The sequence below is a fragment of the Meleagris gallopavo genome, unplaced genomic scaffold (genome assembly GCF_000146605.3).
Source record: "Meleagris gallopavo isolate NT-WF06-2002-E0010 breed Aviagen turkey brand Nicholas breeding stock unplaced genomic scaffold, Turkey_5.1 ChrUn_random_7180001953933, whole genome shotgun sequence".
In the NCBI taxonomy this organism is placed as follows: domain Eukaryota; kingdom Metazoa; phylum Chordata; class Aves; order Galliformes; family Phasianidae; genus Meleagris; species Meleagris gallopavo.
Window position 1 is genome coordinate 1 of NW_011214931.1, and position 60,695 is coordinate 60,695.

Consider the following 60,695-nt stretch of genomic DNA (forward strand, 5'->3'; position numbering starts at 1 on the left):
CTGCATTGTACCAGTATGTCATATTGCTCCCATTTGTCCTGGCACCTTCAAATAAAAGAGCAGAGGGGAAAGGGGAGCTTGTCACTGCCACCAGCACTTCTGCATCTCATCAGCAGGTGTCTGGTATCTACTCTCTGGTGAAACATCACCTCTGTACAAACATATTTGGAGGAGCTCATGGCATCTCCAACCCACTCCTAGGCACAAACAGGAACGCTCATGTCATGCTGTGCCAAAATGCCTGCCATGCTGTGCTAGCTCCAAGCCTTCTCCAGGCAAACTGATGGCTCTGACTGCATTGAGCAAGGGACAGCCCATCACTCTGCAGACAAGAATGCCCACTTCAGTCCTCATTTTCTAAGTGAGGCAGCTGAGTCACTTCCTGGTGCTCTACCTGGCAGTCAGATTTATCCCTCAACACCATTTTGCATCACACATCTCTTTCACACATTGTGCATGTTGTTACGTGCTGCAAATCAGTGTTACTCCACAGATGTCACAAAAATTGTATCTATCTGCTCCTCCTGAGAATCTTACTTGGCAAAAGCATGGTGACATGGCCAGGAAATGCAAGTTCAAATTTATTCAGTTTTTCAATAGAAAAGTGCAAATGTGGGAAAAGAAGCATGATGCAAAAAAGTTCCTGCAGCTTTTCCCTTCTTTAATGCAAAGCCTTCTGACTGAAATAGCACACTGAAATTAAGCTCATTTGTTTCCAAATTGAAATCCCAAGGCTCTTCCATATTCGAAAAGCATCACAGTTGCTTTTTTGGTTGGCTGCTTCGCCTTGTCAAAAGAAAAGTGGCAAGTATGAAGGGAGGAGGAAGACATTTTCTAAGCAGAATTTGCAAACGGCTTCACCTCATTGACTCTGGAAAAACTGGACACGAGCTCATGGAATCCTAAACCTTGCGAGGGATGAGCAGAAAGCCCCAGACTGTGATTTTTGTGCAAACAAAGTTCTCCGTCTCTCTAAGACAGTTCCCAGGCTGTCCTGCAGCACACTGAGGCATGTCTGTGCATTCTCCTTCCCAAACATCCAGCACCACAGGCCTTACACTTCACATCCATCTCGTGGTACTAGGGCTGCAGTACACTAAGGAGTTGTGGGAATTAATTGTGCATAATGAAAAACCATGCTGAGGATGGGAGGGTGCAGTCATCAATGTTCACTTGCTTGCAGTTTCCCTTATGCTATGTAAATATCATGTACTTCATTTCCCATACTGAAAACATTTTGCTCTCAATCCCACTGTAAGAGAAGCCATTCTGAGCAAGGGGAAGTTGTGAGTCTGAGGTGAACGACAGATGAAATGGTTAACTGATAGATTTAATTACAACCTAATTTCCTTGGTCAACAGTTCAAAAGTAGATGGTAATGGGCTTTAATTAAGAGAAATGCTTGAACGATCTCAACCTCATCATTTTTTAGTCAGAAAAGTACTGAAAGAAGATCAGAAAATTGTTCTTTTGGTTAATACAAACCAAAGCTAATTAGCAGATCCAGCAGAAAATATTCAAAAGTATCAATACTTATTGACAGGTGCTGCTCCTCTATTAAACACACTACTCAATAAGCACACTGCAACATCTTCCCCTGTTACTCAGGGACAAACTCGGCCCTCAGCTCTCCACAGCCCATCACATGTGCTGCTGCATCCCTCGTGTCACAACCCCACGTACCTCGCAAATGTCTTTGAGGTGCTTGATGTAGTGACGCTCCGTGCTCATGATCTCATTGATGACATTGGCTCTCATCTGATCTCGGTTCTGGACGGTTCTGCCAAGACAGAGGCAGTCGGCGCTTGGATCCAAGTGGCCATTCTGCACTTCGCTGGTTCCCTCCTCCACTCCATCTTCTTGGTTCACCCATAGCTGCGAGAAGAGGGGAGAACAGCAAGGTCATTTGCAAGCGCATCACGAGGCCAGTGAATGAAGCCTGGGCTGTGGTCTGCACTGCACTGGGTGATACTGGAGCGAGTCCCTCTTTATGGCAATGTCGATGCCAGCACTGCATCCGTGGTAGCCCAGAGAGCCTACTTTTATAACAGCATAACCGCACCCCCAAGTGGCTCCCTGCACTGCACTTGGTTCCTCTTGTAAGCAAAGGGGCCGTGAGTTTTGATAGTTTTGATTCCAAGAATAGAATCATATATGAAGGCAACCAGACTGCTGATGCTGCCAAGCGCTCTGAACTACATGTCCATTTGTACAACAGAGCAATCTGCAGAACTTAGCAGCATAAAGCATTGCTTTCCCCAGCCCTCATCAGCTGGGGGCTGCTGTGACAGGAGGAAACCTCTGTCAGGAGTGGGGAGACCCTTGCAGATGTCCGCTGTTGAAGGTCGAGATACCTTCAGGAATCTGAGCAGGTCTGACCATCCGCTCAAGCTAATCGGGTTACAGCTCTCAGGTTTCCTCAGCCTTCCCAGGCCAGCATTTGTGCATGAGCATTGATTTTCATTTCACAGCAGCTTTCCCCCATCATTTCACATGAGCCATTCTCATTCAGGCAAAAGCCCTTTCTCAGCATCCTGAGGTTACAATCCCTAAACTGCACTGGGATGAGACAGGGCCATTCCTTGACAGAACAAATTTCCTGCCACGTGGCACTGAACATTTCAGACTGCAAGGAATTGCTGAAAGCAATGATAAAGGATCTCTGCACCTTCAGCATACTCCATTTCCATCATCAAATAAAAGCATGCATTGAACTTGCACACGTAAAGCTACCGCTTTACGCCACACACCTGCCTTTGAGCACAACGTATGGACCAAGTACCTCTTTTTGCTACCTGTTACCCAAAACAAAATCTGCTTAAAATAACCCTTAACAATTCAAATTGAGCTCAGTGTGGTTTGTAAATGAACATTACATGAAGGTTAGAACACAGAAGCAATGCTGTCTTACAAACATCATCTGAGATGTTACATAAATGAAGCAACTTCTCAGCATTTTAAGCTGAAAGACCGGAGACCTTGAAATGAAAAACCATGAAGCTGTCCACACAGAGTCATAAGGGAAACAAGCTGTGTAGGTAGCCTCATCTTTTATTCTTCTTTTCGCTGTTTGTAGTTTTTAGTAGTTTCCCATTATTAAGCTTAACTTCTATTTTAAACATCTTGATTGTAAGAGGCCGTGTTCCTGCAGATTAGTGCAGTGAAAACACCAAAAGCTTCCCACACTCCTTCCCTGTTTTCCTATCCAATTATTATGTTTTGCTAAACCACATCTCCTCTTATTACAGCTCCCACATTTTGCCTTCCTACAAAGAAGCCCAAGTGTTGGAAGAAAAAACACCTTTTCTCTGGCAGAATGTTCACGATGCTGCAAACTTGGGCTTAAAAAAAAAGAAAGAGCCATAAAAAGCCTGACTTTTCACCCTGTTCACATCCGTTCCATGCCTGGGAGCTCTTGGGGACTTTACACAAGACTGCATGGAGCTGTGATGCCCATTTTAGTGATGGGATGCTCTCTCTGCAGGATTCATGGGGCACAACACCTCCGCTGAGCATCTGGGAGCACTTTCTGGGAGGAAAAGCCAGGTGACACAACCTTCATGCCCATCACACCTCAGCACCGCTCCCGCTGCTGTTCCCAAAGCACGAAGGCTTTGTACCTTTCCCCAGGACAGCACAGCCAAGAGTCAATTTGATGTCCTGTGTGACAGAGCAGAAGTGAAGCGCGGTGAGTGTGGCTGTCAGCTCTCGTTTCCATGCCCCGAGGCCAGGGGAGGGCTGTGTCAGGACACGTGTGCAGCAGCACCCAGCGCGGCATGGCCATGGCTGCAGCAGGGCAGATCTCCTGAGAGCAAGCAGCTCTTCTGCTGCAGGAAGGCTCAGCAGTGAGTGCACCACTGGGGGGCAATGCCCGCCTTCCCCAGGACCTTCCCAAGTGATGGGGCTCTCCGCCATGGCACCTTCTACAAAGATGGACTGGAGCACGCTTCCTAGTCACCACCGTGCCAACATCGACTTCCAAAGCTATCAGAAGCAACTGATTTATACTGTACACTGATTTTGGAGGTGCGAGTTTGATGTAAAGTCCTTAGGACAATCATCAGCAGGTATCCTCGGGGCAGATTTATTGGTATTCCAGACCGTATGTACATTGAAGTGAATCCAAGGGATGGAACTACGAGGACAGGCTGTCAGAGCTGGAGCTGTGCAGCATAGAGAAGGGAAGGCTCCGGGAAACCTGAGCGTGGTTTGTCAGAACGTAAAGTGGGACTACAAGAAAGGAGGGGACACACTCTTTAGCAGGGTCTCTTGTGACAGGACAAGGAGAAATGGTTTCAGACTAAAAGAGGAGAGATTTAGATTGGACATAGCGAAGAAGCTTTTTACAATCAGGGTGGTGAGGCACTAGCACAGGTTGCCCAGAGAGGTGGTGGTGTCCCATCCCTGGTGACACTCAAGGTCAGACTTCATGGGGCTCTGAGCACCTGATGGAGCTGGAGGTGTCCCTGCTCATTGCAGGGTGGTTAGAATGATGGCCTTTAAGGCTCCCTTCCAACTCAAATGGTTCTATGACTCTATGATTCTAAGAAAATCAAGAACCAACGGAGGTATTAAACCCTTGACTACTTTCAGCTGAAGATGAATATACCTTCCTGCTGCTATGAAAAGGTATCTGCAGCTGTCCCAAGCCCAACCAGAACAGCTTGTTGCCAAGCCTCGAGACATTCCTGCTAGTTTGGCAACCAAGCACAGTTTTACAGCTCTACTTCCTGGAGCCAGGCAATCATGAGGAAAACTTCATTTTCATTAAAAAAATTGTCATAATAGTAAGGAGAAAAAAGCTTGAAAGCGTGAATCCTAAAGGCTTTGATTCTCTAATGCAAACAGCAAGCTTGTAAATGTTTATGATTTCTGAAAGCCTCAGAATTTGGCACACCTCTTGCGTACTGTAGCAGCATTCCCAGCTTCCACATCACAAAACTCAGGAGTCTCACTTTCTTCCTTAATGAATTTTTTTTCCTTTCCAACTAATTCATGTTTCCAAAAGGAAAAAATTACAGTTGTAGTCTAGAAGACTCCTGCTTTAGATTAAAACAAATGCAACAACTTTATTGGCAAGAGAGAAAGCCTTCCCCCTGTGCTCTCAAACATTCCAGCTTTGTATCTCCACATGTGAAGTTCTCTGCAGTTCACACTTACCACTTTTTCAGGGGATCATCTAAAGTCCAGAGCATCACTCAGGGAAGAAGAGGAACATTCTCAGCTCTGCTGCCGAACTTGGGCCAACCCCTTCAACTGGTCTAAGCTTTTCCCATCTATAATAGGGGTAAGCTCCCATACCAATGGTACATTTCATGAGTATTTTTGAAGTTTGTAGGCTTTTATGTTAGGAGGAACATAGAAAAGCTTTTGCATCATTTGAATTATGGTCTTAAAGGCATCACTGTAGGCTTGCCACGCTCTTGTTCTCATCCACAAGCAACAAGTGGCTAGCTGGGTGCTTGGTCTTACATAGCATTGCTTCAGCTCTGGGCTTGTACAGCTCTCAAATCCTCTAGTGCTTGTAGCTGTGCTATGCTTGGGCAAGGGCAAGTCACACCCAGAGTGTTGTGTTCACCATCTCCAGAGGGCAGATCCTCTCTGCTTCACTGTCCTTACTTGAACCTTGATGCTGCTGCACTGCAGGCAACAGCCAGGTAGAAGAGGCAAACTGGGGGTGACACTATTCCCTCCCAGCACCTTATTGAATGTCATCTTTAGCTGATCTAGACAATGCTGCTAAGGTTCCTATTTTAGCCCAGTCCATAGTCACCTGTGGGCAAGGGAGCCCTGATCAGTGTGATCTAGCCACGTGCAACTCTCCCAACAGTGCTCTCCTGTCCAAAAAGCTCAGTACTCCACTGCTGCAGTAACGGCTGAGATACCATTAGTGGAAGAACGTCCCATGCCTTCCTTAGATATTTTCCAATGTGCACTGATCAGCAGTGCACATTTACCTCCCTCCCTGTAAAATTACATCTATTTTACAAAGGAAACTTCAGACCTCTGTTTTCCTCCCAGCCTCTCCTCACCTGCCCAGTCCTCCCACTCCAGCTGGGTGGCTGCCACCCCTGCTGAGCTCCTGGGGGGCCTTCCACAGGAAGAGATGGGAATGGGAATTCAACCTGGCACCTCTCACTTGGATTTCAAGAAGTCTCTCTGGGCTCCTGCCCTGTCCTCAGCAATTAGGGGGCTGTGGCTCGGAGCAGAAGTGTTGGGATACCAGCTTTAATCACTGTATCCAACACTACCTATCTTTTATGAGAAAAAAAAAGCAAAAAGTAACTGCTGTTCTTGAAATCATCAACAACCCTACAATAGTGAATTAGCCTTCAGTGCCTTTTTAACACCTCTGGAATGCAAAAAAGCACAGGCTCTGAAATAATACATTGAACAACAGCCTCCCTCACACCACTGAAAAGGTCCAACATGGCAAAAAGAAAAGAAAGGAATGCTGCCATTAGAACCATTTCAAACTTCTAGATTAGGAATTAATTAAAAGGAGCCAACAAAAAGTGCAGAAAAAAAATTCTTGCATATACTAGTTGCATAACACTAACTCTAAGTGATATTTCAGTTGGAAAGTCCACTCCGCACACGTAGAACAGGCTTATCACAAGGCTCACAGTCATCCCATTTGGAAACTCAACCCTGATTAGGAAGCCATGACCAGTAGTAATTGGCAGAAGCAGATAAAATAGTCAAGAAAAGTCCCTTTTGCCTAAGGATCCAGTTTCAGGAGCCAGGGAGAGTTAATAACTTCATTGCACTAGTTAATATTATGTGATTTATATAAAACCCGTAGAAATGTGATTTATCAATTTGCAGCTGTACCTAAATGGTGCATAAAATCACCAAACAGCACCATTCCAACATAATACGACCTGTAATTACTATATATTTAGACAGCTGAAAGCACACATTGTACACAAGGACACGTTATTTGAATGGGCGCTATGGGCTGACAGTCTCATCATAATCAGAAAGCATGATAAGACAAACATTTATCCAGCCATCAAGATTATTCATCTCCTTCCATTGGAGAGTCACAAGGACAAAACTAGCAGATAATGTCCCATCTTGGATCCTAGCTCACAATTAAGGAATGTGGCAGATTAATGCAGGCAGATCCTTCCAGATAGCTGCTGCCATTCTGCTCACCATTGGCTTTTATAACAAATACCAGTGCAGAGCTTTGCATACGTACAACAGTCAACATGGATCTCACAATGTCACTCCAGCACCTGGGCACCACGGCCAGGAAATGTGCAGGTTATGCTGGGCTCCCTGAGCCCCATGGCTGATGTCTGTCCCTCCCCTGCCTGCTGAAGAGGTGAGGGCCCGGCAGATGCAGGTGCTGGGATGCTCTCGCCCTCCTGGCAGCCCCAGCAAATCCACTTCCAGCTCTTCCTCTTCCTCCCCAAACTCTTCATTGCCAGCCTCAGCAGCTCCCTTTACCCAAGGTAAGAAATGCCCTTCACTCATTGCTGGAAAAGGAGAAAACAAGGGCTCCATAGGAACACCCTCAGACTCTGTATCCATGAAAAAAACTTCTAAGGAAGATGCCTTGTGTTTCCACCCTGTTTTCTGTGCCAGTTCCCACGGGCTAAAGCTCCACCAGGTAGCAAATGTTACTTGGACACAATGCACGAGGTGTGCTATACTTTACCCTCACAATATTGCATTTCAGCTCTCCTCACTTCCTAAAATCCTAAAGTATTAGTGCATGGAGGAGCTCTGGCAGTTCCTTGCATCAGCCCAGCTCACAAGGAAGCCATCACTGCACCCAGCAGAGGCTGGGTCTTCCTTCACCACTAACTTGGCAGAGAACAGGGAAGATCTGTGAAGATCTGTGCCCAATTCAAAGAACGGCCTCAAAACAGTATATTTGCACCCAGAAACCAGCTTGTAGGAGGAAGGGCCCAAGTGCCTGCATTTGAACCTCTGGGGATCTGACAGATGCTGAGCTGAGTGGCATTCCCTGTCACGTTAATGACAGTTGCAATTAGCACAGGCAGTGTTTGGATGCTAAAATGCTGCTTGACTTTAAAAAGCCCCACAATTTGTCTGCAGTGCATCCTGTCACTGTAGAGTACTGCTCATGCTGTGCGCGGTACCTCCACCAGAAGCTATTTTTGTGCTGGATTTGCCACAGGAGAATAAAATCTCCTTTAAAAGGCACTGATGCTGCAGCAGACACTGCAGCACACAACGTTTTATTTGTCCAATAGGTGAAAGCCATTCAGTGCCATCCTCTTCTCCCTCATCCCATCTCTCCTTGATGCCACAACAGTTGGTGCTAAGCACTATGAGAAGACTTGGGTGCAGTCTCCTAAAAAGTGCCTTAAAAGTTTCCACCAATTGATCTAGCACTTCTCATCTATCAACCAAAAGGAAAGTGGGTCAAAGGCAGCTTTTCAGCAGGAAAACCAACCTAAAATTACAACAGCTGGAGACCTAAGCAAAGATGAGTGATAGGAAGGAACACTGCTGCACTGATCCGTCCCTGTGTGTTCTGCCCTGGAAGGGGCACTGATCAGGGGGAATGTGAACACCACAGCAGGACCATTACCCTTCAGTTCCCAGAACATGGAGCAGTCACTGGTTGCTACAAGACATTGCAGCAGAGCCTCCCCAGCCCTATGTGCTCTTGAGCTTAGCTTGGCAAATAGAGGGAAGAGTATCACTGCTGAAGTGCAAGCAAGCACATTCCAGTAACTCAGCCTGCCTCTAGGTAATCCAACAAAAGCAATCCCTTTCTCTGTCCAGGCTGGATGTATTCTGCTGTGCCTATCTCTAGGGAAAGACTTCACAGCAATAAGCATCAGCAATGGTTTGGTTTTACATTTTCTTTCCAGTAGAAATGCATCAGAGTCCGAGCAGGATGCCATCTAGCTGGCTGTGCCTCAGCCATTTTGGAGGTACAGTGCTGGGGTCTGTAATCAAAGCCTCGTTTTGAGACTTTGTTTTATGAAGGAGACCCTAAGGTATGGCGGCTGATAGATCCATGTGCAGTACTCGAGTATTACTGTGCTGAAAATCCCTGTCTACAAATACTAAGCTTATTTTTTTTAAGCTCACATATGGATGCTGGATATGCTGGTATGCAAAAACTCATTTGCACCACATTATGTAAAAGCCAGACCAAGACAATACCGTTCATAAAGGAGAAGAAAAGAAACAAATAAAATGGCCACTACAAAATCCTGTTTAAAAATCCTCTATTTGTCTTGGTGCACCTCCCCCATTCTCAGACCCTTACAGAGGACAGGGCATTGAGGAACACTACCAGCAAATCACTGGACCAACTTGTGCCCCGTGTCATCCAGTGTACTCATCTGGGAACGTACACTAAAATACAAGGTAGTTCTGCCCAAAACCCAGCTCCTTCTTTGGCCTTAAAGCTAGTTCTGGAGTGCTCATGCACCTCTCTCATGATGTAAGGTTTTCATAATTTTCTCCCTGAATGTATGAAACCATTCACCATTGCTTACTAAATTCCATACCTTCTCCTATGCTTTGATTTTTCTGTTCCCTGAAACACTTTATCATCCAGTTTACCCTTTAAAATTCCTGCACTCCCAAAGCCTTATGGCTTTATGCTATCGTCTTTCCTTCTAGCCAACTCTCTAACTACTAAGAGGATAACTGTAGGCCTTCTGCACAGAGACAATTCCCCTGCATTCCTCAAATGCAGTACTTGTTTACAACCCCCTGCCTCCAAAGCAGGCATGTAAGAGAGGCCAAGGTAATCGGCAGGTTACTGTTTTTCTCTGCACTTACAAATGGGAATTTTTCCTGCTATGAGGTTTTCTGAGTGCCAAATTCTCTGCCAAAGCTTTTCATGTGATCTGGCTGAAAAGCAAGAAGCGTCAGACGTTTCACTGCAAACCATGTTTTCCAGCCCAGGTTTGTATGCAGAAGAGATCCAAACAACTTCAAGAGAAATCTGACTTTGCAGTGATCTTCTGGTGCACCCTCTGTTAGCATCTAAGGGAAACCTGCTGTCCAAAACATACTGAAATTAACCCTGTTTGGTTTTACACCCATTTGGTCTGTCCTGTCACCCCTTACTCAAACTGCTTTTGATTCTCTGCTATGCCACATGTTGTTCTCTTTTCCTCCCCAAATTCAATAAATGGAATATAGAAAAAAGAATTTTTTTTTTTTAAATATGCATGTAAAACTAGAGCCACCCAGTCTAAATTGGGCAGCTTTCTGGTACCTTGTCAAAAAAGCAGAACTCAAAGTACAACGAAGAAAAGATCCAGCCTCCTCATTATGAAAGCGTGATCAGTTCAGTAAGAAATAGACAAGAAGAAAAAAGGTGATGAAAGCAAAATGTAAATGTTTTGGGTTAAATGGTCCTTAACAGGACCCTAAAGGAGCACAAACTGCAATGATCCTGCAAAGAGAAGAGAGGTTCCAGTTGCCTATCCAAAGCCCCAATGGCTTTCCAGGCATCTGGTCCAAGTTACTCTCTCTTTGCAAGTAAAGTGGGAGGAGAGAAAAAGGAATCTGCAAGAATAGAAATGAAGAAGCAAGAAAGCGACCTCTGCCAGCAGGAGAGCAGAACACGGCAGCCCAAATGGCATCTGCTTGCTCAGTGCAGGACAGCCAGCAAGTGGGCTGCCTTGTGGCTGCAACCTGACAAGCACTGCAGGGAGAAGGCAGCTCAGGATTGGAAAGCCAAGTGGTGAATTCTCCCCCCTCCAGCCTTCCTTCGCAGAGCTGTGGACAAACTGTGACAGAACTCTACTTGCATATTTTTTTGAAATGTTAATTATCATTCATGCCAGCAAACCAACACAGCTCCCAACTTTGAGGGCACGGGGTTCGGTCGCAGGGCAGGTGTCTGATCTCAGGCCATGCTGAACGAGCAGCTCACAACTGGGAAACTGATCCACTTCTTGCAGAGTCGAAGGGTTGATTTCATTAGAGTGAGAAAATGGGCAAGAAATTTGCCTGGAAAGGCCATCAGGATCCTAGCTAAGCCCCAGGGTTCATCCCAGGCTGTTTTTCAGACGTTCTGTTCTGTGTTTCATAGTCCCAGATTGATAGACTCCTCTCCTTTGTTTTTACCAACTTTTAAAAACAGTCTCCCAGTGTCTGAAAAGCGTGGGGAGAGATGGGAAGTTCAGCCAGGCCAGATGATCCACGGGCTTGGGACTCAGAGTAAATGGGTTTGTTTTGTTAAGTTGTTCCTCCAGTGTTTTTTTGGAAAAGAGTGCAGTGCAAAACAAGGCTGTTATTAAATCTAGCATGAGCACTACGCTTACAACATTGCACAAAAATGGGTATTAAATCTTTTCCCCTGAATCACAAACAAAACATACTGGCAAATGCACTGAGAAGTTAAACTGGCCCAACATATTTCAGTCTCTGAATCAAGCAAAAATAAGGAGACAGATTTGTCTAAGGTAGCCTTCCCAGCTAGCAACACAGATGAGATGTGCTTGTGACACCGGTGAGAATATCTCCCCCGATGAGATTATTGTCTTGATCGCACTTCATACAAATCCATTTACCAAGCTCGTTATTTCCACTGGGTGCAGGGTCAGCCTCACAGTGCCCTATTCAATAAAACACTGAACACTATTTTTTATTCTGGGATCTGTGCTAACATTTTCCACCCAGGGAGCTTAGTTCCTCTTGCTCTCAGCACTGGCCAAACTCAGGAGAGACATCAGAGCAGCGTAACAAGCACAAGGGGAAAACAAAATTGTGCACTGGGGATCAGAAGGATGCAGTAGCACACAAAGATCTGGGCTCCTTCATCAGTGGTCATTGTATGTCACTAGGAAGCATAAGGTCATTATTTTTAAATCCCGTTTTCCTAATCCTAATGGCTGCTTGCTGTATGGTGTGGTATAATTAAATAGGGATCTTGATGATGCAGGATTGCCCAAAAGAGGAAGGATTCGGAGGAGGAGTAAGGTAGGCAGAGAACCAAAGGTAATATGGTGTCTTTTTAAGATGCAGCATTGTCTTCACTGTGTGTTTCAGAAAGAAGTCTTTCCCTTGACCGCTGCAGAGCTGTCAAATTGCCCAGGAGGCTCAAAGCAGAGGGTCATCTTTCAGACAATTTCACATGGCAAAAGAAATCTTCATTTCTGAGCCAGATACCCTAAGCTTCTAAAGGAATTAAATCTCTGATTCTGCCTTTCAAACCCTCGGCAGAATAAGAGGAGAAGAAAGCACACGAGGTCAACGCCGATGTCTTGACCCCACAAGGAAGGCTCCAGAGAGCCCTAATAACATGGCAGAAGCGATGATAGCAAGAAGGGCATCTCCTTGTGCCTTCACTTTCTTTAGACGTACAGAGTAAATAAATAAATAAATAGATAAATAAATTAAATGCTTGAATCCTTTTTATTTGGGAAAGGCTGAGTTGCCATTGGAGACAGCTAGGTACAACAAAACCTGCTTCAGCAAAAAAGCGACAAGCCAAATTGTTCCTGGTCTCCCTCAAAAGAATAAACAGAGCTGGTTACTCTCCTGAGTGCTGGCTGCCTGTAGACCCCAATCCTTTACTTACAGTTAGCATGACACAACTGGTTTTCCAAAAAAGAAATGCTTCACGAGAGAGGCAACAGCGGGTTAAGAGACACAGCAAAGGCATTCCACATCCCAAGAGCACAAAGCAATGCCTGAATCCTCTACTCCACTCCCATGTCTTTCAAAATCATTTTTCTTTCCCGTTTTTCACAGAGAAAACATGCACAGTGGAAATCAGCACCAATGACAACAAATGCAATAAGTAGAACAGTTCATCAACCAACCCGAGCAGCAACAGCAGCAATTCGCTGAAGCAGAAAAAACAAGAAGGTCACTCACCCTCACGAAGCTGGCGGGAAACCATCCTTCTTCGTCATCAATCTGACCCCACCACCAGTCCTTGTTGGAAGCATCCAGCACCTTGATAACGTCTCCTGCTTTAAACGCCAACTCCCGGTTGGCCATGGTGACGTGATCCCATACTGCCTCAGCACTTACAATAGAACCACCACTGATCAGCTTTGGAAACAGAAAACCAAGAGTCAGTAAGAGCTTGTTTCCCTGACACAAGCACATGCACAGCAGCAGCAGCACAGAAAGAAAGCGCTCAGCCAAAAGAAAACACTTTTCCCCCATTCCAATCCATAACCATTTTGCCTTCACATGAAGTAGTAACAAGATACAGATCAGTCTGCAACCATCTCTCAGACCACTGTTCTGCCCCTAACCATGCCCAACATGCAAGTGGGTATGTGGACGTCCAGCATGTCTGGTCCTATATGCGTGGAAAAAGCAAAACCCCTCTCACCACCACGCTAACTGCAGGCATGGGCATGCACACCTGTTTGGGCCCAAGCCAGCCAGCACAAGGTATAGCTGGGAGGTCCCAAAAGAGGCAGAAAATGGCATCCTGCAAAGGAATTTTAGTTTCAGTGCAAGTTTGTTTGGTTAAAGACGGTCACAGCTCGAGGTTCAGAAGGCAATCCATGCAAAGTCAAGCAAAGCTTTCAAACATATTTAGAAGAACGCTTTTCGTGTAACTGTAAGCTTAGTATTCCTCTAATGCTAATGACACACTGACTGTTTTGAAATGTTCCCAGCAGACGAGTAGTGTACAAGAACACCTGCTGACCTGTGGCAGGCCCATCCCTAAGAATCAAGGCCAGCCTGCTGCCCTGGGACCTACTTACTGAGCATGGTCACTTCAGAGCTGGCCAGCAGCGTGGCAATGACCTCGTGAGTCTCACATTCATTTCAAGCCACCCAGGTTCCTACCTAACACCTGCAAGAAGGACTCATGCAAACACTGGCACTCACGCAGCTTCACACAAACCATCCACCTCTGCCCAGGACACCTGCTGCTCCTCACGACGAGTCATTTAGGTTTTAACAGAGTAATAAGTATTTATGCCCCATCCACTGCAAGGATTCAGCATGGAACAGTCAGAGCAACCAAGCACATCTGAATGTTACCCATGTGCTTACTGGTTTGTCAGAGCCATCCCAAGCCATGTTTGTTAATTCTGGTGCCTGAGATGCACTCAGTGAGCACTAGGGCTCACCGCCAGAGTGAAATTTCCACCTACAAAGAGTAAACTCAGCTTTGTAACCATTACAGCCCTTCCAAGACATTAACAGCCACAGATATCTCAATTTAGGCAAGCAATACAAAGCATAAAGGCAATAACCCATTACTACAGTGAGGGTAAGGGGAGAAGCACTGGGAATGTTAGAGAGCACTTAACAGCTCTGCTAGAAGTTTGGCTTACAAAAATGCCCGTTAACAACTACCTGCACAGTAAGGTACCTGCAGTAAACCTTCTGGCACCGCTGCAGCATTCTCAGCATAAATGTGTAAGAGCATTTAAGTCCCTATGGGCAATTCCATCAACAGATTAAAGTACCTAATGTACACTTTCTCTTGAACTGACTTTCCTTTAAGAAATCGAGTTTCTTAGATTTGTGACAATTGCAGTTACAGCTTCAGCTCTTCAGTTATTAGGGCCGGTTTACATAACAAAAGCAGTATCTAAGAAAAGAAACAAGGCTTCTCTATATATTATATTAAGACCTTGCTAAGTACAAACCTTACATGGTCTCTGGATAAGAGAACAGAAAATAAAAGCAGCATGGGTTAGTAACAGGCTCCCTCTCAGAGTCAAGCAGTGGGCATGATGTGTTGAACTTACTGCAGAGGGTACGTAACAGATTGGTGTGGCTTTATCTTACAGTCAGGTGTTTGATACAGGGATGGCTGCAGTCAGGTGGCATAGGACCCTCAGCTCATCCCAGCCCTGGGCAGCTCCCTTCCCTTGGTGTTTCAGTAGCCCTCCAGGCACCCGGGCATTTTGGTTACAATGTTCTTGAATACAGATGATCAGAACTGTAAATACTATTCCCTAAGAGACCTTACCAAGGATGCGTAAAGCAGCATGAAATATTTCCCTTACAGCGTCTCAGTGAGACAATGCACCTCTACTTCCTCCCATGGCTGCCACCCACCAGCAGCTCACTGCTATCTGGCACTCATCTAACGAGATGAGGGAGAGGGCCTTCTCTATCTAGAAAATCAGGTACCTTATCAAAAAAATAAATCGGGTTGGCCTGACACTCATTCCCTTTGTTAACGCCATTGGGTATTTCAGTCAGTTTTTTACTGATGATGAACCAGGAGCAGAGCTATTATGCAGAAGCTGCATTTCTGCTCTTTCTGCTTCGACTGACGTAGACTTCACACAGGCAGATCTGAGTACAAGCTGCCACAAAAATGTCACCAAAACCAAGCTTCAGAGGGACTGTGCTTCAGAGCCTCCTAGCCCACTTTGTAGAAGCAAATTTTCAAGCCTGAGGCTCCAAAGCCCAGCTTTGAGGAGCACAGAAGGGCTGGTAGAGAGTACAGAAAAGCAGGGTTGTGTGCTCAGTGTTGCCAGAGGGACATTCAGCTGGTCCTTTCCTCAGCCCAGGAAAGGGATCCACAGGAAGATGGCAGCAAGTCTCACCCTTCCAAAGTACAAAAGCAGCTCAGCCTGCAGTAACAGAACAGTGGTGGGATGGCAGAATTTGGGTGCTGGGTCCACTGAGAAAATGTCAGCACCTGACATTGAAAGGTCCAGCTTTTATTTTGGAAGGCATCTTGCTGCATCTGTGCAGCCGTCCGACTCATTCAGGGCAGGGTTACAAAGACAGAACCTGACGTCTGCAGCAGCAAGGGATGAGAACAAGAGAAAGGTCAGGATAAAATACTGTATGTTTCCTGAGAAAATGCAACATAAGAGCTCTTCAATCCAGAAAGTTCACATCCCTTGGTTTCAAGTCTGAGCCTAAGCACTGTGGTCAGACATCCTCAGCCAAAGACTTTGAATGGAACTTATCTCCCATGCTTTTAGATGTCTACCATACAGCATCTGAACCAGTCATCAGGACTCCTTTATAATCAACGAAGGGAAAGAGACACATCTGGAGTGTGATTCATCTCCGCTATTTCAGTTACATACCTCCAACTGAGGCGCATCATGCCCTAGAAATGACTATTTCTTTCTGTTTAATTGGGTGATGCAGAAGTTTACATTTCTGACATCTTAACATTCATGCTATAATCTAGCTGTGGCCAAAAAGGGATAAGCAAAGATTGGATTAAATAATGATAATCACCATAGTGATGGCCAAATAGTTAAATCACACTATCAGAGACACCAATTTCCTGATGTGCAAGGGCTTTGTAAATAACATTGTGTTCTCCGGGCCCATTGGGAAAATCTCAGCCTTGTGAATTTATAATAATGAGGATCTGAATATCCGGAGAAAATATACTGCTTAGAAGGACACGGCGGCAGCCAGAAGAAAGACATTAGCTGATAACAGGCTTACGGGTTTGACAGACATGCAGACATACAGCATGTCCAGGTGAAAGCCCTAGATCCTATGACAATCACCCTGCAGCAAACCCTCAGTTTGATTTTCACTACAGCTTTCCAGAGTACACTGCAAACCTCCAATAAAGAATTCAGGCACAAATCCTTGCTCTGAAGGTGCTTATTTAAAACACCCTAATACTCATGTACAACAGGTGACTGCTTCATGACAGCAAACAAAGCAATTCAATAACTCCTACGTAACGTCCACATGGATTTTGCTTTCTCTCCTAGTCTGGTTTTGTTTCAGGAACTCTGATATGCTGCACGGCAGATAGGCTCTAGCACAGCAAATGTGGTGTGGTCCAGCATTGCAGAACCTCTGCTGAGCTCACCTGCTGTGTCTTCCATCACCTTGCTAGCTTCCAGAGCCAAGACATGAATTTCTGGCCAATGTCTGCCTGCAGCGAGGCAGCTGACTCTGAAACAGGTTTTAGAGAAATCACCTAATCCTAAGTATTCTCATCTAGTCAGCACTTACTGGTTTCTTAATGGCCAACTTGGAAAAAGAAATCAGGGATTTACTGGTCCCTGTAGACTGAAATAGGCACAAAATAGCAGAAATTCTTTTAGTGGATGATTCAGTTTGAGGCTGGGGAATGCAAACCTCTATTCCTAACTCTTTCAGGGATAAATAACAGCCTACGGCTCCCTAGATTCTGTACTGGCTTTTAAGCATGGAGTTTCTCAAGATCCGGAATTCACCTAAGGAACAGCCCCCCAAAAAACATCCAGAGAAGTCTACCATCAGTCACCATCTTAGAAAATTTTAAATAAGTGCGAAATTTCCAAGATCTCTGGGTATTACGCAGAGGTAATGAATAATTCTAGGGCAGGCATTTCACCATTGGATCATTTTCTAATGCGTTTAATTGAGTTATAAAAGTTAAATAACAAAAACAAAAAAAAATCGACCAAAACCCAGTGTTCTGGGTAGTTCCCATTCAAAACAGTCACGTGAACTATGTACTCCTCTACAGGATCAGGATGGCAGTCCGTGGAGGGGAGATGGAGAAAAGCAGAGACAGAATGCCATTTGTTTAAATTGTCCTTGTACAGACACATCCTGTATACAAACACCATAAAGGCACTCTAAAATAATGACAGCATTTCCTATTGTATTCAACAGGCTCCTTCCATAGTGGCAGCAGCCAAAATACCTTTGAGCAAAAATACACAGAGAGAAAGAGTTCAGGGTCAAGAAATGGATCCTTGGGTAAGCCCAGCAGAATAGGAGACACTTCGCTTCCCACGTTCCCAGCAGAAAGGCACCTTATGCCTCTTTACCCACTCATGTTTTAATTGCATTGCTCCCTCACGTGCAGTAATGCTTACAGCACAGATTGCAGGGCTGTTTCTCATGGGGCTATTTACTGTAATAGCAATGTCATCATCTTAAAGATGTCCCAAGAAACATGTGCGCGGCTGCTGAGCAATCCCCTTGTCCATCTCCACGTTTAAACAACAAGCACTGTGTGTCCGCGTGCCACTGGTTTCTGGGCTGGTTCGGCCCAGTGGGGTGGAGGAACTCACCAACCTACACCCCAGGAGAGGAGGAAGAGGGGAAGGGAATAGGCAGGGAAATGGGCCTACAAACAGAACAGCAATGAGCTAAGGGAGAAAATTAACTTACTAAATATGATAGTGGAATGCAAGATAATACAATATAATATGATATCACTGGAATTGAAGCTAATGAATCAAATGAAATGGGAGAGAGAGCGTCCAAAACCAAAAGCCTTTCTATAATGCTGAAGGTGAGACGAGTAGCAAAAGAAGGGGCAACCTCATGACTCTCAAGCAGTTTGATCTTTCCTTCTGAATGGAAAACGGAAACAGAATAGTGAAAGTCTACTGGGATACGTAGTTCTTCTCTTCTGAGAACAAGGTACCCAGAAATATTGACAGTTCATAGAACTGCAGCATTAACTCATTAACTCCCAGTGCTCAACATGATGTTATGATGTGAAATAATGATTATCAGTAACAAACACCATAAAATCATGACACTGTGGAAGTGTTTTGATGGGCACTACCTGAGCTAAGCAGACCACAGAAACCACAGCGAATGACTTGGTCCCAAATCTCTGCTTTTCACAACTATGGCAGCTTTGCTGTCACAGAGCAGACAGGAAGCACTCAGAAAATGTCACATCAACGCACCAGGTTGTGCTTTTATGCTGTTGTTTTTCTATAATCTCCCAAAAGTCCCCTCATCAGAAGTTACACAAACTGAATAACGCTCAATCGCTGTGGATTAGCCGCACAGCTCACCCACCAAACAAACAGAAGAGAATCTCCTCTTGATTTACATATTCTCTAAAGAGGTGCAATCACATGAAAGTTAAGCGTGAGGCAAAGAACTTTCCTTTCTCTTTCAAGCCCTTTGATGAATTTGACAAACGCCTGGACTGCAGCTGAGAAGCGCTGATTGGAGTGAGAGAGACTCTGCTACCCCCCTGTTGGTTGGAAGCTTTATGTGTATATATAAAGGTGGAGGATCAGCACAGACCGAAAGGCTCATTAGGGCTGGGTTATTACATTCTTTATTGATTTAAATTTTCTTGAAGTGAGAGCGCCTGGCACAAATGAAATCATCTGGTCTCATCTAAGGCGCAGGAGCAGACTCCAGGGTATGCTATTATCCGTGTCATTCCCACTAATTGTAAGAGCCATAACGTAGAGCCACATACCACATCTGGAGAGCTGAGATCGCCTATAAGATCAAGGCAGGAATGAAGAAAAGGGCCATGAAGGAGCTGGAGTTACCCCAGTAAAACTCGGCCCTTGTGGTTTTTAATTGGCTCCGGAGCAGCAGCAAGCCTGTACTCTGGTGGTGCCCGCTGCCATAATTACTTTCCAAACCTTTCTGCATACGGGACACATTAAGCTTCCCCTTGCCTGATGACATATCTTCTGTGTAATTACAAATAGCCACTAACCATGATCTTTTAAATCACAGGAATTATGGGATCAGTTCTGGCGCTCAAAGTTTACATTACCCAGGCAAGCAAAACCTCTCTTCCTATGAACCAGCTCCCAGCACCAGCACAGGCTGTCAGCACGAATCCCGCACTATAGCACGTGGAAAACAAAGGTCTAAAAGCATATGGAGATTTGAAGCTGTGTAAATCCCAGTCTTGTGACCAAAGAAGAGAACTTCTCACGTTCCTAAATGACAGCAGAAATGACCTTAAAGACCTACAGACATATTGAAAATCCTTCCTGCAAGCAGAGGGCCACAGCCGTGCTTTGATTTATGCCCCATTTCATCTTACCCAGCTGACCCTGCACAGCACAACATGGCGAGGGAAGCAGGCAGGGTCTGTTATGAATGTTTGCAGTGTTAATAAACCCAGCCTGGCCCAGCTGCTCACTGCTGCAGCAAACGTGGTGCCGGCTAACATCGCCGTGTTGTGTACAGGCTGCTGCAGGACTAGAGGAAGATTGATACAGTTCCTTCTCATTTATCCAGGGTGTAAAATAATGCAGATAAGCAAAACGGCAGATATTACAAAATATGTATAAATTAGGCTCTGGAAATGTACAGTGAAGAGCAAAGGTGATGCAATTGAGGATGCACAGCACTGAGAGCTCAGCTGTGTGCAGACTGTTCTGAGCATCCCTGTGCTATGGCACAGCTGATCCAGTGCCTCAAAAGCCATTTGGGGATAACCAAGACTTGCCTGGAAGTGCCAGGAATGTCACACCTAGATTCATTCTGCCCCAAAACTCATGCCTTCCTCAAAAAGGGAAGTAGAAAGACTTCTTCCCATGGAGCAGACCGGCTGGCTGCAGGGAAACAGTGTTAATCTGAGCAGCTGAATGGTTTTGCAGGGGGGGAAAGTGAAATTATAACTGCTCTGAGGAAGGCAAAAGCACTTGATGATTTAGAGATTATTTCAAAATGTACATCACCTGTTACTCCAGGGCATGGAAGTTTCCAAAGCAAAAAGAAATTAAAGAGCAAATTACACAAATTGCTCCCAGTGGATTTCATTATTCCACATAACACAGCTCTGCACAATGGCACTTGGGGCTGCTTGTCCCAGATCTGCAGGATCTGCACCTTCAGAGCAGCTGCAGAACTGCAGCAGGCACCCGCATCACAGAGCAGGTGACAAACGCCTAAATCATCCCATACCTATCCAACAGCACACAGCCACCAGCACACAATGCACACGGGCACATACAGTATGAGCACCAAGTGCAGCCATTTCACTTATCTGGAATCAAACATCCATGCTAAAATGAAGTGACAAGATCAGAACTGATGAAAGCGTAAGTAGATACATTGTTGGTCAGTGTCTAAAGATCAGGAAAGGAAATTAACTCAAATTTAAGTCTGCTAATACAAAGCAGAAAAGTCGCTCCTGGATGGCCAAGCATAGGGAGCAGGCAGCAAGAGTCTCTCTGTGACATCAGTCACTGCAATGTGTTTTAAATTATGTCATGTTATCCATACATCACATGACATATGCATTCTACCATGTTATACCACAATGAATTAAAACACATCATCAGTTAACAACCTTAATGCACAATTCCCACATATTATCATTGTAGTATGAGGTTAAAATAATAGCATTAAAGAAGAAGAAAATTAAAAAAAAGATATTTAGCAAAGTGATGAGAACCTAGTACTTAAGAAAAGAGGTTGCTAGTATTGCAAATCAGTGCTTGGGACAGACTTAAGTCCAGCTGCATGTATTACCCTGGTAACAGGGCTGCTCAGGCTCCTCATGTGCTGCTCTGATCTCCTGATTTCCCGGTGCAGGGCACTGCAGCTCATATCTCATAAAACCAAGGAGTGGCTCATTTGCAGATACAACACAAAGAGGAGAATGCCATCTTCAGAATGTTTTGCAGACCCTGGCTTATGGCAAATCTTAATGAAAAGAAAGCATAAAGCAAGAGGTGGATGGGGAAGCAACACGCGACCCCAAAAAGCACCCCAGCTTCAGGTGCCCTTGCAGAGGCAGCAGCCCCGGCTGCATGACGTACTGCCCCACTCCTAGGTTCCAAAAGCATTCAGCTTGCTCCAGTGTAAGCCCCGCAGTAAGCATCACTTTTGGGGAACTGACACAAGGGGTGAGGAAGAGAAGGAGGCAGCCCTGTAGGCGTACATCACAGCTCACACTTTTTCTGCCTTGGTTTCAACAGGTGGATGTCATGCACTGGGCCTGACATTATTTCCATCTAATTCACTCTGTATTATCACCTATTTTCTTAGTAAAAAGCTCAATGGTCAATCCCGGATGTAAGAGGTTATCTCACCAGTAAGGTAATAAAATAAATGTATGCAACTCCCCTGCAGATTGTCATCAAGCCCTTTAAGCCTATTACGAGGATTGGCCAGATCAGCAATGGGATATGCAGCTTCCTCCCCTAAGCTGCTTTTCTCAATTCAGCTCAGGTTAGCAATGAACAGAAGTTACTGTCTGGTGGCTCCTGTGCAAGCCGGCTCTTCCCCATCCCTGCAGTCCTGCTGTGCAGGATGTGTGCCAGCCTGGCCCTCTGCATCCCACTCGTTCAACCCGCAGGGGCCACACTTGCTGCCTGGGGTGACAAAGCTGTACCTGGATGGCGCTGAAGAAAGCAGCTACGTAGTGAGATAATTTTATTCAAAGTCTAGAGGGCAAAGTTGTCACAGATGAAATATCATTGTCTATTATCTGTTGGCAAACGCAGCACATAATGGCAGCCACTCAACTTAATGGCTCACATTCCAGTTCCTTCAAACAAGCCCATCATCGCCGTATGTAATCACAGTATATATTTAAAAGTATAATTTCCATCCAAAAAGACCATAGCTGGAGCATAATGACTCCCACAGCCCCCAGTGCATCAGAAAGCGTGTCACACAGACCAGGAACTTGTGAGCCAACTCGTGTGCCCAAGCAGGCCACAAACACGATCCCTGGCAGCAGTGTGTGACAACCCCACACCAACACAGCTGGAAGCCCCGGGCTGCTGAGAGCCCCTCACTGTGTGCCCAGGGAACAGACACAGCTCCTGAAGAGCTTCTTGGTAAGGGATAATGACTTCGGACAGAAGTGCAATGGAATTAAAAGGCCTCTCTCCCCATGTATTTATTCCAGAACTTAGCATCTGAATAGCTAGAGTTGCAAACTTGGTTTCATTTCTGCTGTAATAAAATCAGCTCCACAGCATAGCTAGTGTGTTCATGTTAAAATGGGGCCAAACGCATGGGGAAGAAGCATACAAACACAATTTGTTTTTTTCCAGGCAACATGATGTTTTCCCTGGCGAATAGATTCAATTCATTAAGGAACAAGAAGAGCCAAGCAAGCTACTTGCAGCAAACATTTGCTGATTTTAGCAGCATTTCCTCCTTGGTGAATTATCCATGAACAGATTGGCTTTCACATAATCATTTTTACCTGCTATGATTTGACAACCTTTTTCAGTCTAACTTCATTATGTACAAACTACATGTTCTGTAACTACTGCTTAAAATAGTGATAATTCCGAATTTCCTTAATGAATCAATTAAGTCTCCCGGCACTACTGTTGCTCCTGGACTCGATGACTACCACATTCACATACAATTTTCAAGACGGCCAGGCTGAACATTCATGTGCGCAGATATTTGCACTAGGATTTGCAACACTATCTTAAGGCAAACATCTGAGTTATCCGAAGGGATTTGGAATGAATAAATTTTTGCATTATTCACCTACCTCTAGAAATAACGCTCCATCTGTTCATAGAACAGCTCCTTTTTTTTTTTTTTTAACTTAGATAAATGAAGGTCATGCAAGTGAAAGAGGAATTTGCACATCCCCAACCACGCACACTGAGAAAACACACCTGTACCTGGTCAAGGTCATTAACCAGTCAGGGAAAGAAATACAGCTGTCAGGTTAAGGGGAGTGAAAAATCACCTAGTGTATCATTGCTGCGACAAGCACCCCAGGACACAGGCTGGAGTTGGAACACGTCCTTTGCAATTAATCATTAATCAGGACGCATTACGACAAAGAAGTCAAATGGTAACTCTAAGGGTGAACCAAAATGTTACTTTCAGAAGACCTATGCTTAAAAAACGTCAACTCCCAGATCAGAGGGGAAAGGCAAATGGAGCATGATAAAACCCAGCCCAGCCCCTGGGTGGAAAACATTCGGCTCATCCTGGGACGTGATTCAGCCCAGCAGGACAGGCAGCACCGCTCGTGTGAAGCCGAGCTCTGGCTGTGTGGGCTCTGCATCATAGATCTTTCCTTTCCATGGCCTGTCCCAGGGCACTGCCCTACTGAGGTCCTGAACAAGTCCTGGTTGTGTTGTGGGAAAACAATGGGACAGGGCCACATGCAGCTCAGAAATGGTATTCAGAAGAACAGATGATGGGCATCTAGGCTCAGACTCTGCAGAAAGGCAAACAGCTGAATGCAAAGCTCCAAAGCTTTTCTTATTTCTCCATAACACCATTCTTTCTCGCTATGTGCAGAGCACAGAAAGAGGTTTGTGCTGTAGGCTCTGTCCTTACTTGTGAGTAGTGGAACCAAAGTCAGTGGGAACATCTGCAAGCCTATGCTCATCGAAAGCATCAGATTCTTGCTTCGAGGAGTATATAACCCTAGTGTCTGATGTCTCAGCCAACATATTTCAGTGCTGCCTGCGGATTTTAGCACAATTTTTTTAGAGCATAACTAGCATGAACTACAAATGAGAGTCTGGGGAGGCTGCTACACACAGGTAGAGCTGAGGGTGCGTGATGACAGCCGAACTTGAATTTGGACTGAAACTTGCCCAAGCTGTCATGGTTGAGCTCATTTGAGTATGTCACCCCAATTAAAGGATCTGCTTAGGACCAGCTTCAGTTATCATGTATTATTTGCATGGTAAGCAATCTGCATGCAGTTATAGTGTACACACTGTGCGCTGGGCAGCTCATGGCAATCATACCCATGGGTCAGGCAGGCATGGAAGAGCGAAAACAGTGATGGACAGCCATGACTACCTACAGGAAAGATGGCTAAAACTGTGCCAACTGCAATTACACTGCTGCTAGAGAGATGGTGAGCAATCAGAGGTAACACATCTGTAAATGCACATTAACTGATAGCAAAATAAGCCCAACACTCAGAAATTAAAACTTCTGCTACACCTATTTTGACTAGTTGCTGAAAACAAGAGCATGTACACCTGCCCACAAGGCAGCCTGTTCCATCCCAGATATTCCCAGGGCTTTATAAATGCTATGGCAAACTCTGGCAGCACTAGTTATTTCTAGGTATCATTAAAAATTGATACTGTTTGTCGAAAGCTTTCAAGATGCTCTCTTTGGGCAAGTGCTTGGCAAGTACCCTCTTGTAGACATCTTGTAATTAATTTTTACTACTGGCCTAGATATGTACTCCACCTGGAAGAACTAAGTGGCTCTAGTAAGCACTCAGTCTAAGTCAAGCCTAAGTAAATCCTCATTTAAACAAGCCCTGTGAAAATGTGGTAGGAGCTCAGATTGCCTCTTATTTTTGTTTCATGGTTCACCCAGAGAGAAAGAGACAGCCAGGATCAAACCTGATTTCTGGTTTCCATTATGGCTACATACTTCTCACTGCTCTTCCTTCCTGCAGCTCAAAGAAAGAATACATTATCCTACCCTCACAAATTTTCCCATTTCTTTTTATGGACAGCATTTCTCACGATGGCAGCTGCCTTCTTTCCAAACTGCACAGCTGGACCAGCCAAGAAATTTATCCAAAGGGAAGGAGGGCAGAGAAGAGGAGCGGAATGTCAGCAGCAGTCAAGTATGTTGTTACGAAACCCTCCTTCCCTGCTATTGCCTCCATAACAGCTGGAGAAAACCTGGACATCTCAAAATCACAGAGACATTTTTGGACAAGGAGAGATTTTGGGACCCCGCTCAGATCCAGCCATGAGAAGGTTGGCTTTGAGGATGTGGCTCAGCTGGGGTTCACATGGGAGCACTGGATGGTTTGACAGAGCAGGCCTTGCTTTTTCAGACCAAATACTTGACAAAAGAGGTTGTCCAAAGTGTGCTATTATTTCATAGGAGAGTGCGTGATTTCTACAGCAACGTGATGGGAAAAAAAAGATAATTTCCCCTCCAGTTCAGTCACAGTCTTTGATAACCTGGCCCACAGGTTGAGTTTGCTGTCACATAGGCTTAGGGATCCTGAGATGCAGCACATAGCAAGAAAGAACAGCTCAAGAAACTAGAAACAGGACCCAACAACAACTGTTTGTTGCAGTCCTCATTACCTTTACATCTTTATCACAATATGGAAGAGATAATATTCAATTACCTTCCCCAATGGTATCAAATAGAGAAACTTTTCAAATATCTCTGTGTACCTAGAAATAAAGGTAGTGAATGGGAAGCCAGCTCATTCCAGACCCATATTCAATGGGGGAGAGGCTCACAGGGCAAGGAAGCAGGCAGTAACTGTGGCAGGAAATTGGAGAGGAGTCCTAAAAGCAATGAGAGCAAGAGCTGTAAGAAGCTGTAACAATTCCTCCTCCTCTGGCTTGTTCTGCACAAGGCAACTCATTTCAGATATTGATAGTGTGGGAGGGATTCGGAGAAAAGCAACAACTTTTATCAGAGGTTCTCGGTGGGATTAATATCCAAAAGAGATTAAACCTGTTAAAAGCTCAGCTAAACCACCATTACAGAGAATGCACTAACATAGCTTAAATAGCTCCAAGAAAAATATTATTTATGTAGTAGGGCCGCTCCAAAAGTAAAGTCCTCCTGGTGTGGACTGTATTGAAAAATAGTGTTTTGTAGCTGAGAATTTGCTCTACCAAATAGCATTACTGTGCTTTTTATTGTCATTTCCATAGAAATAAATAGGAGGTATTACTTTTGGAGCAAGCCATGCATAATGGGGAGAGCTAGGAGTGTATCATCTGAGATGGACAGACGCTCCACTTTAACTACCTAAAATCAAAACACCAACAATACATTTCCTACCTACAAGGTGAATAAGTCCTTGAATGAAAAATAAATGAAAGAACTTGAGTTGTTGATATCTGTCTAAAAGAAGCTTCTCAAAAGCAAGACTAGCAGAGGCAGACCGTGGTCGTACCACAGTAGTGCCAGCAGCTGTGTCCAAGTGAGAGCTACTGCACAAGGAGCTGGTCAGGCAAATGGGCTCCGCTAGAAAGGCTCTGCAATCCCAGGCAAGACCTCAAAGTCTCTTTGGTGATGCAAGGTGAGCACCAAACTCCCCCGTTTCTATACAATGAGTTCCACAACAGCCTAAATAATACACTGATAGACTACAGTCCATCTTCACTGCTGTACACTGGGCTATGACAGTAAAAGGGTCATGTTATTACAGCCCAACAACAGCACTCTAAGAGCAGCAATGTTTGTTCCCATATTGCAATTACAGACACACTCTCTAGCTTTCTCCTAGATATGCCTGATTTTAATAAAGCCCAGTGTTCTTTCTCAAACTGCAGCACCCGGAGCAAGGCAGGGGGTGTTTCTCCTCCGGTCCCTAAGAGAGACTTGACCCGGCATCACCTTGCTGAGAACCACAGCACTCCCAGGCAGCCCCATCTCTGTGCTGGAAGCAGTGCAGTGCTGCTGAATGCTGTAGGCAAGGGGCCGCAGTGGCTCCTCCAGTTCTTCCACCTCGCTGTGCCGAGAGGCCTGGGGCTTTCTGGGTGTGCAGGCTCACCTCTCCCGCTCTCCTGAGAATTTACTTGTCCCAAAATGTACATATCTGGACAAATGGCCTTTTTCTACTTAAAAAGGCAAAGTCATCTTGCTCCCAGCATTACTGGCACTCTGCAAACACAGATCCCTCAAACAATTTTTAACAACTCAAATCAGCAGCCAATTAAGCCCGGAGGAGATTTGTGACTGCTGTAGAACAGGTTAGTTCAGTGCCCCAAACAGCCTTAAATAAATAAAAATATACAGACATACAGAACTCCTTCCTGAAGGTGGCTGCGCTTCCACTGATGGCAACTTCCAGCATTGTTTACATGGCTACAAAGCCTGCAGCCACTCCATTTTTGGGTCACTCAGAGCCAGAAGGGAGCCATGTGTATTTTTTGCACTTAGATTGATCTGGGGGAATTAAAACACAGATTGTGTGCTGGTAACAGGTATTGGCACACTTATCTCCAGACAGCACTAGCTACCAAGGGAGAAAGGAAAGTGTTCCTTGGTGCAAGGTGCCTGTTTCCCCGGGGCAATCACGTAGAGAAAACAACCACGCTTCCTTTGCTATGAGCTCTGGGCAATGAGAACACCTTTTCTGGAAGTTCATGCATCTGTGCAAAGCCGTCAGAACAGCACCCATGGGTGCCAAGCAGAGCCCTGTGCGCATCATCCTCCGTGCAAATGAGCAGGAGGTTGTTTTTCCCAGGGTAGTACAGATGTGTCACCAAGAAAGGCACAACCCCGCAGTGCTCAGACGTTGACAGAGATCAGTAGAGGCTGAAATCTCATGAGAAATTCTCTGCCTCTCCTGCAGAATGAGGGGGAAAGCAGATGCCTTCATCCTGCTTGACGCATCATATGAGCAACCTATGTTGCTCAGTCTGCTGGCCCTGATCCATCAAACAAGAGATGCTCCGCAGCAGCCCAACCTGCAACTTCCCCACAAATACTCCCATTGATAACCCCAGCAGCCGAGTGGCAACCCTTGTGCTCCATCAGACAGCTGCTCTACCCTGAAGCCATGCACTCTAGGAAAACTTGGTTGCTTATTTGATGCTTTAAAAGCTGCAGGAGGCAGTGGGCAAAGACCCCAGAACCTCTCCAGGAGGAAGGCATGGATGCTAACATATGCCAAGTCATCCCCCGGCTCCCCTTTATCTGGTGTTCCACACAAGTTTGTGATGCACAGCTCTGTCTAACTAAAACTGTGGGAGGGGAGGATTCAAGAGGGCTGAGTACAATGAATTTAGCCACAACAATGAGACTTAACTCAATGCCTTTTGCACAAGGTGCTGCCCGGTCTAAGATGCCCCCACTTGATGGTACCTATGCTTGCAACTCAGCCCTAACATGTGTGAGGAAGTTGCTGTTTTTCTCGCTCCTGATTTACTGCTGATGTGCACCAAAGGCCAGAGCATCAGCAGTCAGGGCCATGCTGTGAAGTGGCAGTGGGTTCTCTTCCAAACTTCCGAACAATGAGATCAATCTGTGGTCTCATTTGGGCCCATCTCCTGGGAGCCACTGCTGCTGCAAGAAAAAGTAGAGCAGACTGAAATACAGGAGCAATCTGTGAGGAACTGTGGATTTTTTGATACAAAATAGTGTAAATTTTCCAATTCCTTCATGCACTTAAATTTTCTAAATTCACTTAATTTTTAATTAATCTTTTAAACACCAAAATGTGACTCAAAACATCTTACCAAAAAAGGACCAAACAAGCAAATCAATTAGTTATGTTCTGAGGTATCTTCCTCAGCTCTTGTACGCTTTTCAGGATAATTAGTTCCCTTTCCAAATGCTAACCCTTTCCCAGTTGCTAGGAGGATTGCTGTTTGGAGGCTGCAAGGACAGAACCACACTGACATGTTTTTCTTCCTCCCCATTATTCTCTTTAGAAGCAACAAACGTGCTCATATCCCTGCTCTACACCTTCAGAGTGCCTATTCAGAACTCTTCTTACCATAACGGTCTTGTCAAATTAATTCATCATTAAGGACAGATTTTTTTTCCCTTGCCACTGTGAGTTAATTAGCAAAAGGGTTGCCATGGGAACCCAGCAACACTAGTTAACACCACATAATTTACCATCTTGGCAAAATGTGGACTAGAGCTCTGCAACAGGTGAAATAGCAGGCACCGTGCCTGGCACACACTACAGCCAGGTTTGCTCTTTGGGTGAAGGCTTTGGCTTCTCTTTAGACAAAAAAAGGGTTGCAAAAACTTTAAGACTTGGCCATTAGGACTAATTAGTTATTCCGCACATAAGCCTGCAGGCAAGCTCCCACTCTGCAGAGGTTTTTGGACCCAGCTAGGAGCCCAATGGAGGCTGCTCTAAACCTGTCTGATGCTCAGAAAGCATCTCCTGGCCAACAGCCCACAATTTTTTTTTTTCAGCGAGCACCCAATACCTATTCATCCTTCCATCTTTTGGCTGAAGAAGTTCTCCTCCCTGCGGGTGTCTGTCCTGAGAGCTCTTGTCAGCTTCCCGTCACAGACAGCTCCTCCATTCCCCTGATTGCCCTTGTCCCTGTTCCAGTTTGAATTCATTTTGCTGAATATTTGCAATCAAATGGGCTACTCTATTCCAAGTGAGGTTGCACCACTGTCTGGCACAGCAGCATTAATCTCTACTAGAAATTCATCTCCTAATACACCCTTGGATCGTACCTTGAGTTTTTATGGCCATCTCACACTGTTAGCTCACTGTCAGTCTTTGATCACCCTGATACAGCTCAGGCTTCCTCCCACGAGCACAACACAAGGCTGCTGGAGAAACTGCTCTCCCCGTGAACCACACACTGCTGTCTGCTGGTGCATGCAGCTGCAACCCTCAGATCTCTTCTCTGGTTATTTGGTTACCCTGGTAATGCTCGGTATCGTCCTCTGCTAATGCAAGAAACAAAAAAACTCAAAAGCTTAAATTGCTTTAAATGGTCAGAATTCATTATCTGGGTAAAAGATTAGCACCAAACTAATAAAAGCCATTTTTTCGAAACAGGAAAAAAATCACAGCATCCCCCAGCAAAGAAAACGTGAAATAAAAGCAAAAGGGATTTGTCTGCACATCACTAAGCCAGCTCCTAAGGAACGCAAGACCAGGCACTAACAGCAGGTCACCTCAGCGTGTCAGACAAGGCCATTTTCCCCTCTTGTGCTCATTGGGAGGGAAGTCATTTTGGCTATTACAACCTCTAAAGCACCAGAGGCCAAATGCTCTGAGTTGTCGCATTGAATGCACCGTGCATCCACCGCACACACACGTGTTTTGCAGGGAAGGAGGTAGCCAGATATTTGTTGTTTGGTTTTGTTTTTTTTGGTTGTTTTTCCTTTTTGCCATCTTTCACTGTGAAGATGCACATCAATCCCACTTCCACATACCTCCTCCTGCTCCAGGCCAGGACTTGGTTCCAAAGTAATCCATCCACAGATCATTCTTCCCGTCTTGAATAAGAAGTTATTTTTGCACTTAGGGAAAGATGGAAACATTTTCCATACTTCAAAACATTTTCTACCATTCTCACCAAGCCAAATCACTCCTGAATGTACTCTCGAAATAAACATTTGTGGCTCACATTGCAGGCATCAGAAATATTCTTTCTCAGGCTGATGTTTCTGCACTGATATGCTTTCCTGTTAAATAGCTCAGTAGCTCTGAAAGGCATAAACATAGCAAGGAGCAGAAATGCTAAACCAAGGTTGGTCTCCAAAGCCCCTGACAGCCTGAAGTGAGAGAGACTTAGATCTGGAAAGACAACCTTTTGTCAGAAGAGATAGTCCCTGGGATATCCCAAGCCCCAGGACTGGCACACATCGGTCTGTCTCAGGTCACAAGAACATCATGTGGTTAAAGCAGAGATCTTTCCCCTAGCAGAAGACACTGAGCTGATTTTACATTAATGAAGGATCAAGGTCAGTGCACCCCCATCAAGCTCAAACTGAAGCAGGTCAAAAGCTGCTTCCTGAATTAATGGTTACAGGTCCAGTTTCAAGCAGACAGGAATCCAGAAGTCACCAGCAGAGTTAGGAAATCAATGCCAAAATATTAGATTTCCCAACAGGTTTATTTTTGGCTTATCCAAGTGTGAATGAGACTAGGACTGAGTCCTCTAATCCTAGGGTAGGACTGGGTTACCTATTCCTGTACGATTTTGGCTAAAGGGAATGATATCAAGGGAAGACCAAGAATTAAGGGAAAAGGCGGCGGTAGTCAAGCCATCCAAATTTGAGAAACGGTACATTTATACCTAGCTAATTCCCAGACATTTCTGAGGCATCCGGCCAAATTTGATTCCTCTTTTACCCATAATAAAATGGAAGATATGTGCAATATTCCGCAATGAAAAAGATAGCAATAAATTACAAACGTGCACACACTTCAGTGTACAGAGTTGCACTACAAACCTTACATGCTGCTGTGCAAACAGATAAAGGTTAAAGCAGAGGAACAGAACTTGAAAAGGAAAGCAGAAGCTAGAGGGTCCTTCAATTGCAATTCAACAGTCATTCGGATCGAGTGCTGTGACACAGACACAGCTTTTTAGCTTCTTGACCAGGATTTGAGGATCTGCATCCAAAGAGAAATCCAATCTCCTTGCATAACCCATCAAAGAGCTGTTATTGTATGAGCATTTCTGCTTTCAGATCAGCCTGGGCAATTGCAGACTTGGAATACAGTTAAATGGGAGAAAAGCGCTGCTTGCATTCTCTTCTAGAGGAATGGTTTTGCTCATGTGGCTAACCTGAAAACACTCAGTACCCCCAATCCAACCAGCACACGGAAGTGAGGAACATAGCAGGGGAGAGTGTACCAACACAGGTGAAGGTAACAGCACAGCAAAAGCAGCCACAAGCCCCAGATAACGTTACTTCAGCCCTTCCCAGCATCATCTTAAGGACTACTTCTGCCTTTTGTAGATTTATACCTATCGACCTTCAGATGCATGCACTACACATCTCCTGGATAAGAGAGACAACACCCCCTGATCCTTCTGCCAGGATTTCAACCTCTTTTCTCTAGCCAGACTGTGTGCTGTGCCTCTCTGTTCTGCCCCCAGAGCTTCCAGCCTGAAGAGGCAGAAGAAAAGCACAGACGCGATGCCCCCCAAACTCAGAGCCGCACATCAGCTGCGTGCTGACAGCTCTGTAGCTCAGACACCTCCTGATGTCCTCTCTCTGCTCAGTGCTCTTCCTACAAGCCTTTTATCTAGCAGCTTTAATTTAAGCACTGCCTTGCATGCAGAAGATGTAGTACTCTTATTGACAGAGCTTTATTGGGAAGCACAGATTTATACTCGCATGCAAATCATTCAAGCATACAGAAACTTTGTTCAGAGGCAGCTGAGAGCTTGCCATGTAATGCTGCTCTGGAAATGTCTTCGCAAAGGATCTAAATCAACTAGCTCCAACCTCTCTACACTACTGGCACCAAGAAGTGTAGTTCTATGCCAGTTTTGCCTTGGTGACAATACTCACAAAATAGCGTATCCATCCCAAAATTGTACAGTCCAAAAGCACAGGTGGGTTACAGGGCCACACTGGCTCGTGTTTCCCTCCCTCTGGCCCTGATGACTTTCTGTTCTACTTGTTCAGAGCACAGTGGCTAGAAAAGGGCTGGACAACATTCAGATGTTCTGGTGGGTGAACACTTCAAAGCTCTTAACAGCATCTCATCCTAAATTCCCTGCTTTGACCAGAATTCCTTTGCTTAATTTAACAGCACAGATCTACCTGCAGAAATTAAACTTGACACAACGCAGCCTCTCCCAGCCTGAGATGCTGTATTCATACTGCAGATCCAGTACAGCAGGGCTTAGGAGCACAGAATGAGCCTAAGAAGGCTAAGGAAAACCAAAGAAATCAAAGAAAAAAAATGAAGAAAAATGAAAACAGGATTGCCTGAGCTGGGCAAAGAGGAAAGCAGTTACTGCCCATGGAGACAACTACTGAGCACATGCAAATCTTTCCACTGCAGCGCCCGAGGCAGTATTAATAACAGGGGTTTTAAATTACTGTTATCTCAGCCATCTCCTTTTTATTTTGTGCCTTGTACAAAGGAGATTTCTTTGTCATTTTTCAATTCTGCCGCTTGATACCTTCAAGATGACAACCTGTGCAGACAAGGCGGCAGACCCACCAGCTGCAGGGCTGCTGTGCTGAGTTAGCCTCCGCTTCCCAACCTCACTGCTGGAAAATAAGAGCAGACTGAGCAGAGCCCAAGAGAGATTTTGTACAGAAAACCGTGGGCAGCCAATACCTCAGGTAATTCTTCAACTGAAACCTGAAGGGAGTTTCCTCCTTCATTGCTTTTTTGGGTTTTGGGTTTGTTTTTTTGTGTTTTTGTTTTTGTTTTTGGTTTTTTTTGCTGTCCTGCATGAAATTCTCTTCCCATCAGTGGTACCTCTGGGAAATCGGTAGCTGAGGTTTCTCTGTGGTTTTCAGCTTCTTTTGCTTTCATTTCTAAACATGGATAGTAAGGATTTATTTTTTACCTGTGAGTGCATACGGAGGTACGTGTGTGTGTGTGTGCATTGCTTCTGAAAGCCCTCAGGTGCAATAAGGTCTTATATGCATACCACAATTGTAATTACTTGGTAACAATCCATTTGCTATTGAATAGTTTTATGTAGAAGGTTAAAAACAAACAAACAAACAACAACAAAAAAAAGGGTACACACATATCCACACATCCAGGCCCAGTCATCAAGCTCCAACACCTCAGCTGCTTTCTCTTACTAAGTTAAGGGCACCACAGGGCAACCAGCTCCTTCTCTGCAGCAACCACAGACACCAGCCACAAGCACAGGCATTGGTGCAGCCTGCTAACTGCATCAGCATGTTAATGAACCCACAGCAAACCAAGCTCCAATGGAGGAGGAAGGACAAGGGCAGGAGATGTGGTGGCAGCTGGTTTGGTTGCCTGCCAAAGATGTCAGCATCACCGTGGCTCTGCCACGAGCATGCATCCACTGCGAGAGAGGAACAGAGAGCATCTTCATTAGGGCTAATTGCAATTTAGGTTCCATCACCCATGAGATGTCAGTGTGCTTTGCCACACATCAAGGAGAAGAGCAACTCTCCTGCCTGCTTGACCTCCTTCTCCCCAGAGCAATACAATGAGATTTTTCTTGGTAGTGCTTTGCTTTCCAACACAGATAACCTCAGGTGCATAGGAGCAGACAATCCAACATCCTGGGGTTGTGCTACTGCCTCTGGAGCACGAGAATAAATCCCAAGACCAGTGTGGATGAGTTAAAACCCTCGGTATAGAAAGACAGTGGGTTTTCAATAGTGTCAGCGTTCCCTTTAGCCTGACAGCTCCCTGCTCTCTCAAGAAAGTAATTCTGCCCTAAACAAGCTTCAGAAAATCACTTATTTTGACTCTTACCTTCCCAACACCTTGACAAAAGGATCCCAGCTGTCAGGAGAGGATATTATCTTAACTTAGAGGTAATGTGAGCAGCGCAGCTGTATTTCCTAGCCGTGCCCCTGTGCAGGCAGCCTCATGGTGTTACTGAGAACACTGCTGCTCAGCCAAGAAGCTGTGGCTATGGGATACCCATGTGCTAGATGTGAGCTGGGTATCACTCTCCATTCTTACATGCATCAACATATCTTACGAGTTTCTTTGATTTAAACATGCTCTTGTCCCAAGCAGTCAGTGCTAGAGGTTGAAAGCTACCTTTCCTCTAGCTTTGCAAGGGACTGGCCTCAGCGGTAGAGGATCTGGGGGAAGAAAGCAGTGCAGTAATTAATTCCTCGTCAGCTGGCAGGTCTAACTCATCAATAAGAAAAGATTAAAAACAGGAAAGTGCTATATGCCCCCTAAAGAAACTCACCATCTGCACTCACTAGCGAAGAATTATTAATCAGTAAGATAAATAAAAGACTACAAACTCCCATAATATACTGTTCTCTAGTCCCTCAAAAACCTAGGTTCCCAGGTGAGGAAAAACTGCAGTGCTACAGAATTCTGATGAGCACAATTTCTTATCTTATCTTAACTGGAAGGATACATCTTCCAATCTCCTCTCTAGGTTGAGCCCAAGCACACAGGTACCCCTGCACTGTCAGACAACACCACCTGGAGGGCCTCCCCTCCATCCACAGGGTCTTGGTATTCCCTGAAATTCCCAAATAATAGTGTATCTTGTTAGAATGGCAACAAACAACCTTGAAAGAATGCAAAGCATGACAATTTCTGACTTTCAGAATCCTGCTGTCAGAACGTTTTGCTTTATTACTCCAGCCATGGGCAAGCGGTTCTGATAAAACATCTGTCTCAAACCAGTCCCTAACACCCATGGACTAAACTCACCTTTTTTTAGGAACTAAAAGGTTCACTTACACTATTACTGACATCATGCAGACTGAAAAGAAATGGAAGAGCTGGAGCACCAAAAAGGCAGCTTTTCTTGTTAAACTGGCCTCAATTTCTCAATATCCTATTGAACATTACAGAGGTCACACTTCTATGCTGCTAAGAAAATGAAAGAAGTCTCTGAAACCTGTAGAATTTAATAAGGAATGCTATATGGCCTCAAATACTTTACCAGAGTATTACTAGTTTCAGTTTTATAGGTCCAAACCACTAAACAAATAAAAAGTGTTTCTTCCAGACTTTCAAGTTACAGTTTGTGGAAGGCCAGACCACAACAGCTCCTGTGAAGCAGCGAAGCCCTGCTGCCAGCTCTGGTCCCAGACCCACCACCAAACATCTGCCAGCTGCCAGGCTCTGTGCTTCCCATCAGCAGCATTTCACTCTTTCCTGCATTAACTCTGCACCATCTACTCTTCTCTGCTCTCCTAAGCAATTCCAATTCTTGAGGCACAACTCTTACCAAAAAGCAAAAACAGCCCATCAGAAGGCTCTTTGCACTTAATGGTGCCAGATGACAAACCTTACTGTGACATATGATCACACTGCCCCCTTCCCCTTTCCTTTATAGTTCCCATAGATCTCTCACACACATGTAGGTTTGTATCTCCCCACAGAGCATGCCTTGAATGGATTGACATGGCTCATCCCTCCATGATTCCCCCTCCTTCTGCTCACACAGACAGGCTGTTGTTTCACGGACAGATTTAAGCCCTGTAGCATGCATTGAAGTACCAGAGCAGCAGCAGCACAAGGTTACACCACACTGATTCACCAGGAGATGCAATGGGTGATCTCCTGGGCTTGAAACAGCTCAGTCCTTGGCCTTGACAACAGCATCTTCCAATAGGGACGTGAATTATGGCATTGTGCTGGTGGTGTGAGTTCTGTCCAATGGATGAAGTAGCAGCATTACTTGGGGTCAAACAGCAGCACTTTCCAGACACCAGCATCAGGACTGGATTTACACTCTTCATCTACTGTATATTAGGGCTGTAAAATTTCCTCTCTTTTCTTTCCCTGTGTCATTCCCTTACAGATTAATTTTATTAACAATTCTTTTTACTGGTGCTATAAAATCGCATTCCACATTTAGGTCCCTTTTAAGAGGGCAAATTTCAACATTGATCTTATTACCCCAGGGCGGCTCTCCAAGCACACTGAGCTCCCTTACAGCATCTTGCTGGGCACGCTGCCTCTCTTTGTCCCCCCAGAGGCAGGCAAGCCAAAAACAGAACTAGCCAAGCCATGAAGCATCACAGCTGCTTCCTATAAGATGCATGTATTGCATATTAGTACTCCTAAAACGTACTCAAGGAGGTTGAGGACCCAGAGCTGCCAGGTCCCATAGGTTAGCTCATATCAGCCACGGACAGAACTAGCCACATGCTGGCTTGTTTTTTCATGATTTACACTTCACTTTTCCCACTCACGTTTCCATAAATAAAAATCAATGTCTTATTTTGCTCTGAATGACAGTGCTACAGTTCAGCGAATTAACAAAACCCCTCACTGGCTCTGTATGTTCATTTCTCCCTCTCCTTTCTATGAAAGGAAACATCAAACCCTCAAACCTTTGATTTGTACCTCTCAGAAGCAGTCAGACAGTTTAGGAGCAGCGTCTCCCACAAACCAGGCAGCTCTATACACAACCCTGATCTCATTTCCTATTCCATCATAGCTGCAAACCAAACTGCCAGCCTGACTCCCAGCACAGCCTAGATTTCAAACAGCAAGGCCAAATCTCTGCTGCCTAGGATTGAAACTACTCATAGAGTGCTATCAGATCCCCTGGGCCTGATCTTTATCGATGCCGAACCACAACGGCGCGCTGAGGCTCAGCCTGGGCAGCAAGCCCTGAGTCACCCGGTGCTACCGAGTGCCCAGCTAAGGGGCTTAGGAGGTATGAGCCACTGCAGCACCACACACTGCATTCATTTGAGATAAACGTCGTTGCACAGGTCAGCTGGGAGCCCCAGCGCTGCTAACTGTGCACTACTCTGTAACTATTTATTTCTCCATCGACAGTAAAGGCATTGTGTCTTTTTGCTTTCTTTGATTGTCTGCTCTATTCTATTCCTCTTCTTCGTGCTTGCTAGCAGGCTGCACACAGCTGTATGTCTTTAATGGGACACATCAACGACTTTGATGGAGCCTTTGAAGACTGCCAAGGCCAAGAGGATGGTTTACAGCACACAAGAGAGACTGCGCGGGTGGCATGGGGCTGTATGGCACAGCCCTGGTATGCAGGCAGCCCTGCCAAGGAACAGGAGCCAGCAGCAGTCATAACACCACTGCCTCCACCCCATGCCATAGTTGTGTCTGAGAAGTCCATCCCCTAGAGATAATTTTCTATGAATAAAATGCTTCTTTTCATGCTTTCCCATGCTCCGCATGGCTAAGGCGGTGCACGTTTTCTCCAAACTGCGTGTGCACGCTGCTAAATGCTTAGCATCTTACCCTCTTCTCCTCTCTCTCTGAATTTTTCCTACCTTGCCTCAGCAAATCATGCAGGGAGAAATTTTAGTCTGAGCCTCATTAGTATAGGGTATAAAAATAGAAGTACATTATCTCCTGTATTTCTCTCCGTTGATTCATCAGCTGCATGAAGGTACAATAATTAAATGTTTGTCAAGTGAAAAAAAACCACGCACAGGAGAGACTGTTTTTGTTCTTTTCTTGAACCTGAGCAGAGATTGAGGGGTTCCTGTGATACACAGCCTGTGCCCTCCCCCACTCTGCACGGCTATAAAAATGCCTGATGATGATACCTCCCTCTTTCCCTCCTCCTCAGATCAAAAATAAACATGATGGAGACTTCAGGAGAAGCTGGCAAAATGTCTCTGCTGCAAAGCACATACACTCAGCAAATCCCCTTCAAAACCTTTCCCCAGATCTCCCTGAATGCTGCCTGGCACTGCTGCCAGCACCTCCAAAAACTCTGCCAGAGTCAGGAGAGCCAGCTGAGCCGGCATGCGTCTGCACAGACCAAGGTCAGCATGGGAGATGCTCACAAAACATTAGTGAGCTGACTTGATCCTTCATCAAAATACTTTTTGCTTTTCCTTCCTAACACTTCACTGCCCACGACATGGCAGGCTGAGCCGATGTGACAAACTGTCGAAACACATCTTTTTTTAAAAGAAAAAATTAAACCTAGACTTTAAAGGTAAAACTGGCCCTACTGAGTCTCTCTGTATCACACGTGACACTCCTGCTGGAAAAACCATGGGCTTCAAGAGCAGCTTGCTGGGAAAAGGCTCTCAAACTGGTTAGAACTGAAGTCCGCAGCAGAAGGATTTGGCTGGGCTTGGCTTTGCCTCCTTTTAGCTCACATTAGCTAAAGAAGGAACCGCAGAAGTACCAAAGAACCTGGCCATTTTGCAATGCCCAGACGCAAGCCTGCGGTAAAATGCTGTTCTTTGATTCCACGAAGTAATGAGCAAACCATACCTCAATCATTCTGCTGCACTGCCAACAATATCTGCTGTCAAAGAAAAAGGACCTCAACCACCACCATTCCTAAGTCTCTGCATTCATGCCTCGTACTTTATTACTGCTCTTGTATTAGTAATGACCTATTTACCACCAGGCGATTGCGGGTGTCAAATCCAAAGTGCCTCTGTGCTCCCCGGAGGAGTGTGAGATTGCTATTGATGAGTTTAGTGGCTTGATGTAACGGAAATGAGTTTAATGCTATTGGCGCTCCTTTTGGATAAAGGCCTGGGTTTTTTATAGAGTCTTCATAGCAACAATAAAATACCACCGGTCTGAGTCAGAGTGAGCAGGCATCTCCCTGTTAACCTGTAAGCAGCAGAGGTCTCTGTACATGCAACAACCACAGACATGACAAACTATGTAAGATGATGTGTCCGAACTCCAAAGCAGTAATGTATCTAACATTTGGCTCTCTGAAGCTGCGCAGATTCCTGGCACAGAGAAAGGGTCACTCATACACTGCTCTGTGTGTGCCATCACACATCCACACAACCATGATATTCCGTGCAGAAGCGTGCATACGACTGCTGATATGTGGGGCTGTAAATCAAAGTCTTGTTGCACATCAGGTGTGTTTGAGAGCATGCAACAGCCAACAACTATTCAGTATTATTTGCTTTTGACTACATCAGGTAGTAAAAAATGGGCTTCTCTTAGAACTGAACAGGTAATGAGTCCACTTTACAAATGCCTTGGGAGTAGGCAAACGTCCAGCTGTATTCATTAACGCAAACTCCCAAGAGATCACATCTTTATCTTCTTCACCAGAAACTCTGGCTGCACACTTATTTCAAAATAATTATCCAGAAAGTGGATAGGTTTAAGTTATTGATTTCTGATTTCAATATCTAAGATGAAAACCTAAAATCTGCAATAGCAGCAAGAATCTTGCAATCTTCTAGCAGATAGGAAAGACCAAAAGCTAAACCTTAGCCAGCCGAGAATCTGGTTCATGGTTCCCATGGTCTTGGGCTCATTTCTGAGCTCCCAGAATCCCTTCTCAGTGTTCTCCCCCCCAATAAATCCATCAGGATTAGCAAGAATCCTGGGGTTTCAGCTCACAGTCGAAAATGTTACTATATGTTAAAGTGTTACTGTATGTAAAGAAAACAGGGAGGAAAGTTTGTCTTGTATCTGTGGCAGGGAGAGTTTATGAACCAGCAGCACCGAATGGGACAGAAATATCTAAGGATTAGGGTGGTTATATAATACATATATTTTTATATATAAAATATATAGCGCGTGTGTGTGTGTGTGTGGTAGAAGAAGAACCTGATGAATACAGGCGCCTTTTTTAAAACAAGAATCTGAGGCTGTTGGACACAGATACAAGACAAACTTTCCTCCCTGTTTTCTTTACATACAGTAACACTTTAACATATAGTAACATTTTCGACTGTGAGCTGAAACCCCAGGATTCTTGCTAATCCTGATGGATTTATTGGGGGGGAGAACACTGAGAAGGGATTCTGGGAGCTCAGAAATATCTAAGGATTAGGGTGGTTATATAATACATATATTTTTATATATAAAATATATAGCGCGTGTGTGTGTGTGTGTGGTAGAAGAAGAACCTGATGAATACAGGCGCCTTTTTTAAAACAAGAATCTGAGGCTGTTGGACACAGATAAGCCTCCATAGCCCTGTCTCTCCAACACAGGTCAGCTAACCAAACACAGCTTGTGCTTTCTAAGGTCACCCATAAATCCAGCGGACTTCTGACTACACTGAAGAGGTCAGGAAGGTTTGGAACAGGCTGTTGAGCTGCCAAGAGAAATCCTTTTCTTACAGCCAAATCAACCTCTATGAATCTCCCACAAGCAGTAATCAAAACGACTCCAGCCTATGAAATGTCTCACTTGTTTCTTGCTTTAGTTCCTTTTAGGTGCCAAAACTAAGACCTATTCACGGCATTATCTCCTAGCACCCATATCCTACATTGGCTGAACCACCAAACCAAAGCTTGGATTCTTCCTTAACCAGTCATTTTGGGTTCACACAGCACTAGTGGATGCAGGACCCCATAGTCAGCAATGGATGGGACTGACAGGCACATGCAAGCCTCCAGTGTTCAGCTTTCTAGCACCAACTGGCAAATCCTATCGTCTGCTGGAGCTTGAATCCACTCCAGGTAATAATAATAAAACACTCCCTTCATCTCTGCACCAGTGTTACCAACGGCCCATTTCCAGAGCCCTTCTCCTCATGAATCCATCTGTCTTTGGGAGCTCTGTTGCTCCTCTCTGTAGTTATCATTAGAATAAATTTCGTTCTGTGCAAATCCTGCTGGTGCTGCCCATTTATTAAGCAGTGCTGCCCAGAGCAGTCTGTATGCAATACAGGGGTGTGTATGGTCAGAAAACCATATTTGAATCATCTGTTCTGCTTCAGGCCAACAGAAGATAGTCCCCTTAAGTAGCTGTTCTCAGTATTTTCTCCAGCCTAATCACCCCTATCCCATGTGAAACACATCAGTTATTTTCTAGAAATGCAAACCCATGCCCTAATGGGTTCTATTTTCTACACATCCTAAATTCACATTTCCAGTCCCAGCATTCACTTTATAACACCACTCCTCTGTAATCAGTTTTACTCCCTGCATCATATCCTTCTCCCTCTTTTATCTGCACTTTCTCTATTTGCAAAAGCCTACACATACTCTCTTGCTTCGCCTCCTCCTCAGCTTGTGGGTGCTTTCTCTGTGCTGCCATCTCTCCAGATTTGCAGTGAAGGTACTGCAAACCTTCTCCCCATTTCACTCCATTGCTCTGAGACAGTACTTAAAACACAAATACTTTTACTACCCAGTCAAAGAGAAACAAGGGCTAGATACTGCATCCATCACTAATATCAAAAGACTCATAGGCTGAACTATCCTGGGCTGTTCCATAAGGGAAATTTCCTCCATGCCTAAGTGGGGAGGTCAGCACAATTCCTGGTAAGTAACATCATGAAGCACCATCATCCCCCAGATGGGGCAGAATGGGGACAGACACATTTCTGGTAAGGCCAGTCCTGGAGAGATGAGGCAAGGGGAACACACTTGGAGTGAGGTCAGAGGAAATATCGCATATCTGGAGTCAATTGCTTGTGTTTTGTGCCATCCTTCTGGGAAATCTAACATCTGGCTGTCATATCTACTCTCAAGACAGCAATAGAGGCAGGAGCAGACTGCGGTGCAAGGGATGTTCTGGGAGTGGTGGACACTGAGGTTGGTAATTTGTACATAGCAGAACCAAAAGGGGAGTTTGGGAAGGAAGGCAGCAGCTTCTGCTAGTCCATGAGAAACAGGGTGCCCAGGCTGGCTTGAGGGGAGCAGGATGCTCATGCTGCACAGACAAGCTCTGCCCCAACATATTGCTGCCTTGACGTCTGCTCAGCAATTGCCAAGAACTGGATTGTCTGTCGATCACCAAGGGCAGTCTGAACACTCAAAATGGATGAGGAACAAGGTAAAACCTCCTTAGGAATGCCATCATGCACAAGAGAAATGTCAGGTGCACTGCACTGGCCTTTCAGGAGACCGCTGGGAATGACACTGCTGACATCTATTAAATTCACTACTTAATAATGCCAAGACAAACGCACCACATCCTGCCAGACACCAGAAGCCTCTAACACTGAGACTTCTACCAATATCTTAAGTAGGTAGAGAATATATACGGTGAACAATAACTACCAGCTGTCTGTGCAGCCATAATGCCTCCTCTGCATGACATGCCCCAGCGTATTTCAAAGCGGCGATCACAACGAACAGCACTCGATGCCCCAGCTCTATCACTCACACAGATGTTCTCCCAGGCAAACAGGAGCCCAGCCTGGCAGTCGCAGCATAGTCCTGCCCAATGTGGGATTATCCCATGCAAAGCTGTGGGCTTCCACCTTCTGAAGACACTGTGCTCACCAGTACAGCCCCCTCACGATGTTCCTTGAGACAAAACAAGAGGAAAAGCTCACAGGAGAAAGCATCAGGACACTGCACTTTCTAGCCCACCTGCGACAAGGAGAAGCCTTTCTGAGTCCACTTCAAGAAGGGATTCAAATCATCTGCAAGGAAGTTGAACATATCGATTCAGAAACTGTAAACATCTGGAAGTCGACACCTTCCTCTATGATTCTGATTTCTTGCCCCAAATAGATTTCTAGATGGATTGCAATTAAAATGACTTATAAAATGCTGTAAAAACATTATTTGTTTCCATTACAGATTTTATTTCTGCACCTCTCCTTTCTAGATCCTTTCACAATTCATCAGCCACTCTCTGGATTTTAGCCATCTTTTTCCTTTTCCAAACTGCCCCACATCCATTTTTATTACTAGAAGGATGGTGCTGTTGGTAGCTTAGACAGCCTCATAGCATTCCCCTGTGAGCAGCTGGCCAGGGGTGCAAATACCCACTGTGGGCACTGACTACAGCCGCTGAGAAAACCCACAAACATCTGAGCATTGAGGCAACAGCTTTGTGAGCTGCCCAGACTCTCAGGATGCCTTAGTCGTGTGTCTCCAGGACACAAATCTCCATGTACTGTCCTGATTCCTGCTAATAAATCATAGAAGAGGAGGAAAACCATGAGGATAGACAATGTGAGAACAACTCTGTTCTTCTCAAGAGCTTGTAAGTGAATCCAGTTGCCACTGAAAAGGGCAGGGCTGCTGTTATCCCACTGCAGCCACTTGCTGGCCATCGCTGCCTAGGGATGGGCATACAAATAAGATGACAATTCAAGGGATTTCCAGCTAGGGCAGCAGGAGGAGTGTCAGCCACCAGGTACAGCTCTCAAAAGCACTGGGATTCACTTTTACGGATGCACATGGCCCTTACCAGTCCCTTTGCATTTATCCTACACAACCTTGAGCCTATATCACTCCCATGGATAATACAGAAAACTGCTGGTAGTCACAAGGCTTTAATCTTCAGCTGACTTCTGAGGGTTTTCAGGCACCTATTTTCATTACAAAATAGAAAAAGTACTCAAGTATTTGTTTAGCACAAAGGCTTCTAAGTAACCCAACTTCAGAAATCATTCTAAAGATTCTAGAATGAAGAATGTCAAGTATTATTACTTGAATTTCAACATTAGCTGGAAAAAAAAAAAAAGAAAAAAAAAAACAGAAACCATGAAGGTAAAATTGTCTGCAGTGGAAACAGGAAGGAAAAAAAAGAAGAAGAAAAAAAAAAAAGGAAAGCCAAAACCACTGCTAGTGGCAGTGAGGTGTTTTCAGCTGTGGGTGAACTGTTCCAAGGACCGAGTGGAAGTCTTTCATGACCATCTGAGACTAACCACTACAGACGTCTCCTGCCAGGTTTGACAAAACAGGAGGGAACATGCCCCAGGGAACAGCCTTCCTTTTGGGGAGAGGGTGGTCAGATACAGAAGCTCTAAAAGGAAAGACTGGGAAAGAAGGCCACGAGCCTGTGTCACCCAGGCAGAGAGAAGGTCTGCCTGCAGCAGACAGCAATGGCAAGGTCCAGAGCAGGGCTGGGCAGCCTTGGGTGGCTTTTGTGCCATTCATTCATGTGCTGTGAGCCTTTCCTGTACCTTATTACTGTTCTGAGGAGAGGATTGTTGGTTACTGTGAATGGTTCTGCCCTGGAGTTCATGCTACAAAAGGCTGGGAAGCTACAACTGCAAAGCCACTGTTTTTACTTTGGTATTTCTTCTCAATGCAGCTTAATTTCCTCGCTGTACAGAAATACAGAGAAACAGAAAAGCTTAATTTGGATCAGTTAAAAACGGAGGAATTGTGTTACTAATGAGTAATGATTGGAGGCTTTAAAGAGGTATCAAGACCTTATCTAACTGAATGCTGGTCAAAACAGTGGAAATAATAAGAATGCAGCCCAATGTTGCGTATGCAAAATGTCTAAGCCCAAATTAATCTTTGGTGGAACAATCTGGCAGCTGATCCAGCCCTTCATTGGGCATTGCTGTTAAGATCTCAGGTGGAATTCATGAGGTTGCTTTTAAATACCGATAACCAAAGGAAGGAACACAGCCTGGACAGGACCCTGGGCTGCAGAGGCTGCCGAGGAGCCCACCTCCTTTTTGGCTCTTTTGGCAAAGAGCAGAGCAGGCTGACCTAGCAGTATTTTTCGGCAATCCTCGCTCTGCTATAATCACATCTACCTTGGACGCAGTGCTTTCCATCCTTGGCTGTCAAATCATTTAACAAGAAAAGGCAATTTCCTTCCACAGGTTTTACAGAAGGAAAAACAAAGAATAAAACGCAGAGCCCTAATGGAGGGGAACTGATGAGCGCATCACCTCTGCTGAGCTCATAAGAATCTCCTGGTAAGAGCAGAAGCTTTTGTGGTTTTTGAAAATAAAAAAGATTCAAATTATCATGTCTCAGAGCACCAGAAACCCCCAAGCTAATAGGGGTGAAGACAGAGGGCTCTGGATAAATAGGTCATTCCATCATCATCAATTATTGTGTCTCTCACAATTTTCTCTGCAGCCTGTCTCTCAGACACTATCCCAGATAGGGCACGGAGCTCCCTGCACTCCACGTTTCAGCCAGCGTGGCAACTTACTGCCTCCTTCAGAAGGCTTTGCTATTTTAAAACCACAACACAGTGTTCCCTTGGCTTGAAAGGCGACCACCAGCTTAGCCACAGCGGAACTGTTGCAACACCCTGGGAGATGAAAGCAGTTCAAAACGTTTGGTTTTATTGGACAAATTAAAAATAACCAAACAAGTTCTTTCCTTTACTTCCTTTAACTCTGCCCCTGCCTGCTCCCCTCCTAGGCTTTTGAACTGTCTTCAGAAATGCAAGAATTTGACTGGGCAACCTGGAATAAAGCCTTGCGTGAGAGATGGAGGAACAGCGGTACAGCACTGCCTGCGGGCAGGAGCACCCAAAGCCCCGCTCTTCCCAGGGCACCCAGCCAGCACAGGGTGCAGGACTGAAGCCCCCAATGGCCACTGCCCTCTGACTCAAGCTGGATCCACATCACTTGGTTTTTGTTTCTGCCACCTCTTCACATCACAGTGTACCACAACTGATGGGGCTCCTACAGCTGCAGGAGCCGCTGCCGTGCGGCTCATCCATCTCCAAATTCCAGCCAGCACGCTTCGTGCAGCATCAGGAGGGAGCATGCAGGGAGCTGCAAGAGCAGGAGACGGAGACTAAAAGTGGATGTTGACTTCATCCCGTTGGTGTAGGCAGTGGAGGTGGGCGGCCACGAGCAGAGGGGATGCGGAGGGGGCAATGTTTATTTCCAGCTGCACTCTTGTGCAGTTTCTCTCAGCGCTGAGATTTTTGAGGAAACAGCGGGAGGTGGGGAGCAGGGGGAATCAGAAAGGAAAAACGGAGAGTCCTTGCAGAAAAGCAGGCTAAGGAAGAGAAGTCATCCTCAATCCAGAGCTGAGATTCTGCTCGTTGCTTCTTGTTTTAAAAATACAACCAAAGCCAAGATGCTGGAACTCCATTTCTGAATCGGACACAGCTGCGTCTGATGGAAATAAGGCCACTTGACAGAGGCACACCGTGACGTGGGCTTACAAAAGGATGCTAAGAAGTGCTGCTCGCAGCAAGCCTGCCTCCTAATAATTGCAAGGTTTTCTTCACTCCCAGAGATTATGTAATATGTTCCTGCCTGCTGCTGACTCATATTTTTCAAAATATATCTGGGAAGGAAAACATATGCACATGTGTTTTAATATATTTGTTTCCCTGCATATGTAGAGATAAATATACACAAATATTCACAAATGCATGCAGAAGCCTGCACATGTGTGCTTATTGCTGCATGTGCCGTGTGTGCGTGAGGATGAGAGGGGACAGCCTGGCATCCACGCTGACAGCACGTGCTGGAGATGGATTGAACCAGCACCATTTTCTGGGGCAAAACACAGCAACTGTTTAACATGGGGAGTGTGGGAGGAGAACCAGAAACCAGGAAGCTATGAGGGGGGGGGAGGGGGGTGGCAAAATAAGAAGCACTCAGAACGCACTGCCTGCTACAACCTTGCACCAAATCTGGGCTCAAGGGGCGGGATACTGAGCTTAACATCGAGTGGGAAAAATGGATGTGGGGCCACTGTGCCAATTTGCAAGTGGCAGCAGGTTGAGAACGTCATGTCATCTCAGAGGGATGGCATCAGTACCTGAGCACAGCGCAGGGAGCAAGCTGGCAGCTCCTGCAGTCTGTAGGAGGAGGGTCCCGGTCCTGCTGGCACATAGGCATAAGCCCGTGGGGCCAGTCTCCCCTGGCCAAGGCTCTCAAGGCAGTGGTTAGCCCTCCACGGACCTGGGGCCAGCCTGCAGCTCTGTGAGACTCCATTCCTCTTCCCTGCGCCTCTATGTGCTGTCAGTTCTTTAGGAGAGACTTGTGCAAAACCCTTGGTGTCCAGGAGATGGGATCGATCTGCTGCTGGATGTTAGATGAGAGATCCATCTACCCTGGGCCAGAGGAGACTGAAAATCCATCCAGGTGTCAGCTGCTGCCCACAAAGCTGCGCAGACACTCTCTGCGGATGGCAGCCAGCTCTCTGCCCTGCTCTCCTGGGACGGAGGAGTGGGTGGAGGCACTGAGAGGACACAACACACCTCCTCGTCCTGCCCTTTATATGGGCACCATCAGCATTCCCTGCTTTATGCATCCAGCTTTGTGTGCGCTATACTACAGTAATAGAATTCTCATTTAGTACCCCCATCTACATCACAGCCAGCTGTCATTTGAAGGGCACCCATTCCTATTTTAAAATACTTTTTCTGGATTCAAAACCTGTTCTATAATTGTTGCTTTTTAACATAATTCTTAGAGAACTTCACAAAACAGCAAATGTGCTGCACGCTTCAAAGTCTTTGCAATAAACCTTAAAAACAAACATTAAAGATTGATCGTACTTTTCCAAGTTTACAATAAAACTGACTGAAGCTCAACTAGATAAGGAAAGAGAGTTGTATAAAATTAATCAGCACCTTATCAAGCTGAGGAGAAAGAATCTGAGATAGCAAGTCTTCACCAAACTTGGTATCAGAACAGAAACTTCAATGTAAAGCCTATTAAGAAAATCTTGTCAGATATATTAAATATAATACAGGAGAGTGAAAGCATCAAAAACAGCAAGGAAGTATGAAATTCTTTGGGGAAAAAAAAAAACCCTGTCTTGTGATAACACTAACAAGATCTTGTTTTTTTCCAAATGAGACAAATTTTCTTTAAAAAACTTTTCTACAGATATGCCCAGCAAATCAGCCCACTGCTTATCAGGGTGAAAGATTGGTCTTTAGGGTATTTCTCTACATTCGTATTTATTTCTGTGCAGCTGAGACCACACTGTATTTTTTCAATTCCAAGAAGCATTCCCCCACACAAAGAGGATCTCTGCTGTGCTCAGAGCCCTCAGAGCCAGCTGGTCGCTCCCCAGCATCTCTGCACCCCGAGCTGCCATCACTCACTCAGCCACCGATCTCACCAGCATCAGCTCCAGCCCCCAGAAGTGGTGACAGAAGAAACCGATCCGTTTAGAAACAGACACTCTCAGGCAACTACCTTTGTGTTGAAAGGGGACTTACCAAAAAAAAAAAAAAAAAGCCAATAAGCAACAGTAAGAGAATTTTACTTGGGCATTGCTGAGGGTGAGGCAGCTCTTTGGGGCACTTTTTGAGCATGCCAGTACATCCCTGCCCGTGTCCCAGATTCCAAACCTATTGACAATTACTGTCATCCTGGTACAGGCAGGACATGCCCCACAAACATGACCATGGGAAGCAGGAGGAGAGCAGAATGCTGCTTTCCCCACACACAGCCCTGCAGCCTGTGACATGGCAGCATTGCACTGCAGTAGCCAAGCTCAAGAGGGAAGGCTGCTGGAGCATTCAGTATGTGTAGGGCAGGGAGAGAACTTAACAACACAGTCATCTAGATATTAACTTTGCCTTATCCCACCAATCAAAATAATAAGGGCTGGGATACCTTACCCCATGCTGTAGCAAATGGGGCAATGCCATTTGCTGAGACCACATTACAGCTGTGGTTATGGTGCCATCTCCCCTGGGCTACAATTGTCACCCTGCAAGTCCTGCTCCTGTCCTAAAGGACAGCAGTGGAGCTGCAGGAAGAGTTAATCACTCAGAGAGTTAGAGAAGATTGTAGAGAAAAGCAGCTTGCAGCATACCCCCTGCTTTACTTAGCCAGAGACGCTGCCTAAAATAGCAACGCAGTCCTTGCCAGCAGTCTATACATTATGTTACATGTGGTTCAGCAAATGCAAAAGAAGGGGCAGGCACTAACTCCTGGGCCCTTCCAGAGGGGCACTGGCAGGTGCTTCTCTTCCTGGCACCCACTGTGCCCACAGCCCTGGAAACGATGCTCCACTGGAGCAAACCACTCCTGCACTGCCCGCAGGCCAGGCCTCTCCCTGGGGCACTATCAGGTGGCAGCAGCCAGGAGCCATGGCCACCTGCCCTGTGCCACCGAGGATGAAGAAGCAGCAGACACGTAGCTGACACGGCTCCTGACTCTGGTAGGAGCCCTGCCTCAGTTTACCCTGCTCCACCTGGGGAACAGCAGCAGTGCCCTAAGAGTAGCACAGTCCTACAAAACCTTCTGTAGAACAACCCAGCCTAACTGTGAGCATACTCCTTCCTCACAGCCCTGCCCAGCATCCCACGCAGCACAGCACAGCATAGCACAGCACAGCATGGCCTTCTTGCCCTCAGCCCAGGTGTGCCCTGTGAACATTGTCAGCATGGTGCTTTCCACAACACAAGGGCAGTGCTCCACAAAAAATGCCTTTGGTTGAAAATCAGCAGCCAAGGCTGCAGGTCGCTTTGCTGCTGAGGACGATGGCACAGTCAGAGGCAGCCCGGATCCTTCAGATGAAGGCTTGCTTCCAACCAGGGTCACAAGACACTCAACCATCACCAATTAGAAAAGAAGTAAATCACGGTTCCTCCAGCAGCTCTTCCTCTAGGAGCCCCTATTTTTAGGCAGAATTATAAATCACTCCGGCTTGCCACCTCTCTTCGCTCAAACACAGAGTCCCACTGCCCTGCCACCGCCCCAGCGACGCTGTGCTGCGCGGGGACAGCATGGAGAAGGGACACAACGGGTGTGCTCAGTCCTGACTCTGCCCAGGCATGGTGCTATGTTCCTTTGGGAAAGGGGATCACAAGGAAGTGCAGGAACATGCCTAGGGCTGCACAGTGAACTAATGACACAACAGGAGTGCTGACAGCAGATCCTGTGCCGCCGCTGCAACTACCTAACGGACCCCGTCCTCTTCATTACCAATAACGTAGTACATAACCGCCGTTATTACATGATCATTAGGCAGTTTTCCTCACGCTTCCCAACATGTGCTCATTCAAAATTCTTCAGTTAAAACTGGAATCAGTGCGCTCGGTTGCAACAGCAGCAGTAGCACTCCAGTAGCGGGTATGCACTGAGCACAGCTGTCACAGCCCCTTCAGGAAGGCACACATGGTAAGAGCAGAGCCGCCCCACGACAGATGCACGGAACCCCGCAGCACACACAGCACAGGCAGGACATGGACATGCAGCAGACACTGCACACAGAGCATCGCGGCTCCCACCACCACCACCAGCACAGAGAGAGACCGGCAACAACACCAAATGAAACGGACAGCGCACAAAAAGGGGGCTAGGCACAAACCAGAGCAAGCCAAACAAAACTTACATGGATTTTTGGCAATTTTCCTTCAGACATTATACACAGCAGTTGGGCTGTGTACTGAATACCTGATCCAAAAAGAAATATAACCACATTATGCAAACAGATGGGGGCAGGAACCAGGTGAACATGCAGCGCTAACGACATTCATCTACAGGACCAGCAAGCACCTCCGCATCCCCACCGCAGGGCTCCACCGGGGCCAATCCTCACTCACTACGAAGCGTAAGCAAGTGCCGTGCCGCTGCCATGGCGGGGGTCCAAATGGCAGGGCAGGGACGGGCCATCGCGTCAGAGCCCTCCGAGCTGTCCCGTCCCCCTCCAACTTGTCATGTGAGGTTTAATACAGAGCTGGGAAGTAGCCAGGGAGGGAGGGGGGAGCCTTTAAAACAAAATGAACGGAAGCTCTCTTGGAGCATTAACATCACAGTGATCGTGGGGCCAGCACAAACCATCCCAACACGAAGCATCCCAACACGGATGCTTTGTTCTGAGGCATCCAAAGAGGGAGAAACGCTCCCTTCCCCGTGCTGAGAAGGGTGCCTGAATCCTGACGGCGGCGGATTGCCGCACTTTTATGGACTGTGGGAAGCAGGTTGCTATGATACAGTCAGAGGCATTTTCATGAATCCTGTGGCAAATAACACTGAATCCTGCTTAAGCATACGAACAGCAAGTCAGCTCTCCCATCACCCTGCCTCGGAAACAACAGGAGCAATCACTGAAAGAGATTTTATGTGTTATAATTATCCTATCTGCATACAAATGCACCATTTTCTTTGGGGCTGTGTTTTCTAGAGGGTCAGCACGTTGATTTCTTTACAGGGTCGACCACTCTTCCCTTGGTCTGGGCTCGAGCATTCCCATGAACAGGAGGAGCTCAGTGCTGACAAATGGGGCTGAGCTATATGGCCAGGACCGATCCCAGCAGCCCCACTCACAGCCCATGTCCTCCCATAGAGCTGAGGGCAGACGAAGGCAGTCCCCCACCTCCATCTGTTACAGCACACAGATTGCACCACGCACTGTGCAAAGCATGGTTGCTTATGAGCAGAGGGGTCTACTGCAAGAAACAAGGAACATGGTCACCCCAAAAATCTGCCAAAGCAGACTGGCCTGGGTTGAGCTGCTCCTGAGTTGTACAGCAAGACAGAGCTGCTCACACACTAACTGCTAATGGGGCTGTCTGAGGCTCAGCTGCAGGCTTGGGGAATGCCGAAGTGCAGGTGCAAAAATACCAAAATGGGGATGGAGCAGGTGGCTGAAGGCCCATTGGAAAAGGTAGACCCTGAGGAATGCAGGTGGGAAAAAGACTTGACTAAACACAGCAAAAACCCCGGCCCTTGCTCACTTTCCGTGCTCGTTTCCTCTCTTTCTTCCTAGAGCCCAACAGGATGCCCAACACAGCATTGCTAAAACAACACTCGAAGTTTTTTTCTGCATTGAACTTTCAAGGTGCTCTGCACAAACCTTAGTCTATTTAATCCTACCAACCTTTGGGAGAGCAGAAACCCAGGAAGTATTACTAAATTTACACCAATCCCCTTTAAGCACGTTCCCTTATGGAAAAAATACACACGTTTGCAGAAACCCCTATCCCGTGCCTGACATCTCTGCCCTCCCCATGCACCCAAAGCCCCACGGTCCCCCAGCCCCGCACGATGTCCCTGCAGGGACCAGGAGGTCCATCACACCGGCACATATCAGCCACACACACACACTGCCCGCTCTGCATCGAGGAATGCACCAGCACAGACTGGAACATCCCAGCAGGTACCGAGCATTCCTCGTAGAAATCGTATTGAAAGGTAAACCTTGATGCCAAGGCTCTAGCAGCAAGGAAAATCAACATTCAGACACAGTTGCCTCTTATTTTTAACTCACTGGGTTTTTTTGCTTTTCATTTTTTCACCTTGCTCCCCCAAACTGTTTAAAACTGTATCACCACAAGGGTTATTTTGGCTGCCATCTGATTGATCCCCTCTCCTTGGTGATCTTTGCTCCTTTGTGATATTTCCAAGAGGTTCTGCAACCTATAAAACTAATGGCATCACACAGCTAACAGGAAAATGAAGCTGGTTGGAGCTGTTTAACGACCCAAACCACGCTCAGCATCCAAATGACTTTTCCTAGGGATGGTCACTCAGTCTTACCCCTGATCCCTCTCCCCCGGGTAGCTCCCAGGGTGAGGACGCAGAGCCAGGAGGCACCGAGCGGCCGTGCTGTGCCACGGGGTTTGGCATCGCTGCCATCACACTCCTCTGTCAGTTCAGCCAGCCAAATGTTACCACCCTGAGATCAGGGCTTTTTTTTTTCCCACCCCTCTCTTATTTACAGCTAAGGACAGTTTCAGAGCCGCAGACCTATAGCATTTCACTCAATGTCCGACTGTGCCACCAGCCAAAAACAACTCTGCTCCCTCAGTGTATCTCTACATTCAACTCGCAGCACAACTCGCATGGGAATGGCTGGGAGCCCCCATCTGTAAGCCCCATCCGTGCCTTTATTAATCAATTACTACTTTTTTTTTTTTTTTTTTCCTCTGGATCACTGGAGGACATCAGATAAATAATACAGCTGGAGCTGGTACCAACTGGTTAATTATCAAAGCAAAATAATTCCAGTGAAGGCTATTGAGAGATCTAAACATTTACAAACTGTGATTTCTTAATTTCTGGAGCAATTCTGATTTTTGAAAGGGGAAAATATATTTAAAATAAAACTCCATCAGATTTCTAACAGAACAGTACTGAAATCCGGAGATGTATTTCCAAGAGGAGAACACATTGCTCTTTTCAGTCATCCCCTTCAAACCTTCGCTGACTTGGTGAACTGGAACTGGAGCCCACAGCTGCTTGCAGGCTGTAAACATTGCAATTTGGGACCAGACATCTGCCAGCAGACAGACCTCTCGCTGGTGAACACCTATTCAGCAAGCCTATAACATGCAGCTCCGCACTTCATTTTCAAGAAAATCAATGTAAATAAAGTCACACAAAACAGCCCATCTCAAAATCTCGTTACCCTTAAGGTGGGCAAAGATTTTCCCTACGTATATTACCAAAAACCATCAATATAAATACACAGACATTAAAGAAGGCTAAACAAGATTTCAAGAGAAACCAAAGCCAATCCATCCCCTCCGTGTCTGTTTCTTTAGCAACAAAGCATGCATCCCTGATATTTTTGATTTCTCCTTCTCAATCTGCAAGATACAAAGCACAGACAGACAGAAAAAGCCCCGCAGGTTACATTCAGTCCCTCTCGCATCTCTTAAGAGAGGCACTAGGCTAAATCGGTGTGGACACAGAATTTGGAGGCTTTTGGGTTGAACATTGAGAAATCAAGTCAGATCATCAAGGCAACACAGATAAATAAAGACATTTGGGTTTTTCTCTCTCTTTTGTGGCTGAATGTTATTTTAGCAAAGATTTAATCCTTTAATAGGATTTCTCATCTTCCCCCCCCCCACCCCAAGCCAAAATGTCCAGAGCTCAATCCAATTGCAGGCAGCACCTCTCACCTGGCAGCTACATGGTTACTCTCACAGACATTCACATTAACTGCTTGCTGGAAATTTCGAACAAAACATCTCGTTATTAACTTGAGTCAGTATTTTAAAGGAAGCACACAATAACACAGCCCGTGCTGCTTACAGACAGATATTTTCATTCTGCTTCTAACTACATACGTACACCTCTATCTCTCTAGCACAGAACGACACAGGAATGGACGATCGCTATTATTTATCACATTTAAAACCCAGGCAAAAGCAGCTACACTTACAGGCATACTTAAAGACAAGACATGACAAAAGATTTAGGGAGAGATAATATACCAACGTCATACATATCACAGCGAGGCCATGTTGAAGCTCAACGCGTTCCCCCCTCAGTAAGAATCTCTCTTTCTCTCTCTCTCTCTCTCCTTTCTCTCTCTCTCCCGCTCTTGCTCTCTTGTTGAATTGCTAGTGGTAGTAGTAGCCCCCAACAGCTCAGGAGAAAAAATCCATTTAACGAGTGCCCAGGAAAAACATGAGTATGACATTCACAAGCAATAGCACCACAATCACTGCAAAAACGACCACCGTTTGAACATCCAAGGTCATGGTGCAATGCAGAACACTGTAGTGTTCGAGATGTGGGGCTGGCAGATTTGGAGAAGTCAACCTCTGCTCTGTAAGACTGTCCATACATCCACCATGCTAGAATAAAGGAGAAAACTGTTCCCGGTTTGGTTTGCTCGGAACGGTTTGTGGTCTGCTTTCAGTTTATCCCCCTAGCTGCTGTCTCTAGCTCATTCTGGAGCCCGCTAAGTGAAGCATCATCACAACCAGGGAGCACTAGAGACGCAAAATCCTTCCTTTAGGAAAGCAAGCGAGCGCTGTCTGCAAGCTTCTCTCTCTCTTCCCCCCTCTCTCTCCCGGTCTCTCTCGCTGGCTGGCTTGCTTTTTAATTCGTCAAGCCAGTGCAGATAAGAAGCCTGTGTGAGTGTGACAGCTCTGCAAGCTGCTGTGGCTGCATCTCGGTGCGAGGCGGACCCTTGCGCATACAAATCAGCGCCGGTGACCAGGCAGCGAAGGGATCCTAGCTGTCAGTCAAACGCAAAAGGAAGCGCTGGCTCCATAAATACGCGCATCTTCCGCCCGCCGCGGCAGCGAGCGCCGTGCCGGCACGTCTGTCTCTCCGCCCGTCCGTCCGGCGCTTGGGGAAGCAGAGACGCGGTGGGATGGCAGCGCTGGGCTCCACGAAGGCGGCTCCGGGCTCTCTGCGCAGCGCAGATGCCGTTCCCCGCCGTCGTGGTACGCGGGGACACCGCTGCCCGGCTGCAACGCCCGCGCCGTGCTTCGGGGGAAGCGAGGGAAGAGCGGCGCAGAGAGGCAGCGCTGCCGGGAGCACCCGGCTATGGGAGCGGGAGGGGAACGGGGGAGCCAAGCAGCCGCAATAACAACACGGCGGCCCCTCGGAACGTGGAAATTCACGGGCAGCCTTGGAGGTGGGAACGGAGAGAATCGCGTTTTTGAGCTCTGGACAATCCTATCATAAACACATTGTTTACCCTCTCCCGTCAGCACTGCGCTGTTTTCTCAACGCTAAACACTACCACTGCATTCTACAGATAGAGCTTTGTGAAAAGAGAAGCAGAGCGTAGGGGGGGATCTTTATTCCTCCTACAGCAGCCAGAAATGCCAATTCCTATATCAGCGTTTATGGCCCAGATGCCAGTTGCTATCCCAGACCCAACAGTCACCTCAGAGCAGCATCACACATGCACACACAAGGAAAAGTGCTCAGCTGGAAAAAGCAAATGATTTTACAGGCAAAGACAAATATAGAAACGTTGCCAATGCATATGCATTACACGCTGAGCTGCGCGGAGGCCGAGCGGCAGCGCGTTCCAGGAAAGCTGTTCTGCACAGCACACCCGGGGCGTGCAGGCAGGCACCAGGCCAAGGCACACTGAGTGAGCCCTCAGTTCGTGCTCCAACAGCACGAGTGGAGGAGAATTTGGATGTTGTAAACCTGAACAGCCATTGCCTGGAGTTGGCGTTCTGCAGCGTCAGCAGCTTTTCTTCCCATCACAGCACCCTTGGGTTAAATAGGGGGTTTCATCTCTGCCCTCCCCTTCTTTTTGTGAGAATTGAAAGCCAAAGGCTGTCCCACAGAGACTGAAGCATCCTGCTGTGTTCAAATAGAGCATCTCCCATTCATAAGAACAGTTATAGAAGATTTTTTTACTCACATATTTACAAGCAGCAGCTTTAGAACCAGCCCAGGCAGACAGCTGCCCCATCAGCAAGTGCTGGGCTGGGGCCAGGTGAGGGATGCACTGCATCACCAAGCTCCAACCTGCATTTCCTAGCACGTCTGCATTCTTAGGAGAGTTTGCCTAATGCAATTTTAGACAATTGGAACAGCAACCATATCACAGATGTGGTGCATTTGTTGTAGCCACAATCCCTTCCCAAACCAATACAGGCAATTTTCCGAAGCCCGAGTCTGCATTCCCATGATCCCATCCCCTGCCTCACCCCTGCCATCTACATCTGCTCAACCCTGAGAAGAGAGTGGCCGGTGGGGCATCCAGGCAGATCCCTCTGTGCCTTTGCACACAGCCCGGGAGTGAGGAGGCAAGAAATGGGGCAGGTGAAAGCAGCTAAGGCCTAGGAACCATCCAGAAAAACAGTGCAGCAGCCACCACACATGCTCAATAGCTACTTCCGTAAGCGAAAAAGAGGATTTCATTAGGAGCAATGGGCCTGGCATGTCTCAGGCAGTCATTCCGCAAGCGCTGAGCCACTCACAGCGGAGGGGAGGGCAAACAGAGGCTGCGAGGCCAGCCCCTGCCTGCAGCCCCGCCAGCCGCAAGCAGGAGGGTCCCCTCCATCCCGCGCCCCACGGCCGCTCGTGCGTCACCGCAGCTGCGGAGCTCAGCCGTGGCCGCGGAGCTCCCAGTGGTGCTGCCCGAAATGCCGCACAGGGATGCGCCGATACCCCACGGTATGCAGTGTAAGCGTAGGGTATGTAACAGCAACCAAGGCTGATCAGCACAAATAGATGTACTGCATACAGGCTCCTGTTTAAATTATTCACAGTATTCCCAGTACGTACTTGCTGCCTTATGTAATTTCCCATGCCTTCTGCGTGCACTAAATGTTAATTTTAATAGGGAAATGGATGATACTTTCTCTTGGAAGCCTTAGTGAAAATAACACCTACACATCAGGGGTTTATATAAAACCACCCCAAAGTTTAACTTCATATAATGCTTTCTGGAAAGTTTGGTCTAATCTTCTGCATAGAATTAAACTGAGGAACAAGAAGACAAGACATGTAGCAGTTACATAAAACACTGCCTTCCCTCACAGCACAGCACATGCCCTGATATCACAGCAGCTCTCAGGAGCACGATTTGTAATGCAAGACCAGCATGGCTTCTTCTGTATAAGAAAGCAGTTCTGAACTTCAGCAGCCCCCAACAGGCACATCCAGAAGGAAGGAACCAGGGCTTCCACTAATACATCACACATATAGAGGTGCATATATAAATCTGTATATACACATAGACAGGGACAGTGTATTCTGGGCTCTCACATAACAGCCAAACCAGAAGGACCATCCTCATAACATTAATTACAGTAACAGTAATTTTGAGGCTTGCCTCTGAAGCAGGTGATGCCAAATCTTCAACCTCTGTGTGCGTAATACTTGAGTCAGCCATGTGACCACAACTCCCTCCAATGGATGTCTCCAGCAATTAGCACAACCCATTATCAGCTAACCAAATGCAGCTGTAAATCAGGAACGAGGATTTACATCTGAATGCTTAAAGGTCCTACATTCACCTCCCACTGGCAGGTACATCGTCTCCACTTGAGCTGGCAGGATGGTCCAGGGGTAGGTAACAGGAGCACAGGGTTTCAGCTTCAGTTCCCTGCTCTACCATAGATCCTCTGTGCAGATTAACAGCTACACTGCAGTCTTGGATGTGCAGAGGCACCTGTGTTTTGCTAACACATCAGCTCCATCTTCCATTAATTGCACAAACAGAGCACTTACACCCACAACCCCAGCACAAATACAGTGAATTACACTGATGCAGCTGTAGGGAGGCAGCGGGGCTAAAAACCCCAGTTCTGCCAGGCAAGGAGAACATGCTCAGCAGTCAGCCAAAGGAGATGACCCTTTCAGAGAACCCAGGCAGTGTGTCAGGCAGATCCCAGAGTGGGAATGTAACGGTTTGGAAAACAGCTGCCAGTGATCTTAGAATGTGAGCAGCACCAGGTTCCTTCGTGTTCCTTTTTGTGCCCAGACCCCATCACAGACCTACATGGCACAACGAAAGAAGTTTAAACCCAGCATTTGCATTACTAATACTGCCCGTGAAGAGGAACAAGCAGCAGTGGGACCAAGGGATGGGTAGGCAGGGGAGGTGCAGCTGCTCCTTTCTCTCTTCAACCTCATCTGCTGGCGCTTACCAGCTGCTGCCTACTGCATCCAGCACTGAGGTGGGGCCCGAGCCCTCAGCTGTATTAGAGATTATAAAAGGACAGCCACAGTCATTATTTTTTTCTAAATCTAGTCAGGAATTAAGTTTAGAGTTTCAAAGATTAAGTGAGATTATGATTTGCTATATTTCCAAAAAAAGGAGGCTTTTTTTTAAACTGGAAGCTGCCTCTTTTTCCTCTCTTCACTGCAAGCAGCAGGCAGAGCCCTCTTCTCCATCCTTCAGTCAGAGGGGAGGAGAGGGCTACACCAAAGGGAAACATTCCTCAAGAGACCCCATCATTTTGTATTTTTATGGACTGACCTCACTGGAAATCCCCAAGACTTAACGTTCCTTACCCAAAGTGAGCTGCATACAAAATGGATGAACATAAAGTCAGGGAACAGGTTTTGGCAGTCAAATTTACCTTCTTCCACCCACTCATAGTTCCTTGCCTTTCCACTCCATCTTGCAAATGCCAAGGTTCCCCACTGTTCACCGTTCACATGAACTTGGGGACTTCCTTCCAGTAACCTTCTCTACTTCTTTCTTTTGCCATTCTTCCTTTTTCCTTGCTTTCCACATCTCCCTTAAAAGTTTCCACTTCACCTTGTCCTCTGATCCAGTCCTCCCTCCCTCAGCAGCCTGTGTCCTCAACCAGAGAGAAACAACAAAGCAAAGCAGCAGGTGATAGTGACAAGCTCAACCTCCTCCAGCATCTTCCCTGCTAACTGCATAACACACTTTAGCAAATTCATAGCATAGCTAGACAAGCAAATGATTCATGTACAGAACCAATATAAAATACAATTACAGAAAGACAAAGGAGAAAGGAGCAGAGGTGGGCAAGGATAAGTTGATGATCCCAAAAGCTGCAGGGCATAAAATAGACTTCAGAAGAATTTCTGAAGAGGAGAAGGCTGAGATGAGAGTCTGCAAAGCAGAGAAAAGGGAGAGAAGGCAGATAGGGAACATGGCAGAGCACAACCCATGAAACAAGCAGCTCTCACAGCACAGCTAAAGAGTGCTGGAAAAGAGAGTAAGTTAAGTTTTTAAGCCCACTTTTGCAGTGTTTAGAGAATGCAGTGCAGTGCTGGAGGCTGAGCTGGCTGTGCTGCATAACCTGCTTGACCAACTGGCCAAGACCATTACACAAAGCTCAGAGGCTACAGTGATAGACTTGAGCATCTCTGGGTCACTACTCTAAGTATTCCATGAAAACAAAACCCAAGAATTTCACCAAAGGATGGGAAGCACCACACTAACATTCAATGCTTGACCCTTAGTAGATGTATTACATACACAAACATACAGAGCTAGGGCAAGCTGCAGTAGACAAACTCTTTCCCGTTCTTCACCAGTTCTAACTCCATCACAGAAAACAAGAAATGGTATATAACACAATTATGTCCCCACTGTAGAGGTCAATTTATTTTCAGCCATTTCAATTAATACTAAGAGACAGACAACAATCGAAGGTAGGCAGGGTGGGTGTGAAGTACTTGTGCACCAGCCCTAGCTAACTGTTCTCTTGAAAGCTGTGTTCCAGATGAACAAGACTTAATTCTGTGAGCAAAGGGTAGAAGTGACATGTCAGATGCTAACCAAGGTTGGCTTTGGACCACCCCTGGAAACATCAGTTGATGATGGCTCCTTCTGCAAACTGATCCAGCATCTCAGCAGATTGTGCTCTTTTCTCTGTTGAATTAAAGCACTTGCATTATGCTGGGAGGGAGAGAGAGAGCCAAAACCATGTATGTCACCGTGGTCTCATAAGGGACCAGAGTGCACACGTACAACTGCAAGGCTCTACCCCAGCAGTGGCTGTGCCACCACAGGGGCTGAAGTGCTGATATCATCAGGTTTCAGAGCTTTTGTAATACCGTGCAAATCAAAGCTCAGATGGCACTGGCAGAGAGCCTGTCAGAGAAGTTGATCCCATTGGGCTTGTCTGGATTCCAGTGAGAAAGAGAAAACTATTTTTAAGATTATTTGAAGTTAAAGTATTAAGAAGGACTGAAATCTCATGCCTCTGGCAATCATATGGCAAGTGCTTTCACTTCTACATACATCTGCTCCATCTCCCAGCCTGTACTCTACAGGCATCTTCA

The 60,695-nt window shown here is 46.1% G+C and overlaps 1 protein-coding gene across 4 annotated transcripts; it reads right to left on the reverse strand.

The window, feature by feature from the left end:
- Nucleotides 1-1,626: 1,626 nt before the first annotated feature.
- LOC104917033 (rho guanine nucleotide exchange factor 9-like) lies at nt 1,627-55,426 on the reverse strand. 4 transcript variants are annotated; one of them, XM_019611680.2, is made up of 4 exons: nt 54,448-55,426; nt 50,605-50,666; nt 12,838-13,017; nt 1,627-1,875 (listed from the first exon to the last, which is right to left on the reverse strand). In XM_019611680.2, exons 2-4 carry the CDS (start codon nt 50,632-50,634, stop codon nt 1,642-1,644), a joined length of 444 nt encoding a protein of 147 aa, XP_019467225.1. In that variant the 5' UTR covers nt 50,635-50,666; nt 54,448-55,426; the 3' UTR covers nt 1,627-1,641. The 4 variants fall into 4 exon arrangements, with proteins under 4 accessions (XP_019467225.1, XP_019467227.1, XP_010726402.1 ...); XM_019611682.2 differs by lacking the exon at nt 50,605-50,666 and having other exon boundaries at nt 54,441-55,422; XM_010728100.3 differs by lacking the exon at nt 50,605-50,666 and having other exon boundaries at nt 54,437-55,422.
- Between the last annotated feature and the right edge of the window lie 5,269 nt (nt 55,427-60,695).

What these genes read in the sequence shown, in the direction of transcription:
- LOC104917033 (XM_019611680.2), bottom strand. Translation starts at nt 50,634, where the DNA reads ATGTCTGAAGGAAAATTGCCAAAAATCCAT. An exon ending in GAAAATTGCCAAAAATCCAT is followed by an intron (nt 13,018 to 50,604) that starts GTAAGTTTTGTT and finishes CTGTTTCCAAAG; the next exon opens with CTGATCAGTGGTGGTTCTAT. An exon ending in TTCCCGCCAGCTTCGTGAGG is followed by an intron (nt 1,876 to 12,837) that starts GTGAGTGACCTT and finishes CTCTTCTCGCAG; the next exon opens with CTATGGGTGAACCAAGAAGA.